This window comes from Chelon labrosus (genome assembly GCF_963514085.1).
Source record: "Chelon labrosus genome assembly, chromosome: 10".
Lineage (NCBI taxonomy): Eukaryota > Metazoa > Chordata > Actinopteri > Mugiliformes > Mugilidae > Chelon > Chelon labrosus.
Window position 1 is genome coordinate 17034736 of NC_140360.1, and position 71680 is coordinate 17106415.

At 41.5% G+C, this 71680-nt stretch overlaps 4 protein-coding genes across 6 annotated transcripts; 2 read left to right on the top strand and 2 right to left on the bottom strand.

Annotated features, from left to right (window-relative positions):
* The first annotated feature begins 464 nt into the window (after window positions 1–464).
* spmip11 (sperm microtubule inner protein 11) lies at window positions 465–2150 on the top strand. The gene is made up of 4 exons (XM_084552636.1): window positions 465–729; window positions 1559–1705; window positions 1817–1940; window positions 2034–2150. Exons 1-4 carry the CDS (start codon window positions 639–641, stop codon window positions 2080–2082), a joined length of 411 nt encoding a protein of 136 aa, XP_084408762.1. The 5' UTR covers window positions 465–638; the 3' UTR covers window positions 2083–2150.
* Window positions 2151–3278: 1128 nt separating this feature from the next.
* LOC311494008 (adenylate cyclase type 6-like) lies at window positions 3279–40421 on the bottom strand. 3 transcript variants are annotated; one of them, XM_084552841.1, is made up of 24 exons: window positions 40221–40421; window positions 36880–37131; window positions 35826–36765; window positions 17835–17984; window positions 15801–15922; window positions 15068–15179; window positions 14729–14856; window positions 14490–14648; window positions 14028–14169; window positions 12395–12523; window positions 12278–12306; window positions 12045–12192; window positions 11856–11953; window positions 9908–9995; window positions 9697–9813; window positions 9441–9599; window positions 9107–9282; window positions 8581–8607; window positions 8444–8473; window positions 8191–8323; window positions 7724–7987; window positions 7411–7615; window positions 7204–7328; window positions 3279–6133 (listed from the first exon to the last, which is right to left on the bottom strand). In XM_084552841.1, the coding sequence occupies exons 2-24, from the start codon at window positions 36897–36899 to the stop codon at window positions 6005–6007; spliced, it is 3630 nt and encodes a 1209-aa protein (XP_084408967.1). In that variant the 5' UTR covers window positions 36900–37131; window positions 40221–40421; the 3' UTR covers window positions 3279–6004. The 3 variants fall into 3 exon arrangements, with proteins under 3 accessions (XP_084408967.1, XP_084408968.1, XP_084408969.1); XM_084552842.1 differs by lacking the exon at window positions 40221–40421 and adding an exon at window positions 38581–38688; XM_084552843.1 differs by lacking the exon at window positions 40221–40421 and adding an exon at window positions 37962–38427.
* A 7111-nt stretch (window positions 40422–47532) lies between these two features.
* On the top strand, window positions 47533–62627 carry cacnb3a (calcium channel, voltage-dependent, beta 3a; the record flags this gene model as incomplete). Its single annotated transcript, XM_084553904.1, has 14 exons — window positions 47533–47613; window positions 48430–48522; window positions 55600–55719; window positions 56514–56636; window positions 56733–56848; window positions 56937–57016; window positions 57117–57136; window positions 57961–58038; window positions 58296–58354; window positions 58449–58549; window positions 58633–58784; window positions 58864–58959; window positions 59615–59785; window positions 61495–62627. 14 exons carry the CDS (start codon window positions 47533–47535, stop codon window positions 61924–61926), a joined length of 1722 nt encoding a protein of 573 aa, XP_084410030.1. The 3' UTR covers window positions 61927–62627.
* Window positions 62628–64502: 1875 nt separating this feature from the next.
* On the bottom strand, window positions 64503–71394 carry ddx23 (DEAD (Asp-Glu-Ala-Asp) box polypeptide 23). Its single transcript, XM_084552695.1, has 17 exons — window positions 71314–71394; window positions 70385–70542; window positions 70138–70257; window positions 69791–69884; window positions 69639–69704; window positions 69397–69535; window positions 69173–69306; window positions 68967–69079; window positions 68742–68885; window positions 68413–68638; window positions 68176–68321; window positions 67885–68062; window positions 67069–67311; window positions 66832–66983; window positions 66634–66742; window positions 66341–66515; window positions 64503–66209 (listed from the first exon to the last, which is right to left on the bottom strand). The coding sequence occupies exons 2-17, from the start codon at window positions 70540–70542 to the stop codon at window positions 65986–65988; spliced, it is 2421 nt and encodes an 806-aa protein (XP_084408821.1). The 5' UTR covers window positions 71314–71394; the 3' UTR covers window positions 64503–65985.
* Between the last annotated feature and the right edge of the window lie 286 nt (window positions 71395–71680).

The window sequence follows — 71680 nt, forward strand, 5'->3', positions numbered from 1 at the left end:
CTCAACATTTTCACCTTGTTGTATTCATTAAAAAATAAATAGATAAATAAAATTAAAAAATAAAGACAAAAAAAAAAACATTAATGTTACAGACGTTGTTTTTGGTTCCTTTCGGTTTCCTGAATATATACGTTCTGGTGTGAATGTGTAAATGAGAGGCATTAACTTATAGTATACTTTGCAGAAGACGCTTAATATTGGTTCGCGGGACAGAGCTGCCTCCTCCAATATGGCGGCGACGTTGACGTACAACGGGCCAACCCGCTCAATGAGGCATCTATGTATATACTGTATGCCTGGCACTTTCCAGGATGCCATAGAAACGCTCTGTTTATTTCATGATCTCTTTTTTTCTCAGAACTCAAACTCAACTAGGCATGGTCAAACACACAAGAAATAAACACGAAAATAGATAAAAATATAAAAACAAACAAACAAAAAAAAACGTTGGGCGTTTTGTCCCTGTTCATTCTCCCTGTCCAACATTTCTCTCGCGAGGGACAGTTAATGGGCGGGGCCTGTTGCCATAGTTACACGTAAACCAAAAAATTGTAGTTTATTTAGAGGCTTGTTTTGGCCTTCTCCTCGGTGTCTCGGTTTCAGGCTTGTTTATCAAGATTAACAAATTGTGCTGGACCATGGCCTTCTTCGGTTTAACACACCTGGGCTATCAAAACCCCATAGGTGATAAAATGATAGTGAATCCCAGAGGAGCGTCTCATTCTCAGGGTAAGAGAAGCTGGGCTTTGCTGTTAGCTAACGCTAGCAAGGGCATGATAGGTGGTTTAAAGTTATATGCAGCTAAAGAAAGAAAAAAGTCTATCTTTAAGTAATCAAGTCTGATGTAGTAGCGCTGCATGATTTGTTAGTCCTGCACAATAGGATGATTTATAAGCTAACAAGTTCTTGGAAGGATAGATATAATTATATTATATAAATATAATTAATTTCTGTCAGTCCAAATAAACAACTAAATAGATTCAGTTTTACAATCATACCTGACAAAGAAAAGCAGAAAATGCAATTTTGCATTGTCACTTCAAAATGACTTTGCAACTTTTGAGTTGTTAATAGTTCTGATAAATAATTAACACACTAATCGTCTGAGCTCAGATCTGCTGTCCAGGATAGATCTGATATCAGTAAACACTCATAGCCAGATGACCACACATCCTGCCTAAAAGGACAACACATTCAGTATCTGATAACTAACAACTGAGCAACAAAATGAGGTAATAAAAGATGAGCCTTCAACTCTCTATGAACGTTGCCCTAATAACCTCACACATGTAATCCATTTGCAGAATTTCATGCACCTATCCAGTGTAATTACAAGCATTTTCTCATGCCATTCTTGTGTCAAGCTTAAAACCCTTAAACTACTTGCACTTTGAGTTTACGTGGATGATTTTTAAGGCCCTTGAGCATGCTTTACCATTGTTATGAAATCTCAAATACTCGTGGGAAAATACTTGAGTTTAACTTCAAATCGCCAGAGCTGTACTTATGTCATTCGAATAATGATCAGTTGATATTACAGCAACATATCTCTTTACAGATGGACACCCTCCACCTCTTCAAGAACAGCAGGGACCCCTGAGATCTACAGACACCAACCGCCAACCGCCCCCTTACAGCACTGACATACACCATGGGAGCCACGAGCAATACAAAGAGATGGTCAGAAAGGTTCAGACACCCAGATGTGAGTAGACACCAGAGTTTAAGAATGGTGGACGAGGACCTGTATCTGTGCTTTTAATTCAGGCGCTTTTTGAATTGAGCAGCTGTAACAAAGCCCCGTTCTCCCTTCCAGCTCCTAACCAGCTGTACACAATGCCTCTGACGGACAGCCAGCAGTATGGATGGATGGTGTCCAAGAGTCCTGAACCATGGACACAAGTCAAAAAGTTTCCCCGGAAGAACAGTGAGATGACCAAGTAGGTAACATTTCCTGGTGTAATTTTATTTTATTTTTTCTTTCCCATACTGACAATGTCTCTTTGACTTTAATCCACCTGTTGCTTTTACAGGTTTGTTAAAGAAATGTCGATGACTGACCGGGAGTTCAGCCTGTTTTAATAGCCGTCGCCATTGTATCGGTCAGACCCACATGCATGCACACGATCCCTCACTCGCATATATAAATAAAAAACATCAGTTTTAATGTGAATGTCTGAAATTTAACTGGTGTTGCTTCTTGGATTAATGATCCTAAAGAGGCTTCTAGATAGATGGATAGATAGATAGATAGATAAATAGATAAATAGATAGATAGAGACTTTATTTATCCCACTGTGTAAAAAATATACAGTAGTATCAGCAAGGACCACAGTCCAGTTGTTTCCTCAGAGGAAGACGTTGTAGTCACATGGCCTGAGGAACAAACGACCTCCTCAACCTGTCAGTGGAGCTATTGGACAACAATATTTACCAGTCGCAAATTCAGATTTAAACAAGGAAACATCTCACTAAGGGCCGATACTGTACTTTAATTTACTGAACTGTATGGTCATAGACACTGGGAATGTATTGCCCTCTAGAGGAAATTAAATGTAAAACATCAGAATGAGAGAATATGTTTTTTTTTTTATGGACTGTGCCAAGTACAGAAAATGTCCATAGCAATGTTTGCAGAAGAATTTAAGAAAGGCTGGACTGTCAGGGGACATTTCAACACATTAAGCGAATTGTGAGCGGGTGGGCACAGATGTGGGAATCCAAAAAGATCAGATCATTTTATAGGCTGGATTAGAACACCTGCTGTCACCCCTCAAAAAGCTTGAAATGGCCAAAAATGACTTCATGGACTTTATCCGGCTGCAGCTCAGTTAAAACTAGAAGGATCAGTCGTAACATAAAATGAGCTTGATCACCTTTACAGTTGTTTCGGTAGAGCTGACTCTTATCTTTGATTAGTGTTTAACCTGAGTCCCAGTTAGAATGGATTATCTGCGTGCATCTAGTTTTCATAAAGTGCCGCTACAATAAACTGTAACTAGCCTGTAGACGGTGCAACAGGGCATCACTGCTACCTCTGCTGCTGAATGCTACCAGACCGACTTGGTCCCAGGTGTCGTTGTTTTGGTGGGCCATGACTTGATCGAGTGATCCCTCCAAGGCGGTGAGTGTGGCAACATCTCGACATGTTCGTAGCCAGTTTGTTCATTTGTCAGTTAAAATGTTGACCTTTAGGTTTAATGTGACCTTCTGTTTCTATAATATCACGGCTCTGATGTATATTTAAGAACATTATTAAATATATGGACACGTAAAACAGCCATTGATTTTTTTTATTTTTTTCTTCAAGGGGAAATGTTATTTTTCTCTTTGTCATAGTCCTCAACTCTTCTCGTCCTTCAGCTTTGCAAAAAAAACACTCCCCTTTCGACTCCTCCAACTCAGGGAAAATACAAATAAAACAAAAACAAATACGGAAGGATTCATCAGGCCTGAGCAAAACACTGTTTCAGTAGTACGGGGACGAACTTCCTCCCCTCTCCTGTTCCCCAAAAAAGCATCCCAAGAGTTAACAATCAACACAAGTCTATGGACAGCCAATAGAAATAGAATACATACAATGAACATCTTTATAAACTCTTGTCCATCCTATAAACTTATATGCATCACTCTTCATTGGTCACAGTTCACGTGATAGTTGGTGTTCGCCGTTACGTTACTGTCCTCTGGTGCTCCCACTACGCCCGGGCTCAAACATTGTTGCACAGGAGGGACCAATAGCACGGGGCTGCGTGAGCTGGCTTTGGTACAAACATGATCAACTGTTGCTGTTGCCACTGTCGAGTGTGAGGGAAGAGCTAAGTTGGGGCTGGATCTCCCGTCCACAGAGAGCAGCGCTGGAGAAACCAAGATCATTGCAATGACGAGGACAGAAAATTATTGTTGTCAAGCCCTTATCCCTTTCTTTCCTCTCTGTCAGAACGTCAGCAGTCCAGGCAGGGCGAGCAGGCACACTTCCTGTTTAGTGTTATTCTATGATTTGTTTTCTATTAAGGCAATTCAACTCAGCTATTAGCATTTTCACGTTTCACTGAAAGTCTGAGCGAGGGGGGAGCAATACAAGAAAAATATGTGTAGGCCTACCAATTCTGCCTCGTCCTCTTCACGTAGCGTAACTCAAGGGATGCCGCTTGTTACCACTGAGAATGTGTGGAAGCGAGACGTCCCCTTCAGAGCCTGACTGAGATTTACAATACTGCTGTAGTGGCATAAATAAAAAAAGCACAGTGAATCATCTGTATATGTGTGTGTTTACTGCTTTCCTTACGTGAGCATACACCACTTGGGCTCTGCTGCAAAGGCAGCTAATGGTTATTACTTACTATACATGATCACACCTATCGCCAGCTGAAATACTGTATTGTACATTAGGACTGAACAGCAGAATTCATTGGCTGCAGTTGATCAGTTGGTACCAGTGAGCTTGAGCTTTACAAACTGGTATTTGACAAGAAAGCGTGCTGGTCTTTGATCCTTTTCACCGGAATGAAATCATCATATTAAGCATAATAATTAACCATAATAATAATAATAATCATAATAATAATAATAACAACATTAAGAATATACAAATGATGGATACAGAAGTGATACAAAATACCCTACGCTGAAACAAACGAAAATGAAAACAAGATACCACAATCGGACATGCTTCAAAGCAGTTATGTTTGGCAAGAAAGCAGTTTTGTTGTATCATAAAAACCTCACAGTGAAAATAGTTATGCCCCTTCAGGATTACAAAGCACAGTATTCAGTCAAAATCAATATATATTTCTCTCCTTCATCTACTTCTTCTTCATAGAAGAATCAGGCTGCCACTGCGTTGAAATCCAAGGTTTTCCCCCTGAAGTTTCTGGAACAACTCGCTGATCTACGTTCCTTCATCTCCATCTGTACCCCCCAAAAAAATAAATAAAAATAAAATAATAATAATAAAAAAAATCTCTCTGAAAGGGAAGGAGCAGTCGATGACAATATATTGTTATGGCTGAAACCAGCGGTTGACTGGCCGCTCAAGCTCCAAGGAACCAGTCTGACGTGACATGAGGATGAAGAGGATCCTAATCCTAGCTGGATCTACTTCTACTGCTCGGAGTGGAGATAAAAATATAGATTTCAGACCTTCTAATAAATATCTTCTTTAATCATTTTTTAATTAAATTTCGAGGGCTGATAGAGGGCAGTTTTATAATTTATAGTTAAAGATCTGCTCTTTGCTGCCTGAATGACAGACAAAATAAATTAATTGTACATATTCTATGAAAACATATTCAGGCCTTCTGCCTAAAAATCAGAGGTGGTGATCATTGCTGACTTTAGCGAGAACATATCCACATGTCTTGCCTTGCTTTTAGTAAATACTTTAGTCTTTGGTCAATATATTCCTCCTCAGTTTATACATATATTCATACACACACAAATATGCATGTACATACACACTTATGAACGTGTAATAAACTGGATATTTGTGCACGTATGTATTCACACTTTTTCATAAAGGACCTTTTGCACAAAACATCGAGATCAAAATAAATAATTAATGCAGAAACAAAACATGAGTACCTGTTCATAAGTCATGTAAAATAAAAATTACAGGGAAGGAAAAAAATAAAAAACACAAAGTAAAATAAAAAGTAGCCTTATGTACAGCGTTAATCTTCTTTTGACACAGGCTAAAAGGCGTTGTTTTAAATAAACAGACTTTGCATCTTTCAAGAAGCCTGAGAGAGAGGCTAGACATGAGAAAAACACGCGTCCTTCAACATGTACGTGGGCCAAAAATGGCTGTCAAACGACAACATTTTCCTCTCATCAAGAACACTTTCCTGTTGAAGTCTTAAAAGTTTATTTATTCCTCTTTGCTTGGGATTCAAGTGATGGCGTCTCTTAGTTCTTAGCTGTTCGCTCACACTGTGAGTCCTCGCTCAGTGGTGCCGTGTCCTTGCAGTGGGGATCATCCCAGCATCTGCTGCTGCCATGGCTGCTAACTGTTGGGCGGCCCATCGTTCAGGAAGTAGGTAGTCATTTCCCCTTTACCTTTGACCTTTACGACCCCACGACACTCCAGCATGTACCCTTTATTTGCGAGCACCTGGAAGAGGTCTGTGGTCACCTGTGAGAAGATTTACACAATGACGGATAAATATTTAGCAGACTGGAAGGATTTGAGGAGCGCAACACACAAATTAAATGGCGACTCCTGCCATATTTCTCCGGGAGGATGATGCTGCAACGATGGTCAATGCGACCAATCAATAGGTAAATTAACACTCGGGTTTAAACTCGGGTAGCAGTGCCACCAGTAATAGAGAGGCGAAGTCCCGCCCCCCTACTTCCGGGTTATGGGACCTATCTTTCGAAAAAATATGAACGGCAGTCTATGGAGAGATAATAATTATTTTTTGGTCCTGATCGAATTGTGGCATGAATTTCACATATGATGTGTGTGAATTTAAAAGATAATTTTTCACGTCAAGAGATAAATTATTTGACGTAAATAAGCTGAACAACATTAGGTTTTGTATGAGATCGCTTAGTGAACTACATCTCTCTAGAGATCCCTAGAGAACTATGGCTGTCTCCTTGTTGAGCTTTACCGTCTTCTTCCAGGACGAAGGCAGAAGCATCAAACGAGGTGAAAATCATTATAAATCGGTTCATGTCGAGAGCTGTAGTTACACCAAGGGAGTTTTGGTCGGTTCTGTACGCGCCAGCATGCGGGACTTGTAGTTCGTTTAATTACGTATTTTCCATAGCGTTTTACTTAACTATCTTGCGACAAACTGTGACATTCTTGACATGTAAAATCATTTTTTATTCTGAAAAACAACATATGTATAATCCAAGGCACAAGTCGATCGGGACCAGAAAATAATTTATCTTTCGTCATAGACTGCCGTTCATATTTTTTCGAAAGATAGGTCCCATAACCCGGAAGTAGAGGGGGCGGGACTTCGGCTCTCTATAATGAGATGGTTTTAAATTTCTGTTTCTACTGTATCCTATAAAAAAGTCTCAAAAGAAGAGACATTATCAAACTAAAACTACTTACGGCTACGATTTACCCAGATATTTCTACAGTCACCTGTGAATGTATATAGATTAAATATTCATATTCATCTACACACATTTTAGCGCCCTTTAAAAGCCTGTTTGGGCTGATTTATTTTAGTTAACACCTACCTGTATGCGGTCAGGTACGCCTGTGCTGTCCATGCGACTGGCCACATTGACTGTGTTTCCCCAAATATCATACTGTGGCTTCCGTGCTCCAATAACCCCTGCTACCACCGGCCCAATGTTTAGACCTGGAATATAAAATAGAAAAATGTCATCAACAGAATCTGCTAAGCTACCGGACGATTTCCTGTGAAAGAGCAGTTCCCCTACCTATCTTCATCTGGAAGTTGTTGAAGGAATGCTCGTTGATGTACTTCATCTGCTCCCTCAGTCTCATGGCATAGTCGGCTAGTGCAGTGATGTGGCTGCGGCCCTCTTTGTCGTAGGTGGAGTCGTTGAGACCGGAGGCCGCCATGTAGGTGGAGCCAATGGTCTTGATCTTCTCTAGCTGCCTGTACTTCTCCTCACTGATGATCTGGGTTGTGAAGAAATAACAGATGGCGATTACGTTTGCGCAGTTTGCAATTCACCAACACTTTGAGAGAAACACACGCGGAATGCAGAGTACGCGCTGGACGTTTACCTCGTCAAAGTCAGCGATGATCTCGTTGAGCAGCCGGAGACACTCCACTCCCTCGTTGTTGGCCTCCAGCTCCACGTAGAACTCGGAGAAATTGCTGATGGAGGCGAACATGACGGCCACGCACTCACAGGACTGGTAGTACAGCTCGTCGTTACGCCGCTCACGTGCCAAGAAGTGAGCAGCTACGTCCTTCGGCAGGATGTTATGCAGGAGGCGACGATTATAGGCTTGTAGCTCCTCCATCTCCTCCTTTTCCTCTGTGGCCTGGGAGACAAGGTTGATTATTAGATATATTCATCTTTAACACACACTCCAATATTATTATCACCTAATATCATTCAATCATAAGACATATACACAGACTAATGCATCATCTATCAGTTTTCTGATAGGCAACTTTTGAAGAGACTCTATTTGAAGTTGACACATTCAGAGGACGCCCTCTACTGGACTCTGGTTTCCATTACCTGTAATTTCCACAGGAAGTCGAGGCGTGCAGTAGATTCAACCTGCTGGGCGTGCAGGTACAGTGCCAGGACAAAGACTGTGAGGATCACTGGAGTCATGACCCTCAGGGACACTTTGGTCACAACATATGGGCTGCAAAGAGATTGAAGAAGGATGATTCCTGTGGTCAGATTTGTCTTGAACAAACTCCAGAGAAGCAGTACAGAAGGAATGGGGCATAAAAACATTTAAAGTCACGAAATGTAGCCATACCACTGGTTTGTAGTTTCATTGAAACTGGACCTAAAAGAAAAAGCATAAAACATTATTCTACTGTTATATACTTTCTGAAATTTGAATGCCTGCAGAGGTAATATCAGTTTCACTTTATATAAAATCATGCAACTTACCACTGAGCACTAGTTTCATTTAAATCACTAAAAGGAGAAAAAATAAAGATTGTGAGAACAAATAATGTAATAAATAAAACTCTACATTTCATGACATACCAAATCTTAAAAAAAAATACAGATAAAAACAGATATTCGGATATATTTTAGTCACATATGCTTAAATTTACCAAACCAAACACGACATTGTTGACACCTAAGTTGAAGGAATAACATTTTTAAAACACATTATGTCCGATAGTTCACCTTTATCAGGATCAGATAATATTTTCTTAATAAATTAACGAAATGTACACCGGATCTAAATGTAGAGCAGGTGTATACTTATGAGATCAAAGAATAAGTAAACAAGATTAGGTATCAAGACTTTGTTCCCTACTTTCCACACCTACTGGCAGTCTAAGAAAAGGAAGTACTTGATGGAGTAGAGGTTTATTACCCATCATTAATTATCAGTACAAATGGACAAAATGCTCGACGTTTAATTTTACAAAAACAACATAAACCTGTTTCCGGTTGGACTTACATGGCATTGGAAGTGACAAAGAGGTCCGCGTTTTCAAATAGTGCTACTTGTGGCCACTCCACCAGCAGCAGGAAGGTGAGCTGGATGAGCAGCATGAGAGCCAGCTTCCCTATGCTGCTGATCTGTAGGAACACGGAGCAGGCCAGCAGCGTCAGCAGCACACTGTAGCTGAAATACTGGCAGGAGACAGGAGACAGGAGACAGCGGCATCACAAAGATGTATTCTCAACAATAGCACTCGGAAAAACACAAATGCAAATGTGACATTTTCTCTTCTCTGTAACGGTTGGACCGGTTGAACAATCGGTGAAGTGGTGACGAACAATGAACTCACCTCAGGAAAGGGGCAGGAGGGGCCTTGGCTGGGACAGATCTCTAGACCCCCCTCAACGGACACATTCAAGCTGCGGATCAGACATGGCGTCACCAGGTTCACAGAGGTGTTCAGCTTCTCAGCAACGCATTCCTTCAAGCTCTTAGTGTCGCAGGCAAACTGCATCAAAGCCAAACACACACAAGCATGAATTGAGAACGATTTTCATCACGTATGGTCAGTAGGCTGGGTGTTTGATCTTGGTCTTTGATCTTACCATGTTAACAAAGGCAGAGATGAAGACGAGGATAATGGAGAATACTCCAACCAGGGTGCTGTTGGTGCGAGACTGGACAATCTTCTTAGAAACAGTCTGCATCGCAGCGGGAAAGAGCTACAGAGACAAACGATTTAAATATTAAATGTTCAGTGAATGCGCAAAGACATGAGCAAAGCTTTTGTTATTGTGTCCAGGTGAGCTCCACTACCTTGATGCAAGAGTATATGGCACAGATGAAGAGGATGTTGGCGAGTATGATGAAGATACTGATGTAGATTCCCAGCATGACCGGGGTGCTGCAGGAGAGAATACAGAAACATTTAGGCCTATTACAACTAATCAGTTTAGTTTGGTTCAAACAAACTCTGGGTCTGTTTGCCTGTTTCAGATGGTTCATTTCATTTCGTACAAATGACATTAGCTATACTACATTTGTTTTATTTACATCTTGATTACACAACAGACCGACCACAGGACTGTGTCAGATGATATCTAGCATGAACTCAAAAGCCAAACTTCTTCTATCAAAATGTTAAAAAGAAAGCTTTCTATATAAGAATAACCTTGTATATATTGATTTAAATTAATTTGGTATGATTTTTAACACAGATGAAGTCAGCACATGAGTGTAGGGTCTTTCCCTGACAGAGTCCATCAATATTTATGCTATGAGTTTCAGTTGTAGTCTTGACTAATGCCCATAATCAATTAGCTCTTAGTGACAAAGCAGCATGACTTGTTTTCAGTTTCTGTAATTTAATTTCCCATCATGGGGCCATGTAGCATTGATGATGTAGGACAGCATAACCCAAACAGTCTAATCAATAAGTTTCAGATTGGTTCCTATTAGTCACATTAGCCCCATTCATTTCCACTTTAAACAACTTCAGCTGACTCACAGCTGAGGCACGTCTACACACTGAATAAAACAAATCTCTCTCTGAACAGAAAAGATCAAAAACTCTTTGATGAAAATCAAATTTGAGAGAACTTAAGCCTCTTTGTCAGACTCCTGATCAAAAATGACAAGCCCAAAATAAATAAAGTACATCTGAGTTGCTACAGGGTTTATTTGTAGGATATCTGTCTCAGAATAACGGCAACACTTCTAATTTTACTGCAGGATGTGTAAGAATCAGAATATATCTTACTGGTCAGAGTGAATGAAGACAGAACACAACGAATTTCATTTTGGCCTGTGGAGTGAACATCCCTTTGAGACGAAGCAATGGCTGTCCAACATTTCTAGAAAACTGTAGTGACATATTATTATTACCTGTAACAAGACTGATGCTAATAATGTGAAGTTTTAGAAAGATTTTATTAGAGGTCTGTTTAGGTAAGCTCTCCAAACTGGCTATTTTGCCACAGTTGGGGCATGTGAAGCTGCACTCAGACGCTAGAGGTTAACTATCACTCCCAGGGTGGATTTCAACCCCTAATCAAAGAGTTTTATATTCTTTTAACTACAGTTTATGAGGTTGAAAAAAATTGAAAACACATCTGTAACTTTTGACTTTCAATACCTGGCCCCATTCTGGATGAATTCAGCTGCTATGTATGGTGCCACGTTTTGCTCATAAATTTAGCTCAGATATTCACCATCCTGGGGACTAGTAGGTGAGGCTCATGGGTATATATCGAAATGACAGGCAAAACTTAATTCCTGAGGAACACAGCTTGAATTATTAGAGGTTTTGGTCAAGGCATAAACTATAGGATTTTTACATAAGTCGTGATGGTCCAGTGTTTTAATAATTTTCGGTGATGTTGATGAACAGACCACACTTTGCAATCTTTAATGAGGCTGCATGAATATGTACCTTTTTATTTTGTTCACTTTTTTATTTTTTCTAGACCAAATTAACTAAACCTCGGACATGAAAATGACATTAACCTGTTAACATTCATCCCATTTTTAACTTAAAACGTATTTAAAGCCTGAAAAAATTTTGTTCATAGGACTCACTGGAAACAATGACGTGAGCATGTAGTGATGTTTTAATTTTTAGCATGCACTATGAGCCTATTACAAAGTAAGGAACTATTACTGCTTTGGTATCTGCATCTTAGATGGTTTACAATAACGACTCATACACACATTAAATATTGAAAGTTTAGCAATAGAGCAACACGTGAATGTGTGAAGAACTCACTGTGGAAAGACAACAATCTGTATGAAGGATATGAAGCAGAATACTAGAAGAGTACAGGCAACGTAGCCTCCAAAACGATCGTCCACCTTCTTGGAATACTGCGGACAAATGAAGAAATCAGATATGAGCTGCAGAATTCTCCAAACTATTTTATGTAAGGTGAAGAAGAGCATGTTAATCAAGCTGAACCTTTTTCTCCAGGCTGGAGGTCTGAAAGGTGAGTAGGAACTTCTTAACGTGGTCTTTTCTTAGCTGGTCAATGCTACGAGCGTCAATGGCTCGCCCCAGGAATTCATCCACCTCGTCCTCCGGGTTCATGGCCTCCTGAACACCACGGCTGCAAAAGAAAGAGAAAAGACTAAGCAGGAGGTAACAAGGTTAAAGAAATCCAGTAAAGTGGTGCATCAAGCGTCAGTACTTACTTGTCTTTACTGGAGGTCTCATCGATCCCCTGAAGAGGAAAGAAACCAGACAAATAAATATGACTCACAGAAAAGCTGCAGCCGGCCCTTTAACCATGTGTTGATGCCCAGCCTCACCATTTGTCTGAAGACTTTGGAGTCTTTGGTCCTGGAGAAGGTTCTGTCGGGGACCCAGCGTGGCATCAGCCCCTCGTTAGAGTTGGCTCTCGTCCGCTGCATCTTCGCCATCATCGCCTTCTCCTCCTTCTGCTCAGAGGGAACAACACGAAGGCTTGACCAACTGTTCTCATGCAACACAACACAGAGCGAACGACAAAATAAGTGACTCAGAGTTTTTTTTTTTTTAAAACCAGGCTTTAATTGAGCCCACGAATGGAAGAATGAAGGCAGTTCAGGATCTTCAAAATCGTTTCATTCACAAATCTGCCAGTAGAGTTGACACATTATTGGTTCTGCTTCTTTCACAAAATATTACATAAATTCCCTTATTTCCCACATATTATTAAAGCATATAACTTTATGTGTTGATCACACAAATGTATATATATACAGGATATTCTAGTGATTTTCTAAATACTCTAGATGAGAGTATTAAAGATATTGCTTTAATAAAAATACCTAAATAATTTCTTAAACAGCTGACATGAGAGTTTGGGAAACTTTACTCAGAATGTGCAATTGTAAGGGGACAATGCTATAAACTACAGGGTCCAGGCTCATAATAATGAATGAATACATCAGTGCAGGTCACTTTATTATTTATCTGGACCAAACCTTATCATGTACATTCAAACCCATTTGTATACAGTTAAGTCCACCTATGTATGTTTAAACATGTTCAAGTTGTACTTATATATTATGTAATTATGAATATTATAAAGTGCAGCCTCTCAGCTGGAATTTGAGGGTAGTCACTTCCAAAGCAGTAGGAATTACAAATACACTGCCTGGCCAAAAAAAAAAGTCGCCCCCTGGGTTAAACTAAGCAAATAGGTAGGAGCCTCTTATTGGATAATTACTTTATGGACGATTATCGTTCAGCTGGAAACAAGTTATTTAACCCTAACTAATGCAATGAGTAGTTTCTGATTTCTTAAACAACCATGTCTAAAGACACATCCCGTGGTCGCGGAAAAGTTGTTAGTCTGTTTGAGAAGGGTCAAATCATTGGCATGCATCAAGCAGAGAAAACCTCTAAGGAGATTGAAGAAACTACTAAAATTGAGTTTAGAACTGTCCAACGCTTTATTAAAAACTGGAAGGATAGTGGGGTGTGTCCAAATTCATGTCCAAAGTCATATCCATCATGTGCAGACTTTATGTTGAGATATTTGGAAGCAAACACACATTCTTATGTGTATGATAGTATAACTGCTGTGAGAGAAATTCAAAGCTGTGAATTCCTATGTACGCTGTGTTTCTGTCTGAATAACCTTCAAACTTATAGATTTGTTTCTCAAACTGGACTCTCTGTATTGTCTGTATTTCATCAATACCTGAAGCAGCACACGGCCACCAACGCAGACCCCAGCATAGTTTTTTTCATATGGCTGTTTCTGGTCTGAACGCCCACTAAAGCAACAAGACTCCACTCAGTTACTCAGTGGAAAGGTACACATACTCTATCAATTATTTCTGGAGCATTCATGTCGTACTTTGAGGCTCAACTGGAAAACTCTGTTCAATGTTTTGATTTTTTCAAACATGCATTTGTACTATGCTGTGTTGGTTTGTTTTTATGCGTACTGACCCGCTTCTGGCTGCAGCCGAGGACCAGGAAGGTCTCGATGCTGTTCTCCTTCAGGTACGCGTTCCTCTCTCCTCCAAAGCCCGGCTCCACCTCATAGTCACCATTCAGATACTGCAATGTGGCTTTCGTGATGTGGATCCGCCTGGCGGGGGACAAAGGGACAAGAAAATGTTACAGGGTGTTAATTTGATTTTATTTTACTTCACTCTATTTTATTGTTGTATGCAAAAGAGGGGAATGATAAAACACAATCAGATTATTTGAATAAATCACAATAAAAAAATTATATAAAACACGTCCTTTGATTAATGACATTGTTTAAAGGTGCATAAAAAAGTCTCAAATTGGGATCATGATTGTTTTTGATACACAAACAGCACAAACATAAAAAGACGGGTTTTCTAATACAACAAATTAATTAACTTGTGGCCTGTAGACATATGTGTGAATGCGCTCTCTCACCCTGCTTTGCCTCCCGCCTCCATGTGATTGGCCAGCGTGACATCGTTTGACCACACGTCAAACTGCCACTTCCTGAGTCCCAGCACGCCGCAGTGCACGCGCCCGCTGTGAATGCCAACGCGCATGTTGACGTTGACCCCCGTCACCTCGCGCACCAACCTGCGGACGGACAAACGTCAGTGTCTCCTCTGCAGCAGCAGGACTTCGTGACATAACTCCAAGGCAGCGCTTCTACTCACGAGATGGCCTCTATCATGTCAACGCCCATCTCCACACAGCAGTGAGCGTGGTCGGCCCGGGGTTCAGGCAGCCCGGACACGCAGTAGTAACAATCACCCAGAATTTTAATACGGAGACAGTGGTTCTCCTGAGGAAGAAGAGACAAACAGAGAAAGAAGATTACGTCTCCATGTGTCCATAAGGTGTAACATTTACTGCCTGAGTAAATGAGTACATGGTTAGCTTAGCTTAGCATGAAGACTGGGGGAAAAATAAGAAACAACTAGCCTAGCTCTGTACAAAACTATTCCTTTAAGAAACACGACACAGTAGATGGAGGTGAAAGAGTGTCTCCTCACCGATGCCAGCTTGTCAAAACGGGCAAAGAGTTCATTTAGTGTCATGACCAGCTCCTGAGCTGTGCACTGGGACGCCAGGCTGGTAAAACCCTCGATGTCCGCAAACAGAATACTGAGGACGAGACCGAGAGGTGGAAAGAAGAAGAAATGCAACACTATTAATGCTTGGTTATGAGTGATAAAGCAGCTTCAGTTTGGTTTGGGGACAAAGTTTTGGCACTGATGACTGGACAGATGACAGATTATAGCCACATTATGATGTTGCATTTTGAGCAGATGACCTTGAGAGACAGCAAGTTTAACATTAAAGACATGTGTAGGAGATCTGTGGCAGTGTAATATGTGTGTATGTGAGAGAGAGATAGATAGGGAGAGAGAGAGAGAGAGAGAGGGACTGTATTTGCTCAGTGCTGTAATTGAATGTGTGCTGAAGCTCTCCATCTTTGGGGATTATCTTATCTTGGCTGCTGGTGATTAAGTATTCCCTCACTAGTGTTAATTAGCCTCCACTCTGCCAAACCACTCTACCCTCTCCTGACTCTGTGAGCATGCTCAGATATGTATGTGTGTGTGTGCGCGCACCACATGACACATATTAATTAGCAACAATATAGGAACATTTTTAGAAATACATAAATTACTTATGCAACAACCACGCTGAAAACAATGACGGTTAAACTACCATATGGGTAATCCATGACATAAAGCGGTCAGGCCAAGTATCCCAGCTCACCTGACATTGTCGTGTTTCTGGATATAGATCTTATGAAACATCATGTCTTCCTTCTTGGCATTGATGTCAGCCTTCATCTCCATGGCAACGTGCCTTGGCAACACTGAAAGCAACAGACGTTCCTGGAAAACACAGAAAAAAAAGAAACAAAATGCAGATTGTGTCATTCACAATATTATTGTCTGTTTGTCATGTGTCACATATCCATGTATGCACGTGTGTGTGTGTGGAATAATTTTAATTTTAGGTTATTTAGTTTTAGGCAAATGTTGAAAAGATAAATCAACTGATGTTTTGTATTTGTCCTGATTCCATCAACACGTGTTTCAGTGCATCCAGAGATGACATGCATAAAATACCTTACTCCTCCGTGTATTAGGGCTCTGGTGTTGTTCTAAAACTTTCAAAAACATGCTTGTGTTTGGACTGGTTGTCATGTCTCTTTTCGTAATGATGATTATGAACACCCACATCCACATTCCTGCTGCTGAAAATACTCACTAGAGCTCCTAATGTGTGCTAATTTGTGGCTGATGATGTTACCCAGAATATACCCTCAGCTGTTTCAGGAAATGGCCTTATCTCAGAAATTGAAGGTTTATATTCGTGACTAGTTTTTAAAGATTTATGCCTTCAGTGGGACCCTGTGGCTGAGTGCCACAGAGGATGTGGTAGTCAGAAATAATTGATCGATTAGACGGTGCTATTTTTTGTTCACGCTGCTTTTTAAAAGTATTTTTACACATACAGGACCCCCCCAAGAAACAACACAGGAAATGAGTGGCCGCTGGAACGTCTCATTCTTGTTTATGCAGCTATCTAACCAAACACAAAAGAGTAGACTTTATATGAGACACAAAAAACAGTATGCAGTAAATTTCAGATTTTGGTGTTTGGATTAAAGAGCATTGCTATTTTGAGCTTTTCCATTTTTGAAGGAATGTTAGACAACCACACAATGATGAATGTATCACACAAAAGAAAGTATTAGAGATCCAAATCCTGCAGACCAGTATCTAAGCGGTGAGGACTGTCAGAACTGAAGTAGTTTGAGTTTCGGCCATAAACACATTTTGTTTTTAATGAGACATCATAAAATGTCTGGTTCCATTAACACGTGTGTCCAGAGTCTCATATCTGTACAATACCTTAATACAGAGGTCTATTGTTGCCATAAAACATGACAATACGCTGCACTATTGCACTGACATGTTTCTTTATGAGTATGAACATTAAAACTGTAGTTTGTTTTGATTCCAGTCCACATCCAGATTCCTGCTGCTCAAAATATTCACTAGAGCTCCAAATGTGTGCTAATTTGCGGCTTAAAATATTACCCAAAATAGAAAAGATTAAGAGATGCACCGATCCAGGACCCGAGGCCAGTTCAGACAGTGAGCCTGAGCAGCACTGATACGGAGTCATGTGACCTGCCACAAATGTATGCTTCCAGTGAGGCAGTATATAAGTTGACTGACAGAAATAACTTTATAGAGATGTTTGGTATTTCCAGTAGTTTTTATCAGCGTCATTGGGAAATTTTCATAAAAAAATTACCAGTGCTCTGCAGATAATGGGACAGAAAATAAACCACACTGTCACACATATAAAGTGTTATTTGTTCTTGAAATATAGTTGTATAGTATTCAAACTTTATGTGTGACATTTACTTATTCACATCATCCGATATTCTTTTTGAATGGCTGATGTCGCAAATATAGTTATATATATATATATACAGAATACATATATAGACAAGGATATAAAAACAACATTTGACTTGACTTAATGTTGCTATATGAGTATGTTGCACATTTAAAGTATCGTGTCTTTATATGCATCATTATAGATGTCACTGAAATCTAACTTCTTCTAAAAGCCTGACAGGACATTAGGTTTGCACAGGACTGATAAACAGGATGAAGAATTACACAACCAAGAAAAGATACTTACATAACCTACACAAACATATGAAGGAAGTACTCCATGTTTCATGTCTGCAAGAGAAAAGCTTGGTGAAGACGTGTTGCCTACCTGTTGCTGATTCTCCCTCTGCAGATGAAGTCTGGCCTGGATGTATCCTCTGGTCTCCTGGAAGGCTTGTCTCTGGGAAACTTCAGCCGGGTAGTGGGTACAGATGCCAATGATGTTGGTGCACAAGAAGATCAGGACATTAGCACTCACCTGGAAAGAGCGCAGACAGAAGAATGGTATCAATAAGCATGACATATAAGGAAGGAAGGAAGGAGCATATCACAAAATAACCATCTACTACCATTGTAGTTGTTATTGCATCCGGAACAAAATAGTTTCAAGACTCTGCGATTCTGTGATTATGAAATATTTTAACATTAAGGCAAAACCTAGTGACAGTGAACACCGAACGCAGGGATTCATTACAGCTCATGTGATCATCTTTACCAGTAATCCTCACATAAAAGGATAGAAAACATAAACTGTTGATGACCTGCAGCGCACTCTTTGTTAAATTATGATACAAGTGGCATGGATTTCCTTCAACTGTTTACTCCTTTTGTCAGACATTTCTCCCTCTCTATCGCTCTCAAGAGACAGAGAAGGCGCACTGCTTGTGCATTAAGGCGGTTTTATGCTTTGGGCTGTCAAATGAAGGGATGAGGACTTTGTGACAAACTTTTCCCGACCCAAACCAAGTGAAGACGGACAGCTCCCAGCAGCTTTAATGCTGTACAGGAAGTCACAGACACGTCCTGTTAAGAGTCGATTCTGATTTGATCAAATGTTATCAGACTGATGTGTCACCTTGTCTGTTTTAAAGTTTAAGTCCACAGTTTAAAAAAATCATTCGTTATTCAAATATTTAAACAAAATACTAATGTTGCTAACGTAAAAGTAGCTAATGTTGGCTGCTGTATATCACAAAATACCCAAGTAAATAAATCAAAATACGCAGGAGGAATCAGGAAAATCAAAACAATTGTCAGGCTCACGTGTATACAGATGTTACTCTAGGGGTAGTCACATCTCCATCAGAGGTTTTTGTATTTGTGTTTAAGACCTACCAATAAATATAAACTGAATAAACCTCCATAGTGTCGTATCACACAAATAAAATCTGCGATCAAGATTGACAGTCACATGTGCACTTTCAGCCAAGTTAGAATCACCAGTTAATCTAACATGCATGTCTTTGAAAAAAATCCACCCAGGCACAGAGAGAACATGCAAACTTCACACAGAAAAGACCCCAGCCGGCTGGAGGGTTCAAACCTTCTAGGCCACTGTGCCGCCCGCACAAAATATTCATAAACTGTTGTTATGCACTCTTGTTTCTATTTAGATCACATAAATCTTTCACCTTTTACTAAAAATTTCCCTGGAGAGGGACAAAGAGTTTTTCACACCAAACTCACCAGGCCTCGTTCTCTGTCATCTGTGACAATGTAATTAATAGAATAAGCATTTATTTTTGTAACTCTTGTCTCCTTTTTATAGTGCAGCCCTTGACCCGGGTCATATGTCCCGTTGTAATATAGTAATTTCTGTATTTTCTTAATTCATCTATTTAACCACATTATAACCTCTCAAGTGTTTATGACGTTTCCCTTCTCACAAGCACCTCTCATACGCACATTTCCTCCGACAGGAAACGGTTCTGTTTGTGGGATCAGTCGCCCCCTTCGCTCCTCACAGTCCACTGACCAACTAGTCATTTTTACAGCATGCCTGTGTGCTGCTATCTATGAAGCGCCTGTGGATCAACGTGTTGCTGCACTGGGATAATCTTCAGTGTCCAAAAAAATGTCCCTGCAAATTGCATTGTGGGAATTGCTGTTGACCCGACACGGGGCCACTTCCTCAAAAGATGTGCTCTTGTTTACAGCCTGAATGTGACGCCCTTCACTCCAGAGACGGCATTTGGACAAAGGTTCAGTGTTGACCAGAAGGAAGCTCAAAGATGATACATCCTGTTTCAAATACTAACATGAGCAAGGGAACAGGTCTCAAGTCTCTAAAACGTAAGCCTTCGTTTTAAAAGATATTTATTGTGTCCCACTGCAGTTTTGTGGATGAGAAAACCTCAGATTATTTTCTTTGTCAAGTATTTATGATCAATACTTGAAGTGAGAAAGTATCACACACTGACATCTCCTGGGTACCAATGGAAATACACAAAGGTAATGGTGACTATAACATTAATTAACGTTTAAAACATATAGTAAACAGCCAAAACAATGCAGGAACAGAAAAAATAGCTCTTATTTGTGTTAACCAACCACTTTTTATTTTTTTAAAAAAGCCAATTTCATTTACAAATCAAGCCTGTGAAGGTTCTCAGTTGTCCACGTCATGGTATATCTAGAAACAAAGCAAAAACAAAAGGCCCAGCTGCCTTATCTTTAGCTTTTTTTTTAGATATTAAGCCAAGAGTCACCCGTGTCTTGAGCCCTAACCTAAAAAAAGTTGAACCATAAATGTGTGAAATACATCTATGCAAACAGAAAAATGTGTTTTCTACCATTATATCTACCATTAGGTAGAGTAGTAGTAGTATCCTTCCTGATGTATGTTTAAAGAGACGTCAGATTAAGAACCAGGATTGTAATTCCTGTAATTATAAATGTTCATTATCTCAAAATTACATTTCTTGCAACACTGCAGTAAGGCTTTTTATGGGGCTCCCTAAGGCTTTACTGGTTCATATTACCATGTAATGCATGCTTAGAAGGATGACTGTAAATTTAGAACATTTAGAAGTCTTCAGATAGCTTTAAACTGAACTTTCAACCCTTAACGCTCATAAAGTTGATCTTAAGAAAAGAACTTAGCTGCTAATGTTGATGAAACACTTAGCTGTACTTTTTTGTTGGACCTGAAAAAAAACTTTCCACTGCTTTTCCAGAATGATCCATCTCGGTTTCCAGAATGCAATTTTTTTTTAGCACAATCCAGGGATGTCTTACTTCAATGATCCTCATTTAGCCTCCTGACAATGTGTCTTTTTGAAACTGCACTGGAAAGGTGTTTTAAACATTTCTATAAAGGGGATTTGAAGCTCAGTGTGGGTGGCACACACCGCCGCCATCTTGGCAGTGCCTGACTCCGCCTACATCCTGGTTAATTAAAAAACTGTCAAACAGGAGGAGCATGCACAGCCCTTGAATGGGTAGATTAGCTATAGAGACCGAAAAGGTTTTTGTACCAGGCTGTAAACATTAATAACATTTTAAGATGGACCTCTACGGGGAATGACTCACTTTTGGAGGCAGCCTCAAGTGGTCATTTGAGGAAATGTTGTTGGCACGTTTGCACTGGCTTCATTTTCAGTCCCGAAGGTGGATAAATGTTTTATTAAAAAAACACGTTTCTGTGCTATTTTGTGTCTGGACCTTCTCTGTTCAGTGGATTTTTTTACTTTATTGTGGCAATATCATTTCTCTTACTGCTGATAATTAATATGTCAAAGAACTAAGGCAAGCATGGAGGCATGACTGAATGCATATCTATTTATCCTGGCAGCAGAAGAATTCTGAGAATAGCAGTGGAGGATAAAGGTGACATAGTTTACAGAGTATCACAGACATGAGAATAGAAACAGATGGGTAATGGGGAAATGAGTCTGAGAAGAAAGTAAACAAGGGGTGGGGTTAAAAAAAGAACCACCAGTATAATGGACAACGCAGATTAAAAAAAAAAGTGAAGAATGACAGATGTTGAGGTTAGGAAGGAAATAAGTGGTAAGAACAGAAACGGGATGAGGAAGGAAAAAGACAATGTGAGGATGACAAGAGCAAGAAGAGAATGAGTGAGAGAGAGAAAGAGAGAGGGAGCAGGACAGATATGGGCCACAGTGACATTAGGCAGATGGCTCCGAGCGCTCAGCTCTGTTTACATTACTCTCACTGTTCAAGCAAAAACAGGCATGAGACAAAAGTGAAACCTGCAGCACGATGCATGCTTGCAGGTGCGTGTCTCCAGCCCGTCTGTACGTGTGCACAGTCTTTCATTGGTTTTCCCTCCATATGCACTCAGCTGCAGCCACTGTAAGTATTTATCTGTTGAGATTCACTCAACGTTCGTATCGCACTCCATGTGTCTGAGCTCACAGCCTCAAACTAATTGCTTGCTTTTCTCAAGAGGGCACAGGCTAGTGGGTTTACAGAGTACACAGTAAGGTCCTGTGTTTACGCAACAGCACTCCACCTCTTTAGAAGCTCGGCTTGGCAGCGTTTACCTGCTACCTGTGTAAGCTGCCACGCTCCCGGTGCTCGCAGGCCACCGCACCTGCTCGTGTCCTGTTCGACAACACGCTCATTTGTCTAGAGTAAGCTCATCACTTATCCTGTCAACCTTTCCTTTGCTGATTTGGTCCAGGTCCAAACCAGCAAACCAGGTACAGTTCATGACTGAGTTATGAATGCAGACGACTAAAAGGGTCACGTTCAGTTTGTGAATTTGAAAATAAACCAGGAATCTAACCTCACTGAAACATTACATGGTTGCCACAAAATCTGTTGTCATTTTTCCCCGAGGCTGATACTGTGGAAGCTGCTTGCCAGCCGACCAGTCTGTGAAGAAGACCTCAGCTTAATCCCTGGATATCAAAATGGCATTATATAAGAGCTGCCCTCATCTAGACCAGACCGTAAAAAAACAGCAGTAACACTGGCTATTCTGCAGCATAGATTAAAATGCGTTTTGTCACAAAAAGCCCCCCAAACAGCTTAGAGAGGATCTACAGGCTCAATAAATAAATGATCAACATGGCTCTATGGAAGCACTGCTGAATCAATAACCAGCTCTGTGCACGGCTCAGTGCCGCTGTTTCATACGTGAAATACGCCCAACAATAAAGAGGTGAAAAAAGACGCATTTTCTGGCCTGTCAGAAAAACCTAGAGATATTCTGATTTGAAATGTCTGCCAAAAAATATTTAAATTTTTTGTTAAAATCTATTATAAATTCTAGTAGTAATCCTAAAATGTCCACAAACACCAAATATATGTATGAATTCTGAGGAAAATATTAACAATACAAACATTCAGTTGATACAGAGAGTGTGAAATAAGATGACTTTAATGATCTTATGCTGCGTTCACAACAGCGGCAATAGAGCAACAAGCTACAGTTCAATTTCAATGGAAGCTGACGATATGAAATGACAAAGTGGCGACCATTGCTTGGTTTTTAATCGGATGAGGACATTAAATAAATCACTTTTGTTTTAGTAACTTTTGTCGCTCGTAGTATGAACGCAGCATTAGTCAACTGGAATTTTTTATGTATTTAAGAGGTTTCACTATTAATGCTTTTTCATTGTTATATTAAGTTTCTAAGGAATACTTTGCACGAAGGTGATAATTGTTGTCACTAGCATCATAATTTAAGGGATTGAATTATCGGTACAAAAATGTAAAGACATACATTTCAACTGAAACCTCACAAGTCAGTAACATTCATCCTCTGGGGACCAAGACTGTCTGCACACAATGCCTTGGAAACCCATAGAGTAGTTGCTGACACTGCCGTTCCTAGAGCAACGCGAAATTAAAGCTCACATTCGAGAGCATAAAAACAATAAGCTGTACATTTGTGTCTTGAGTAGTGTCATGTAAAAACAAAGTACACTTTTCCTTCACCAGTCCTCGTCTCATGAGAGCCCTACCACCTCAAAGCATTCGAGAACGAGAGCATAGCTAATGGAATATTAAGAAAATTTATTTATAATCTTTCTCATGCTTTATGATGGATTCGGCACAGCGGCCATTTACTTCAGCAGGAAGTTCTTGGTCCTGACAGTGCGTCTATAAACATTGACTTTTAAGGCCATCGGGCCTCTTTTCACACTGAGAAAATGCGTTCTCTAAAGAAGAGAGAGCAATGTGGGAGAATGTGGACAAATGAGACATTCGTCAGTGGGCTACAAGACGAAAGCAAACGTAGTGAATCAGAAAGCCATTGTTTAAAGCTGCTGCAAGACATTTTGTAGTGGATCACGTGACTACTCATCTGGGACAACCCCACAACAACCCCTGATTCTTTTGCCTCATTGTTTGTGTTTTCCTCCTCACAACATTTATTGTCGCAACTTTGAACACAAATGCTCTAAAGCTAAACAGCAGACAAAGTTAATGAAGAGCCAGTGGTGGAGTACCAAGCAATAGGCAGACAAAGCGAGCTGAACAACACAGAGACAGCAGCTAACAAGCTAGATATTTCCCTCAGGAGTTAGTAGAGATTAAAAACAAATCTAAGACTGTTACATTACTGTTTGACTTACAATTGCTAAAAAAGCCAGAAACAATTCCAGATGAATGATAATGTTTCCACTACTCTGTATCAGCTGGATGTATAACTAAACAGAGAGAACTTGTTTCTCCTGCAACCAGAGATAACTGTCAAAATGAATTTAACTACACAATCTAAAACTGACAAATGTTTTCCAGACTGTACAAACTCCAAGTGTCTCTTCTTTTTTCTCAGCATGTTCACACGATACAACAGTAGGTGACCTGAACCCTCCTTTAATCCCTCCTCATTCCACTTAACAATACTCAGCCAGAGGCCAACATAGAGGTGATGATGTGCTAGCCTACTAACTATCCAAGACCTGGAAAACCCTTGAAAGTGATGTCAGTTAATAGAAAGCAGCAAAGTGAAATGAATATTAAGCATCAGGGGTTGTACCGAATAGTGGACTAGTCCACTAGTCGACTTTACTGCTGTGTCGTGATGCTCTAAGAGGGAAGTCGACTAGTCACCGATCACGTGACAATAACAACACGGACACCTCCTAGAAGACAAGGTGAGGAGCCCAGTGGGTCATTGCAGCAAACTAGCAGCGGTTCATCAAGTGTGTGGAAATACTCCATTTCAAAGATGAAGCCCATTCTACCATGACATGCATATGTAAGTCAGTTCTGAAATACAACAAATGCACTACTGCAATACACACTCATCTGAAAAGACATCTGCTAACGCTAGCAGAGGAACGTCCAAATCCTTTCAGCGGCAGTCAATTAACAAATTCACCTGCGTTAACAGAGAGAAGGAGGCTGCAAATCAACAATTTAATAGTGAATTTCCTTGTCTAAAGTTATTAAACTTTTAACTGCTATACACGCTTCGGAGATATACTGCTTTTATTTTAGCCCGGCTACATTATCCTATCTTACAAGATCCTGTGAAGTACTGTTTAACGCTACTGACGGTGCCTAGGCCATGCATATCTGCAGCGCACAGTATTGATAAGCTCATGTAGTATTTGACATTGTTGCCGTGGTTGTAGAGCGTGTTTTTTTGTCCTTGATGTCAGTTTATGCACCACGTGAGAGACGGGAGTTATGGTAGAGCTGAGAGTTTGCCAAGCAAAAGCCGCATTACAAGTGCCAGACTTACAGTGTTTATGGTGTTGACATGGGCTACGGCCGACAGTAGCCTGTGTTCAACCTTCAGTTACCCTGCAGAAAAGCCTCCATGGCCTCCTTTGTGTGAAAGTGTACATATATTCAGGTCAAGAATATATATTTCATTGTTGCAAGGCGTTATTTTCTATTGTGTTTTAATGTGTGACTTCATCGACACACATTAGTCGACTTTAAAAAATCCAAAGTCGTTCAACCCCTTTTAAGCCAAAAGCTCAATTTACTGTTTAAGTGTTAGCAAGAAAATATGAGCAACATTTTCCCCAGACATGAACTTTGTCTCTTTAACCTCATCAGTAAGTTCAGAAAACAAATCTCTCCTGTTAAAAGAGCTCATTTTAAATCAGCAGTCACTATTTATCTCTTAGATGTGGATGTGATGATGAGGATTTTATATTTATCTTCATGTTGTTGAAGCGTCTCTGCTTTTCTCTCTCTCTCTCTCTCTCTCCTACTCTGCGTGAGCTTCCTTCTCAGCCTTGTGAAAGGTTCTGCTCAGTGTTGGCCCGAAACTCACACCCACGGAGACTGTGTGAATTATCAGAGATGGCAGAGCACAGCTTTCACTTAGCAACTATCACCCACATTCCTCAGCCTCCCTCCAAAGACCTGCAGCCCTCCACCCAGTTTGGGTGGGGGGGGGTGAGGTGGTAGTGGGAGCAGGACTTTCTCTTACACCAACACAGTACTACACTTAAAACAAACTGTATTCTCAGGATGTTTGGCTCACATCATTAATTATCATTAATTCTTTATTCGGATTAATCATATTCTAGATGACAACACCGATGACATTTGATTTGGACGGCTGACACTCAGATTTCATTGGCTAATGTCAGCTGAACGAGCTGTTTGACACACTGTCTTCATCTGACATGCGTTTCAAAACAAAAATCCAGCCACAGAGTCTTAAACGCAGACAGACTGTCACATATGTTTAAAGGGCACACACAGAGGAGGTCAAAGTTGAACTACTCTCAACTTTGAGGCGATGACTAATTCCTTAAATCCAACAAAAAGCATGACAGAGCTGCAAGTTTCCAACCAAGGCGAGGTTCCACACACAGGGTAATAGGAGGTAAGCTTAAGGTTGCAGAGGTTTCATTGCACAATCGTACGGCTTAATCCCTTACTCAAAGTTTTACTCGCATTTTTGAATTAATTTGGAGAGGCCACTGTCATCACTACAACTAAGTGTAGCCATGACAAACGAAAATCCTTTGGCAATGCGAAGTGGGCGGATACCGGCTGAACTGATCTCAACTTTGAGTCAACAACCAACGAGAGTTTCCCCAAATGTTTACCCTAACAGCTCACTTTGGTTCCTACCACGAGATTCATCACCGGTGTTGGATAAATGCCAGGGGTTTTCTTTTCAAATAAAGAGCGGTAATGTCAAGACCGAGCTCTGCCCATACACTAACAATATTTTCATGTGCTGCATGTTTCACTCAGAAACCTTGATGGGAAGTAAAAGGGGATATAAAAGAAGTTTGATGCAACTTGAGCTGGACAATCACTATTTATGAGAGCAGTTTAAAAAACCGTCAATTAATCCGCTCATCCTTTCAGCGCCGCTTAACTTCAAATACCTGTCACTGAATATTTCACTATATGTACTTAACTGACATGGAAAAATCTTTTAGATGGACAGTGCTGTCCAGAAAAGTGGAGAACCAAATGCTGAATTTACAAGATCTTTTCCCAGAGGGAGCAATGACTGATGGGATATTGTTTTTTGAAACGGGGCCAGTGAGAGTGCAACAGAGCTCATCGGCCTTTGAGGAGCATCTGGAACTCCTTAGAACATCTGTGTTGGATCAGGCTCTGTAAAACACACTCTATCACACCAAACACGATGACAGTGTTTTACTTGTGACAAAATATAAGAGTCTCTCCCGTAGGTTGGCTCTTATCTTTCCTTGAGAGTGTTGGTTATTTATTTCCATATTCTTTCATTTCATTTATTTCTTCCTGCCTCCTCCCGCTCTGACTCGCATTCACTGTCACTTTCAGCCTTTGTGAAAGAGTCTGTGTATGTGTTTGGTGCCAGGCAGCTGCTGGGTTTGTGTACTCAGCCTGGGCCTCATGTCTACACACAGCTCGCACCGGCCTTATCTGAAATGACCAGAACATCAAGAGATAAATAGTGACGCCCCGCCTGCCGGCCCGCTTGGCCGGGTGGTCTCTACACTGTCTGCGTGAAGGAGAGCGTCAACCGGCTGAGACGCAGCAAAAGTGGACATCTGTGTGTTACTTCACATAAAAGATATTTTAAGCGGCAGAAAACAAAGAATATATTGGAGCACAATCAGTACCAGTACAATCCTGTCAATGCGGTGACTTTTGAAATTCAGTAAATTTGTGATGAATAGCAGATGCAGAGCTTCTCAGGAAATCATTTCCAGGACATTTCCAGCGCATCATCAATCAAACTGTTTAAAAGATATTCTTAGTTTCCAGATTCTGTCATCACTGCAATGGACATGAAGCAGTGTCATTTAAACAAGAAATAGCCACCATCCTGGTGTATCTATATTTAACAATAGACAGTGGTCATAGATCTTTAAGTGGTGCCCAAACAGGACAAGACTAGAAGCCAAACGCTGAAATTAAATTCAGTGAGCTGAAGCAATGACAAGTGAAAATGTATTCGGTTAAGCAAAGTGATTCCAAATTTAACATCAACTTTGAAGCAACACCATTTAGGCGACAACCAATGGGAGCAACCAGTGCAACTGATTGACACAATTCCAAAACGATTACTTGAACCTGTCCGGCGGTGTTGACAATATTTTCTTTTCAAACTGGGAGGTTTGACCTACCTCAGTCCCCACACTAGCAATATTTCTATATTCTGCTTGTTTTAACATATTTGGGTGACCAAGAGGGTTACCAAGGCAACCAGAGTCTGGTACATCCAGCATGGACCAACCTACGAAGTGATGGACAACGAGCAACTCGCTTTATATGTGAATGTGGCGTTTTCAGTGATTCAGTAAGTTGTAACGATGATATGCAAAAGCAGAAAATTCTGGCAGTGCGAAGTGGGCGGTTACAAAACTAAACTATTCTCAACTCTGACGACTGATTCAATTGATTGGCACAGGATGCAAACACAGAGCTCCCCAAATGTTTATTGCAAGAGGACACCTTCCAGGACTTTTGTTGCTACCATCAAAGTCACCAGCTGATTGGAGCGTCGGGGGCAAACCCATGGAAGCGGAGGCACTGTTGACAATACCAATTTTTCAAATAGAGACGGGCGCCGGCAAGAAGAGCTAGCTCCGTCGACACTCTCGCAATATTTGTATGTTCTTCTTGTTTCTCTGGAAACATTTGGGGTTGGGGAATATAGAGTCAGAGGGTTACCAAGGCAACCAGAGCCTGAAAAGTCCACTAGCGACCAGCTGTCAGCTACAAAGAGGTGGGCGACAAGCAAATCACTTTATATGTGGATGTGGCTTCACATGCACATTTACCAGCTGTAAAGTGAGATAGTAAAATGCTGCAGGAAATGTTGACTTGTGTAAATATCATGGATATATGGATCAGAAAATAGTCAGGTCCACGCACACTGTATTCTATTTTAGGTAAAGAAACAATGGTGACGAGAAACCTGATGTCTTATTGCTGTGTTCGAAGTCATTTCATTTATTCTTTCGACACTGTAGTAGAAAATACTGCTCTGTCTATTGTGGGAACTTTTAGAGGCATAAATTTCACAGGCAGTTAAAGCATTTTGCAGTAAACAAGAGAGATTTCAGACACAATTTTAGTCTGCTACTCCACTCATTGTAGACGCAGACAATAAGACATTTAGATTTATTGTAATCAGTTAACTATGTACTTTAATAGATGCAGTTTTCTGTAGACAGCATTAGCAGCTCCGGCCTTTGAAGTTGTGGAGGAAGCTGAGTATTTTTTGTGTATTTAAGTAAAAAATATGAGCCTAAGTAAACGCAATGCATCAGATAAGTCACATGAGAGCAGAAAATTGGTGGCGGATACTATTAGTATGTTCTTTTAAAACAGGAAATGGTGCAAATGTATGGCAGTTGTGGTCCTGACCAAAGTGTAATATATTCCAAAAAAAATAAATTGTCACAAAATATTTTCTAACAACAACAACTCCTGTCCTCTGCCAACACTGCAAGGGAAGCAACATTTTTTAATCTATCAACATAAAAGCATCACGGATAACACACAGATTTTTTTTTTAATAATTCCACCATTTGGTATTTATGCATTTTATTCAGCATCTTTGATTGTTTCAGAGGCTCTGCACTGAAACACATTATATATTTAATGTACATCCAAGACACACACAGTTACTTGTAATGTAGAGTCACTTATCCTGATCATATTGACCATGTTGAAACTCCTTATTCCTCAGTCGTGTTTCTGTAAACATGCACAGGGACAAGCTGGGGGTCCTAACACTGAAAAACCACACACGCATTTCTGCTGGCAACCAAGCGGGTGTGACTTCTGTGGGGAGAGTGTGACTATCAAAGCATTCTGGCACTGGAGTTGCACAAGTGTTTTTGTCTAAATGGCAACAGAATCTGCATAAAAATGGAAAGCTCGAGGAAATCCGAAGCATTTTTCACAATATTATTAAGTTTTTCTGGAACGCACGGGACCCCTGCGAGGATGCTCTGCTTCGCACACTGTGGACGGACAACAAGTTGAGGGAAAGCTGCTGTGATTAAAGAAGTTATGTCAACATTAGATGAATGTAGAGGAGTTATAATTAGCAATAAAACCAATTATCTGTGGCAGGACAAGTATCAATAACAGAGCCATACGAGGCTGATTATTGAAGCTTTCTTTAAAAACTGTGAAGCCTAAAAAAACACCCTGCACCGTTTCCACAGCGCTGAGGTTACAAAGATGCACAGTCATCGCAAGCTGACCAGAGATAAGCTTCTCTGAACCAGACAACTGGCAAACAACATCCTGTGCATCCCTCCCTCTCAACTCCTCACCACCACCACCACCACCACCACTCATATGACCTCTCCTCTGTCATCGCCATGTTTAATTATGGACTGTCTCATTTCGACAGCAGGGGGGAGGAAAACAAAGCACAAATCTATCCGAGCGGCCAAACAGCAGCATGTCTAGAAAGCTCAGACTCCTCCAACACCCGCCCTCGAGCTTCCTGATTCTCAGGAGGAGAACGGTAGAGCGGTAGAAATCAATTTTGACCTGATTCTCAAAATGTTTTATTTTACATTATTTTTTTTTTTACATCTTTTCTTGAGGCAACGATTACCAAACTGGGTCTGGGCTGCTTGAGTCGTAGTTGTTTCCATGGCAACCACTGGACCAACTCAACACAAGCACTGAGGGAAACACTTAGCAATGCTGTTTATTCCCCATCAGTCTCAGAAGTGATGCTAAACAGATAACTCCTTTTGCAGAGCTCTTACTGGTCCACAGGCTGGATAATTAGTGTGTGTTTATATGGACAATATATGTGCACTCGTACAAATAAAGACTGTATATACAGACAGTAAACAACTAAAATGTATTCAGATGGAGAAAGAACAATTCGTTGCAGCAAAACCTACGTTTCGATACGCTGCATGGATCATTTAAGTAAAGCTGTTTTCTATGCGTGAGTCTGGGTTCCCATCAGTCAGCGCCGATCCTGGCCGTGAGCGAAGCGTACATGTGACAGGTATCCTCGTTAAAATGCTGCTGCCGAGTTAAACACACAAATTATTTATCAAGGAGGCTGTAGAAGGACTGCGTGGGGAGAATATCAGATTCTCCTCCCATCGCACCGCCTCGCTGCTTCTTCCTTCACTTATGCAGGGCGCCTTATTCTATGGCCGCAGCTCTGCACAGGTGATCATAACAGGCCGACACTTCCTCCGCTGAGATCCAAGTCTGTCGCCCTGATGTATGATGCATTAAAGGTCATTTCAGCAAACTGTGAACAGCTGATACAAGTCAGCTCAGAGTGAGGTTTGCTCTGATTGAAATGTATCTATTCTCTTGTGTGGATAAAACGGATAGATAACATCCTGGAAATGGGGAAATTCAATAAACAGCCCTTTGGAAAGTTTGACGCGATCGGACTTGTGTATACACTATTATTTAAAGTCTGTCCACTTATCTTATCTAATAAATATAAAACACACTTTGTAAAGGAGCTCGACAAGGAGACCAGTGAGAAAGAATGCCTCAGGATCCACATAAAAGCCTGATTTGCCCTCTGCACTTTTTTGGGGGGGCTTTTCCAGATCTTAACCACCATCTTTTGCAAAGCTCAAAGATCCATTAGGTTAAGCCTCATTTACACACAACAGTAAAAGATAAAGAAATTGTTGGACTATCTTCAAACAAACAGCATTAGCAGCCCCTGCCATTGTGTGTGTGTGTGCGTGCGTGCGTGCGTGTTTCAGGTAATGTGAAAACGCAGGGCCATGTGTATCCAGAGAAAAGGGGGCTAGAGCGACCTGCCTGTTGCTCTGACGCAGGCTCTGATAAGACTGTTCCATGTGACGCAACAGTTAGCAGAAACACAGACGGCCAGGTATTTTTAGGAACCAGTCTTTGACCTCTCACAGCACTTGTGTCAACAACGTCCACACTACAATGCTAGCTATTGTCGGGGGCCATAAAGCAAATAACTCTGGGGCGAAGAATGTGGAACAAAATTCAGAAAATTCATTGTCAAGCATATCGGTGATGATCACAGTGTGCAAAATAAAGTGTGTGGAGTGTGCTCTGAGTGTGTTTGTGAGTTGATTCTGGACAAGAACAACAGACAGTGCTGTACATGTCATGTATGCACGCTGAAACGGACACCCACACATGTAGGCAGCACCATTGTTTAGTGATGTTATTTCCCAAAGAAAAATAAACAGCAGTAACTCTGACAGGCCTTCAATAGAGACGAGAAGGGAAGGCGTCAACCATAACAAAGCATGGGGTGGTGTGTGCGTGTGTTTGGACGGCTGGGGATGGACGCACGCACATGTGTACGTACTGCACAGCTACGGATAATTGATTTCTGCTGAGGAGCTTGAGGATCACAGACACAGGGACAATGAACAGCAGAGAGAAGCCCACATGCAACAGTATTACAAACCAGTATTGTAGTTTATAGAGTGAAGCTGTACAGTAAGACTCTCAAAGTGAATTTTAAGAACAGATGCAGCTGCAAAAACACACACATCGAGCAAGGCCAAGAGCAATACAGGAAACAAACAGATGGCCTGCTTGTGTTTTGAAAGGTTTGATAGGATTAAGGCCCCATAAATTTCAAGAGCTGAACATGAAATACTCCGTCTACAGCAACCCGGCTCCTTCAAGATGCCTGCAAGAGCTTCTATCATGAGAGGTTACTGTGCTCGAGAACTCATATTAATGCTACTTCTAAAAGGCCGAAGTCTTGTTTACACCTTATATTTTTGCAGATGTCTTGGATGACGCGTGATCTAAATAAGTGACACTGTATTTTTTTTATTTTACCTTTAACAGGGGAGACTGCCAGTCAAAATGTCAACTTGTGCACTTTAAAATAAGGAGTGTGGGCTTCATTCTTCATGCAAGTTGTCACATTTTCAATGAACAGATTTTATTAGAAAGTAGACACATGCTATACAAACCCGAATGCTAAAGCCACAATTAGAACCTCACTGGTCACAAAATAGAAAAATACAGATAATTTCATAATAAGATCAAAAGCTGTATCAAATTAAAAGCTTCTAAATAAACTGGGAAAAAGGGCCAAATGAGGTCTAAAACTTAGACAAGTTAGACAACAGATAAGTTAATCTGCTTTATCAGAACCTGACAACGTTATCACTCAAAATCAGCGACGGGAGCTCACACAATATTATTCTTTGTACCAGCGGTGATAATGAGCAACGCTGACGGTGACCCCTGACCACCGAGACACTGCTCATGCTCTTTCATCGAGCTCTCCACAAGTGTTTACAGCTACACATGATAAATCATATCTCAAGCCTTTACTGTCTCGCTGAATACAAATTATGAGTCCGAAATAAACAGGAAAATAGAGGATTTCTAGGAAGGGCCGTTTAAAAGCCACCCATAAACCACAGTCCGTTATACAACAAGAGAGGCTTAAAGCGAAATCAGACACAAAACTCTCAAAAGAATACTGTATATGATGAAGACACGCGGATTCCTCACACACAGCTTTATAAACATCCGTACCCATCAGCACCAACGGAAACCTGGTGAGGTTAATGAGTTATTGGAGAAAGAGGAAATACTTGCACGTAAGCGTGAAGCAGTGATTGATGACACTGTATTACCGTGTCACATAGTACACACACACGACCTCAGAAATGAGCAGCATTGCTGGGCCGCGGTTATCTCATGACATTCATTCACTTAACGATGGCAAACAATGTCGGAGCCTGAGATGGATTACGCTATGGGATATCATGCGCGATGTTACAAAGCACACAGTAATAACTTAGTTCCCACGAATCCATAATCTAGTCCCGTGTTTTACTAATTAATTTATTAAAAACAACAACAAAGGCAATATCTTATTTGTTTGAGAACAGATTTGTTATATAATCCAGTTATCATGTGAAATGATATCTTATCAGTTGCAAACCTTATAGTAATGGCATTACAGCAGCAGTGATTATTAAGTTTGAAACATCCACCTATTGCTTTGTGTAATGACCTTCCTGATACGCTTTACATAACTTTTCCTCGAAGAGACGACATTTGTAAAACAGATGAGACAGTACAGAAGGCAAATAACCACCATGCCACCCCACCACCACCACCACTTTGGCCTCATCCCCGTCACCCAACCCTTGGAGAAAAGTACAAAGAGTCCCTTGTGTGAGAGCACAGAGACCTGAGTGATGCTGCTTTATATCATGGTATTCTCCCACTGTCACACAGCAGCACACACGCATACAGCCATCCAGCCGGGGCGGCTCATTCAGCCCACTGACCTTCAGCGAGCCCCTAGGTCCTTGGCATGACGCACAAACAACACACTGTAGTGCAAGGCCCCTAAACCCCACAGTGCATGTAAATACGCAGATACAACGTGGTGACAATACACACTGGCCATGTTGCCAGTTCACCATCCCCTTCATTAACCATGCAAATGTCGTCAGTGCAGGCACATATGTAGGGACGTGTCAAGTTCAGTCAAATTACTTTCACTTTCCTGCTATATTTAAACACCTACAAACAATTCCTACAGTGTGTCGAATTTTCCCCCATAACACATACTGCTTTAGGCCTGTGATTAACAGTTCAGTCAATCATCAGTCAGACAATTTATCACAATTCACTAAAGTCCAATTAAAAGTCTTGTTATAACAAAGCAGGGAGTTCTCACAATTGAGAAGAAACTTAAGTAAACAATGTTTAAAGATAAAAACAATTGTCAACACCAAAACAAGGTCAAAGGATGACTATGATGTCACCTCATGCCACCTTTGACGGTACAAAAACGTTACACTTGAATAGATTGCAAAGACACACACGTTAAACGCCTGTTTGAAAGGAAATAACTCTTCAAACCAGAAGAAGGCAGGAGTTTGTATTTGTCACAGATGAGCTGCTACTAGCTGGGAGGCTAGGAAGAGCTACAACCTGTCATACAGCGATGGCCTCTCCTAAATCAATATTTGTGTGTTAAATGTTGAGATTATCTTAAATATGTAAAACAAAAAGGAGCCTTCTTTGTGCCCATTGAGCTTTATTTTTTTGTTATTTTTTTCATCACTGTCTTCTTCTGGCTGGCTAAGCCAATCAGAAAGATGTCTTTCAGGAACTTGTTCCGTCGTTGAGTCAACATGATGAATTGGTTGAAAGGCTGCCTAACCCTATGAACATAATCTTCATACTGAAAACATTGTTACACCTTTTGAAGTCTTTTTCTATTAAAACAGAATAAAGGCATGGATGCATTTTTGTCCGTTGGACTTTTACGGTAGAAATAATGGGCAGAACAGAGTGATTCAACAAGTATGTGCCCGTACAGATGACACAAAGCTTTTTTTTGTGTACGCATTTTTATTCCAAAGTGAGGAACTGATTTTTCTGCCAATGTTGCTGTCTAATAAGTGTTGTAAAATGGGTTACAACATTAGAATTGTGAGGCCTTGTGCTTTCAAACGATGTATAATCTGAGCCGACGCCATTTAAAATACATTCATTCATTTTCTGTAACCGCTTGTCCTGTGAAGGGTCGGGGGGCGGGGGGGGGGGCTGGAGCCTATCCCAGCTCATTCAAAATACAGCGACAGAATATTCCATTAATCAGGCTGGTGAGTTTTAAGGGTTCAAAAGCTTTAAATATATGTTTTTTCTGTTTTCTGGAGACTTAAAACAAAGCGATATGGGCCTGAAAAATGCCCAGCTACAAAACAGGATTTTTTAGTGACTGACCCATCTAACAGTCTGTGAGTTTGAAGACATTAAATATACAATAACTTAATTAATCAGAAACCAGGTAAGATAAAACACCCACATGGTGTCTGTAAAACCACAGAAAGAGGAAACAAATGTTGCCTTGTTCACCGCCAGTGTCAGTTCCGGTCAACCGTGATAAGCATAGAGAAGACAGTACGGTCATACAACAAGCCTCTCTTACCTGTTTCCAGAGGAACTTGTCTTCCTGGTTCATTTGCCAGGTCGTGACCACATGTATGATGGACAGCACTGCTCCGCTTAACACTGCCGCCCTCATCCTCACAGGCAGCAGAGTGTAGATGATGTAGATGAAGAACACGGACCACCAGATGCCCTCTGAAGCACTCCTGGGCTTCACCATCAGCACCCCGAACACCTGTACCGACAGCAAGACTCCGATCACCAGGTAACTGACCATCCACATGTAGTCCTGGTGGAAGCCGTTACGGTTGCACACGACCATGAGAGCCATGAAGAGGGCCATCGCCACTGAGAGGGCTGACAAATAGGCCACGTGAGGGGCGCCGTGAACACAGTGGAAGGTCAGCATGATGCCGCACACGATCACAAGTACCCCCATTAGCATGGTCAAGGAGCTCTGGTTCAGCCTAAAGAAGTAACGCTGGTATAGGCGCTCCAGTTTGCGGGACTGGAATTTTTTTGACTGGAATACTCGCACCACCCTGAGCCAGCAGTCCGCAGCCGTCACAATCCCCCCTGCTCCGTTGGGACCTTCATCGCCCATGTCGCCACTTCCTCCATTACATCCCCCTTTCCTTCCCTTCAGCTCCCCATCCTCAAACCCCAAGTTGACTGATTTCAGCCCCACCCCTTCCCCGGGAGCCCCTCCCCTTTTCCCATAGTGGTCCTCTTGCCATCCGCAACGGACGCCGAAGTTGCTCCCACCTCCCACAGCCCCACCCGCCACTCCGCGGTGATGCTGATGGAGGGGGGCTCCGGAAGGGGGCTCCATAGCATCTGGATCCCGCAGACAACTCATGTAACGCGGGTTGCAGAGAGATGAGCCTCCCTTCCGTTTGGACTTCTTGCCATTGCGCTCCCCCCAAGCAGTCTTACGGTCGTCCACTCTGGCGACTAGGAAACCACTGAACCAGGACATTCTGTGTGATGAAAGAGAGGAACGTTCAGTCAAAGACAGGTGACAGCCAGAGCAGTGACACGATGTGAGAGGACCAAACACCAATTCCTCCTCTGTCCACCTGTTATTTATTTACCTGTTGGGGTTCTGGTACATGTCCCAGCCCTTTCCTTTGCAGCCGGTTCACTCATTTATCCCCGTGGACAAAATTTTGAAGAAGTGATAAGGGGTATTTAGTAGCCACACTGCAGGGCAGCAGGGTGGGAGTGACTGGAAGTCGTTCAAGTGTCACACAAATCCCCAGGTGTTTGTGCCGTTGATCGGAGAGCAAGGTTAGTAAGAAGACCAGTCTCTACTGCCAGGCCTATCTCCACGGCTTCTGCTGGGTCTAGAGGAAAAGTCAAAACAGAGGTTGTGGGTCAAATTTAGATCAAGTCAAACACATTGTTATAGTTGGATGTCTTTGTAGGCTGTGGTTAATCTTAATACTATATTTATAATGACTATTCGTGACTCACATTTAGCTCTTCCAGTAGTTTGTCAGGAAAAAAAATCATTTATACACAAATTGACTGGAAATAAAATGCATCATTTCATCATCAAAATGCACTTGAATCTAATTTCCGGCACAACCAGTCACACTTGAGAGCATCTGAAAACTGAGACAGACTAGTGCAGGAGCCCGTTCCAAAACTGTGGGACAGAGGTGAGGAGGGGGTGGGGGGAGATTAGACCCAAAATAGCATGTAGGTCTGGGTTTTTTAAGGTGAACCAGAACTTGCTCTATTTGACCCCTGTGCAAAAACACACCCTCTGGTATGAACACAGTCTGCTGGAGTCAGTCAGGCCAGAGACACAAGAAGACTCCTTTCTGAGCTCTGTTTATTATCACAATCAATGAAAAACAGACAAGTGAAAAACACAGATAAATGCCGCTGGACAACAGGACCCTGTCAGGACAGTAATGGTATATGCAGCATGACAGAATCTGGGGCCCTGCAGCGGAAAATGAAATGTTGTTTAGAAAATTACTAGCGAGTGCTTTTGAGGATTACACAACATACAGTACATCGGGTATATCACAGGCATACATTTGATCATGTCTAAAAATTCAAATGTGATCATCCAAGAAAGTTTGTTTATATTCTTCTGCCTCTGGGTTTTACTTTTCCTGAAAACATCACAGTTTAGAGATTATATTCGAGGTGTTTCACTAACCTTCAATTTGTACAAGATTTGCTGTGCTACAGTTTGAGACATGTGGATATTTCTTGTTGTCTATTGCTGATGTAAGTACTGTAAGCAAAAGTAGTGGCTTCCGTCTTCTTCTGTCAGGTCCACATTTAATTATTCAGTCATGATGGGCCGATGACTCCATCACTATCATCACAAAATTTGTGTTTCCTTAGAAAACAATGACCCAATGATTGCCACACCGTGAGGATTATAGATTTTAAAAGAGAAATTGAGGGTAGCCAATGGTATAAGATTTGTGTAGACAAAAAACTAGAGTTAAGGTATCGAGAGAGAACTATCAGTGCATCCCATAAGAGCGGCTCGGCGGCAGGAGAAAATATCTTAAAATGTTCCCCTAATGTTCTCCGGGGATTTTAAGTGGGCATTTCTGTGATATTCAATTGTGGGTTTATGCTGACCTGGTCACATTTTATTGTGTTTATATCTGTTGTGATATGACTATAATATCCCTACAGCACTTCTATTACAGTAAATATAATCACAGTGTGGCAGTGCAATCATTCATTGTAAGTACTGTTCGTTTTCGTCCTGATTGGATTATAAACCGTCCACATATGCCTCTGCAACCAGCTGATCTTACCAGGCCTCCAGATGCACAGAGGTCCACAGTGCAGAGAGAGACAAACGCAACGCTTCTGCTTCCGCCGCCGCCTCCTCAACCGGCATTCTCGCCGGAGCGGCGTGCTCGTGTTATTGGAGCAAAAAATAGCATTTCCTCGCTGTATCTTCCCTGCATGCGTGCGCCTTTTCTCTGTATGCGACCGAGCCGTATCCCTCCTCCCCTGGCAGTGGATCGTCAAGATTCAAGGAGAACCCCTCCACCACCACCACCACACACTCACACAAACACTCACACACCTCCCCTCCCCTCTCCCACCTCCTCCTTCCCTCCACCTCCCCGGCTGCGTCCCTCGCTCCCTTGCACAAGGTCAACCAGCTCATACCCATTTGCAAACGTCGCGGTGCTGCCAGCCGTTTGGTGTGTGTTTGCATGGTGCCTGGCTGTACTCTCCGGTCCCCCCCCCCCCACCCCCCGTCCACACACGCACCCTGGCGACAAGGAGAGGGGTGGGGAAGCTTGGAAGGGGAAGGTGGACTAATTCCTAAGGGGCATTTTTAACCTGACACAGGCGTTGTTAACAGCCACAAACAGCGAGCATTATTTCTCTCGTGTCGGGCTGGACATGTTCGAGCTCCGCGCGTGCATCTCTCTCCGGTTCATCCACATGATGCAGACGCGCAAACAGATCAAGCATTCGTGATAAATTATAAAAGTACGACGCGTATGATTATTTTTTTCTTCTAATTATTATTATTATTATTATTATTATTCTGTAATCATGTGCGGATGATATGTTTGCGATCCGGTGTATAAATGGCATGCACGGGCAGGCCGTGCGTGAGGGCCCGCATTCAAACAGCATAGGCTTCTTGTTACATAACACCATGGCCTATGTGACAACCATAGCGGGGACCATAAAACCATTCCGCTGCGTCCCGTAGCTCAACTTAGGACACAAAAACGCCCCCAGTCTAAGATGTACTTATTTATTTATTATTTTTTCCCGTCAGTGTCCTTCAGTCTGCAGCAGAGCAATAACCCGCAAGATGACTGTATTGACAAAGTCTTGGGTAAATAAACACATATAACAAACATGCTACTGCTGCTGCACATTCCTCAGCACCGGGCAGCGGATGGGAAGACCATGCAGCGACGCTCACATCACATGTGCCGTGAAGGCAGCGTACAAATGGAGATGTTTAAAGTTATGTCATTAAAATATCTGCGGCTGCTGTGGATCACTGGGAGCGATCACCCACTGCGAGCTGCAAGCGAGTGCGTGTAGCCCCGTTAACACCCTGCGGGACTGTCAGCTGGAGCAAAACACGTAAAGGCACCGTGATGCAACTCATCCTCCTTCCCCGCCACAGACATGTTGTTATTGGACGCCAGTGGAAAACACGGACCGACCGTGTATCCTTTTGCCACCACCAGTGAGCAGCGGAGGCCTTACAGCGACTGTCGCCAGCTATGTCATTCACTCCGGCAGAAATGGAGCACTGACAGAGGGGTGACAGAGGCGGCTCGGTGCAACAGCGTTTCAGAAGCTGGCGTGTGTGTGTGTGTGACAGGTGAACATATATTATATATGTCGGCCTGCGGTGTGCAGCAGCAGCAGCAGCAGTTTAAAAAAAAAAAAAAAAAAAAGACGAACTCACCGAGATCATCTTCTGTTTCTATTCCCCGACAGGACCGCAGCAGACAATCCGATTCGGCGTGGTTGTCGCTCGGAGCGGCCAGGGTGGAGGACCATTTGTAGCCTAACTGTCCAAGGATGGTCCGGTTAAATTAGTCACCCTGTGGTGGATCTCCTCCTGTCGCCTTCTCGCTCCACTCCCTTGCCTCTCCTCCCCCTGACCCTCTCGGCTCCAAGCACCACTGTCAAACGGGGAGGAATACAGACGTTGCACTTCCGGTTGTGGTTTTCAAATTAAAACTTTTGCGACGTGCAAATAGGAGAAGACATTCAGAAAAGTAATAGCTACTAGCCAAGGGATGTTGTGTAAAAAAAGACTCAGTTTCAATGAAGCCTTGCGTTTAAAATGTCACAGATGAAAATATCACGCCGGTCTGTCTGTTCGCAGCTAGTAGTAGGCTACCTTATAGTTAGTTAGTAGTTAGTGTGTGAATGGGAACAACTGTCTAAAAGTAAAAAGTCGTCTCTTAGCACACGTAAAGCTCGCTAAAAAGCAATTTTATCTGGTTTCTCTAATCCGTCCATTTCAGTTCCGACTACTCTCTGGCTGCCCAATAACTTCCTGGTCCAGACTGGTTGCCTGGCAACCTCTCGGAACTAATAAATATTTTATTAGAATAAAACATTTTACAACAGCACATTGACCTTTTACCATAGGTGGTGTCTTTGGTGAAGGTGATACTCAAAAAAAATAAATAAATGGATTTTGATTTTCACAACATTCAACCACTGTGCTTGGCCTTGCTGTCATGTCAGTGTCGCTATTGTAGACATTTTGTCCTAGCCCCTGAACAGTCCAGTGAGCGTCAACACGTACGTGCTCCATGGACCACTGCTGGTAGCTACGCCCCCTTTTGGGCCATTTCAGTCTTCCTGCCAATCGGACCTAATCGTTGTCAGTGTTTTTGTTCATTTGTTTGTGGCAGATTGTGCAGTGTTTTCGTAATCACTTCCGGCTTGCGTACACTAACGTCATTTCGTCACACCTAAACTGGTTCTAGAACCAATGTCTGGAACGCATGGGGCCACAACCAAACCGTTAAATATGTTGGTACTGTTCTATAGGCCTAAGTTATTGATTTATACTATTGGTTCATGTGTAGACGCAAGTTCCATTGACTACCGAGGCTACTTTAACCAATTGTTTAATCCAAAATGTGTATTTTTTTTTTTTTGTATTTATTTAATGTTGGATAAATTAAAGAAGTATTTTATCTTAATCTCAGTTTGTACATTATCTAAATCAGTTCTCAGTTCACACATTCTGCTCTGACAAATGATATGGTTCTCAATTATTTGGTTAGAAATCTTTAATTTTCCGTCTGAATGTGTGGAAACATACTTACTTACTATTGGCAGCAAGTTTGCTTTAAATGATAAAATAGTCTTTATCTCTATTTAACAAAATATATATATATTAAACTAAGCACGACGTACCATCTATATCTATTTATATGTATTTTAATTTGATCTCTGTCTCTGTTTTAGGTGTTGTTCAATTGTTTGGGATGGTCTGCTTTTATCTTGAAATCAAAATCCCCCGAATTCCGGTGTAATGCTGTCTAACTTTGGCTGGTTTGACGCAGCTCCGTTGAGCCCAGGCGCGCCGCTGCTCACACCACTCTCTCATTCCCACTTTCAGGAACTCGGCACTCCCTCTAGAGGAGAAGTAGGGTCTGCAGCGAGCCGGTCAAACACCTCCAGCTGTGAGAAAAAAAAAAAAAAAAGAAATTAAAAGGGAAGGACACGTTTAGGTTCGTCACGACAAAAATCACCAAAACATTATATTAATGTAAATTCCTGATTATATAAACATATGTGCATTTTATGTGTTTCGGTATTGTGGATAATATTATGTATATCTATAGATATACATATGCAAATGGTAAAAGGTCAAAACAATGGTAGTGTAATTTAATTTAAAAAAAAATCACTGTAATATATTTGAGTTATTTATTCTTGATTCATTGTAATGTTTCTCCATCCTTTTCATTTCTGTTTTAAAACCTAAATCATGTACATCCACTGTTTAAATGCAACTAAGAAGTCCATCAGCACTGAATAACTATATAATCATATTCAATTCTTAGAATTGACCACCGCCTGGTTCATTATACAAACAAAACTGAACAACTTCACAAAGGGTCTATATCTGATGATGAAAAAGATGATAATACAAATCAATACATACAATTTCTCTGACATGTTATTGTACAAATGACTTATTAAATTAAATATGCTGATTTACTGAAGTTGAAAGCCACTGGCCTGAAGTCTCAGTGTTGGCTGTGTGTCTTTTAGTTGATTAACTGTAAATTTGTTGGAGAATTTGTACCACAAAGGTAGGACTACGTTATTGCCTAATACTGTGACAGGTGTAGTAACAAAATATGGATTTAATAATACCTAAATATTTCTGTTGCAATTAGGCTGACATCGAGTGTATTCCTAAACAAAAGGGATCTCAATCAAATTAACACAAGCTTATTATTGACACAGTTGCTATTTCAGTATAGAAAAGGTGATTGGTTCCCAAATGTAAAGGATGGTCTTATTCACTTACAGATGCCTGTATGTCTTGTAAAAAGTGTCTAAATCCTAGATTCAGTGTGCTTTAAGCTCACAGATTTATCTTTAGAGGACAACTGTTCACACTATAGACAGTCTGTGGCTCACACCAAAAGGAAATGACCTTTGTTATACCCAACCTTTTGGTTTTGTTTAGGTAAAGGCTCTATATTATTGCAGCCATTGTTGTGTGTGGTCCAAGGTTCAGTTTCAGTTTTCTGAGTCAGAGGAATACAGAAAGAAAACCGTTTGAAAAACACAGAAACTAGGAGCTGGCATAAGAAGCTGAGCCCTCAAATGCACCTCTGTTCATTGCTTCACAAACTAAATACGAGACTGGCCAACTGACAACCAGAAGGAATATAGACAATGGCTTGGGAAAACTGCTCACCATACTTACAGCTAAATAAATAAATAGATAACAGGTTCTTGAAGAGGTCAGTAACAAAGGAAGAAAACTGACATGGAGCACCTAGTGGAGTTGATCTGGAGAATAAAAATGTATTATGCACCTCCAACTTTCACATAACTGGATGACGGTCAAATATGTTTCATGTGGCTGTTTCTTTTTATACTCGACTGTGATACATGTCTGATATTGAGATTCTGGAGGTGTGGACAATGTCTGTTTTGCTAAATGCAGTTAACTCTAATCTCTGACTCTCAAGGTTTCTGTCTCTATTATTTAAAAAGAATGAGAGTAGGCCAAAAGTCTGAGGCTTAAAGAGAGGGACAGGTGAGAGAAGACAACCATCACATTCATTCATTCATCATAATCACTGGGTGATTCAAGACAGAAATCAATGGGCCGGGACAATGAGTAGAGAAACTAGAGGACTTGACAGGATCGAGATTGGCTTAACCCAGTAAAATGAAATGACGAATTATTGTGCATGCATAAAAGAAAGCGCAAAGCAAACTGGGGCGTGAGGCTGTGAGGAAAGTTAAGCTCCTTAAAATCCTTCTCCCAAACCTGTTACACAACAAAACTTCCAGCAAGACATGTTAAATGACAGCAGTCATGGCAGATATGAACAGAAGGCCTGGATCATTTGTAGGTCAGCCCAGATCTTGGAGCAACAGGTGGTGTTACAAGAAGGCAACACAAATGTAGGCCTCTGAATCGTCACACATAGAAACAAGCTTACATCAACCAGCTAGCTAACAGCAAAGAAATGATAAACATATTAATACATCAACAATATAACAGTTAGCCTGCTAGTGTTTTTGAGCACATTTATACTTTTGCACTTCTATTTTACATTAGCATTTGTACAATGTGGTTTCAGTACTTTAGTACACTATCTGAACGCCTGTTCCACTAAAACTGTAAAGTAAAGGATAGAATCACAAAGTTTTACTTAGTCCACAGATTAACATTATGAAGTATTTGTTTTAAGATAATATCTTCTAAGGTAACTGAAAAGACACAAAACTTACATATTATGGCCTTAAAAGATGGCATGCTAATATGTTAGCACAAAATTGATAATTAAAGTCAGTGAACACTGAGCAACATACAGTTGAAACCAGATGTTTACATACACTGTGTTAAAAGACATTTTTTCCTCACTGTCTGAAGTTAAATCAAACTAAACCTCTCCTGTTTTAGGTCAGTTAGGACTATTTTCTATTTGCTAAATGCCACAATAATGAGAGAGAGAGAATTTCTTAGAGAATTTTTTATTACTTTCTTCAAAGTCAGAAGTTTACATACACAAAGATTACTATGTCTTTAAACAATGAAGGAACGCCCTGATGATGATGTCATGGCTTTGGAAGCTTCTGATAGCTTAACAGACAACATATGAGATGTATTTTAAGGCTACACCTCAAACACACTGCTTCCTTGTTTGACATCATGGGAAAATCAAAAGAAATCAGCCAAGATATCAGGAAGAGAATTGTGGAGCCCCACAAGACTGGTTCGTCCTTGGGTACAATTTCCAGATGCTTGAAGGTGCCACGTTCATCTGTTCAAACAATTATACGCAAGTATAGACACCATGGGAATGTCCAGCCATCATAACGCTCAGGAAGGAGACGGGTTCTATGTCCCAGAGGTGAACGTGTTTTGGTCTGAAACGTGCGAAACAACCCCAAAACAAAAGCTAAAGACCTTGTCAAGATGATGGCTGAAGCTGGTAAGATAGTGTCATTCTCCACAGTGAAACGAGTCCTGTACCGACATGGGCTGAAAGGCCACTCAGCGAGGAAGGAGCATTACTCCAAAAGCAACATAAAAAAGCCAGATTACAGTTTGCAAATGCACACAGGGACAAAGACCTTAATTTTTGGAGACATGTCCTGTGGTCTCATGAAACTAAAGTGGAACTGTTTGGCCATAATGACCATCGTTACATTTGGAGGAAAAAGGGGGAAGCTTGTAAGTCTGAGAACACCATCCCAACTGTGAAGTATGGGGGTGGTAGCATCATGTTGTGGGGCTGTTTTGCCGCAGGAGGAACTGGTGCACTTCATAAAATAGACGGCATCATGAGGAAAGAACATTATGTGGAAATATTGAAGCAACATCTCAAGACATCAGGAGGAAGTTAAAGCTTGGGCGCAAATGGGTCTTCCAAATGGACAATGGCCCTAAGCATACTGCCAAAGTACTTACAAAGTGGCTTAAGGACAACAAAATCAATGTTTTGGAGTGGCCATCACAAAGCCCCGATCTCAATCCCATAGAAAATTTGTGGGCAGATCTGCAAAGGCGTGTGCGAGCGAGTTGGCCTACAACGCTGACTCAGTTACACAAGTTCTGTCAGGAGGAATGGACCAGAATTCCAGCAGACTATTGCGAGAAGCTTGTGGAAGGATACCCAAAATGTATGTAAACTTCTGACTTTGAAGAAAGTAATAAAAAATTCTCTAACAAATTCTCTCTCTCATTATTGTGGCATTTAGCAAATAGAAATAATTTTAGTAATCCTAACTGACCTACAACAGGAGAGGTTTAGTCTGATTTAACTTCAGACAGTGAGGAAAAAAAGGTTTATGTGTCTTTTAACACAGTGTATGTAAACATCTGGTTTCAACTGTAACTATCCTTTGGAGTCAATTGTTAAGACACCTGGCGAATTAAGTTCATTACTCACTTTCCTTTTAACTCTTAGGTCTCTAAGAAACTCCAGCAAAAACATATTTAGCTGAATATTTAACTGTCAGAATCAGCTAGCTAGTTGTAAACTTTCTGCCTTGCAGTTTGCACCTGAGTATTTAGCTTGGATTAGCTTGTGGGCAATAAAAGTATAACTAAAATCTTTTGAGTTTAATGTTGAGCTGGTAATTTTAACTGGTGGAAAATAAACTCTAGAGATACATTTAAGGAGTAACAAGCCATTGTGCATGAGTACACAACTTACTTTGGTTACTTTCAGTCTAAATGAATGATAAGGCTTTTACTTGTAGTTCAGTATTTCCATATTGCATTACGGCAACGTTTATACTACAGTAAACTACAATAAATAGTCTGTCCATTACTGATTCTGACCCATTAATGCATTGATAATTATAATCCACTAATATAATGTAATGGGCCATTCTGTGATACATGAGTATTTTTACTCTTGGTACTTTAGGTCCCAATATATTTTGACCCCCTACTCTCTTTAAAGAGCAGCAGGACATCTGGACCAAATCCCACCAACAAACTGCTTATCAGTACTTACAAGGGCAGATTTGATGGCTTAACATTTAATGCTACAATGAATAGACAAACATTTTATTTTTGCTGATGCAAGAAAGATTTTATTCAAACCTCTCAGCTTAAAATGAAGTTACGTTTTTTTACTCTTATATTTATGGTATTGTTCTCTCAATGTTTGTATTATTGTAAAGTGTTACAAGTTAGTCAAACTATGTATAAGTTAATAAATGTTATACCATAATAAGTCTGCAGCTGGGTAGATGTCCTGCAGGCCATTGGAGGAAATATAGGAGGATATTCACAACATGGCAACCCATAAGCTTTTCTTGGTTATAGCTTATAATTAATCTCTTCTTTATTAGTCACACGAAGTACAGTTTCATTGATTGTATTTTAGCAGTATATGTGCCACTTGCAACCATCGAAAACTGAAACTAAAATGTCAGAAGATTCAGGAAATGTTAGACTAAACCCTTCAATACGCTCCTAAATTAAAGCGCCCCTCTTTGAATGTTCCACATTTATTTGACTGCGGTTTCCAGTATTTGAATGCTGCTTTAACAAACAAATTTTTGCACAGAGGAGAGTACACACATTCTTTGTACGAAGCAACACGCCTCTCAGAGCGAAAATATGGAAGTTGTGAGCCTGTGAGCTGGTATTAATTGATTTTTGGGTCCGATAAGTGATGCTCGACACCCCCGGCAGAACCGCACACTTAGTACGGACCTGTACGGGCTTGCTCGTGCGGTGACGCTTCGGCGTTAACGGTGTTTGTTTCGGTCTCCGGGATTTTTTTTCCTTCTCGCTTTAGCTTTTCCCTCCCGATATAACCCCAGAGTTTGTTTTAGTGTAGGCTACATTTTTTTTTTCTGTTAGCCGAGTTTAGATATTAATGTCCATCTTTTATTCCTCCCTTTCCCCAAGCCTCCTCCTCCTCCTCCTCCTCCTCCTCCTCGGTGTCTTCACGGCACATAGATGTACTCGGTGCCTCTTGTTTCCTCCAGTAACCCATGTCTGCTCGCATCCCGCCTCCCTGCGCTCTCAATAGATGGTGCAAGTCAAAATGTCCAAATCGCCCGTAGACCCCCTGTCTGCTGTGGAAACCGGCTCCCAGTCGCACTATTTTCAGGTAAATTTGACTCACTTGAACACCTAACTCCATCCTCGCCTAGTAAAAGTGGAGGATAATGGTTAGCTAACCTCTTAGATGCTACTTGTTGTTCCATCTGAGGCGTCGCGTTTTTTTTTTTTGTTTGGCAGCGAGCTACTTTTTATTTATTTATTTATTTATTTATATATATCAACCTCCGCCTTCACTGAAACTGCAGATTGATGCTTGAGCCAAACATATTAATCCTTTAATAATAGGCTACACACACAAACAGGTTGCTCAGATCTTGGTACATTTTCTGTTTCGGACTGAAGTCGCAGATCAGGCCTTTGTATTGATATTTTATTATTTATTTCAGTGCATTTTTTCCTGCTACGATTCACCTACACGGACAGAGAGAAAAAAAAAAAAAAAAACAACCTGCACACAAACCAGTAACACCATGGCACTTGTATGCAGGTTTTTAATGGTGCAAATCTGCAGCCCTTGACTCTGACTCACCTGTAGCCTCAATAAGAAACGCTTTGTCCTCAATGCACTCTGTTGTAGGGGGCCTTCTGCATTACTCACCACATAATGTGCAGCTAGATGGATGCAGTCATGAAATGTGTGTGGCAAATTTTGGCAAAGTTACAGCTGACTTGATGTGCTGTCCTGGTGTACATCAGCTCTTTTACACTTAATCTCATTAAATGTAGGCTTGTAGTTTGTCAAAATCACAAAGACAAACCGTAGAAATTGTACCATCTATCTATCTATCTATCTATCTATCTATCTATCTATTCCTCATCCTCTTTTTTTATTTACCAGTGTGCCTCTTTTTCCTCCCCATAGCTCCCCAGGAAGTTGCCTAAACGCAAGAGCCGCTTCAAACGCTCAGATGGCAGCACGTCTTCTGACACAACATCCAGCTTCATCAAACGGCAGGTAAAAGCTATATTTATACACGGCTTGTTCAAGTACTGGCTCATTATCACACAATGTTTGTAGGTGGGAGGGAATAACTGTCTCTGCCTCTCTGGAAAATGTAGGTCTGAAAGTCTTGAGTAAAACATTTTTTTTTTTTCATCAGAACATGTGTGTCTTTGGTTGGCAGAGGTGTGACACTCGTTTTTCACATGTTTTTCAAGCATAAGCTATAGAATCAAAGGTGCATATAAAAGGTGTTTATTATCTTCAATTCAGACAGTTTCTAATCTGCATCCTCTCTCTCAGAGCTGCTATCTCAGTTGGAGATGTTTTTTTGCCCAATAGAGGGCAGCAAAATGCTGGAAGGAGGAAATATGTTACACCAAAATCCCAACACAGCCCAGTTTTTTAATTAATGTTTTCAGGTCAGGCATGTGCTGGAGACTCAGATGGAGATTTGTTGTTATTTAAGACGAACTCCGCGGCTGAAAAAAAGCAAACAGGATTCACATCCTGCTATTGCTAAGTGGTTGTTACATCTATGTATCTATATCTATATAGATATATAGATGTACCATCTGGTCTAGATCGGCTGTTTTGATGGAATATAATGCAAATAGTTTTTATTTACCTCCGTGGGTTATTTCTGACGGTGCATTAGTTTCAGTCCAGCGCAGGGCAGATCTTGATCCCTGTAGAAATCAGGGTGTGAGGAGTGAAGAGGTTTCACCTGGCTATAGATGGACTGTGCTTACGCAGCTCATCCCAAACAGCTGGATCCATGAGGTTCACAAGCCTCAGTGCATCAAAGAGGGCAAGTCCGGTGTTGGGAATGATTCCTATATCTCGTCTCTAAAGGAGGCTGTTGTTTGAATGTTAGAAACTACAGGGTTTTCTCCATTCCTGCAAGCTTCTGTGATATTTCTCCAGCGCCTTTAAGATGTGATTAATGAAGTGATTAAAATAGAGCTCAGATGGATCTGAACTGATATAAGGATGGGAAATCATCTTTAAAGACATATACACTCTTGCTGTGAAGATTTAATATCAGACAGTAGTAGAAGCAGTACTCAGATCATTTACTCAGGTAAAAGTAAAAATAAAATACATTTTATATTTGCTGATTATGTCCTAATTTGAATCTGCAAACTAGTGGTACTAGAAAGTACAGCATTAGTATTAAGTAGCAGAAAATGGAAATAGTTCTAGTTTAAGGATGATCAGATCAGTCGAGTCTCAGAAAATATAATATAATTATTTTAATGGCACTGCAGCAACAGCTTATAAGCAATACAATCACTCATACGGAAATGGTTTGCTGGTCAGCAGTCGCTTATTGAGGCTGACAGTAGCTAATGTTGACACACATTAGATGGATATGATGCTGCGGTGCTACTACACTAATACAACTGTTACGTTTAGTTTCTGCATTTACCATCGTTGCTAATCTATTATTTTCCCAAGTGTTACCGAGTGTAAATCCACATGTTTATAAAAGATATTCGATAAATCCCACTTTTGGAAAGTCAGCTTGTTGTCAGTGATCATTCAGTGCATTCAGCTTTTGGTTCCTTGGTTATTAAACTAGATACACAAACAAGCAGAGGAATTTAAATATCAAACCATTAGTTGATTAATCAATTACTTGTTTGATTTGTTCCAGCTTCATGTTTAAGCTTAAAGTAAACTAAATGTCTTAGGCTTTAAAACCTGACAGAAATGTTGTGACACTTTATAGACAAAATGATTTTGGAAAAATTATGATGTCAAATAGTTGAGGGAAAACATCGACTATAACTGCCCAAACCCCGAAATTACTTGTTTTATTTAACTAAAAAACAAAAACTATATTTCATTTACTGTTATATGATACAAACAGGCACAGTATTTTCTTATTTTGGAAGCAGGAACCAGTATAAATATTCAGCTGAGTAGTTGAAACACTTCATTAACGAGTTCATTATTAAGTTGCACATTAAAATTCACTTATAGGGTCTTAAGGACTGGAGGCAAGATGTTCTTTCCTTAGCAGAATTAGTGATCTAAAAGCTGAGGTTCAGACATCACAAAAACACTTAGATTTCATGCACGGCAACCATTAGCGTGAAGGAATGTGAAGCAGTGTAACCATGAGGCGTTGGTGAGAAGAAAAAAGGGCTGAGCAGACATCTTCTTCAGGAGGGGACATTAGTTATCCTGATCGGGGGGCTTAATGACAATCTCCAGATTCCCTGAGAATATTGCACGGCTTAAAATATTCATGATGCTCATTTTGAGGGCCTTGGGCGATATGATGTGTGGGTTCAGTGTTCACACGAGCACCTTGGTTTCTTTTCAATCATTACCTTCTCTCTGCACGCACAACAGGCCCCCCCCCCCCACCGCCTCCTCCTGCTCCCATTGGTGTTATGACAAAGTGTTTTATGCAGAAGGAGTAAATTTCACAAACAGAGCAGATAGTTTCTTGCCTGTGATAGGGGTGGGGTGTCTATGGAGGAGCAGTGGAGTATGACTCATTTCTGCAGCAGGATACAATAAGCACTATGGATGTATGTGTTGTATGTAGGACATGGGGCTTTGAAACGGGAGGACAAATCTTGAGGGAGTGCGTGATAATAACATCAGTTTCTTCTTCTCTGCCTGTGCATGCTGAATTGGACTTAAATGGATGTAGGAATGTGATGTAAATTTAAAGAGGTGGTTTTTATCAAGTGACGCAAAAGCTGCGTTGGCTGTTGTGTTGTGATGTGATGTGATGAGGTGGGGTAAGAATAGAAAGGAAGGTGTTGCCGGTGTCCGTTCCAGTGCAGGTTGTCCCCGGTTAGGGGACGGGACACAGTGCAGTCTGTCTGCATACAGCATGTAGTGTATAGAGAGGGAGGGACGGGCAGCAGCACCACATTAACTGAGTAAGTACAAAAGAGGTTCTTCTTCTGACTGTGTCGTATCGTAGCCGCTTCACCTCTCTCTGTTTTCCCTTTGTCGTCCTCCTCCACCTCGCCTCCCATCTCCACCAGCGCCTTTGTTCCGCTCATTCCTTCACCTGCTCTACTTTTTGATTGCCGTCAGCTGCTTCGGCGCTCCTCACTGTTCATCGCAGAGTGATTGATCGGTTCGACATACAGTACGCCTGATCTTGACTTTGATATTGATGTAACCCCAGAGTGATTTATTGCGTTGTGTTTCCGAGCGCACCGTGCATGTGTAACTTGCTGACGTTGAATTACGACCGCACGGTTAATTGAACACTTTTTGAAATTGGATATTTGGTTGCTGGATTTCCAAATTGCTTGAACTTGCAGTTTTTCGTTTCTTTTTTTTTTTCGCTGTGAGGGAAAAACGTGTTTCAGCCTCTTGAATAATATATTCTCCTGTTGTGCACAATCTGATTCCTGAAAGTAAAGCTGGATTTTTGCATTAGCATTCCTTCCCTGCTTTTGCATACAGTCAGAAGCGCAGTGTGTGTTTTTGCAGTTTTAATGAATTTATTAGAAATCACGTAAACGAGTAGACTTTTGAGTCGCACCTTTGCTGTTGTCCAGTTACTGTTTGTTGGCTGTGCTAGCAGCATGGCTCTCTTCAACAACTATTAGGGAGATTGTGATGACATTTTGTACAGACCTTCATGAGCTATATTAACTCCCAGTCCTGTAATTTAGTGCCATCATCAGGTCAAACTCTCAGCTGGTCCGATAGCCCATAACCTGTATACTTTCATCTCAGACGACTGCTGTGTTTAAAGGGGTCAGTGTGCTTCAACAGAAATCTTTTCATGAATACAGACAAATTCAGTGCTGTTAATGCCCTAGAGATGAGATTGTGTAGATTATCTGATGTTTAATTAATCATTATTGTGTCCTATAGTCTTGACTTTCCACCTCAAATTTGATTAGAGACATTCAGATCAGCATAAACACCAACACCTGCAGTTGACATGAGGTAACACTTAGGTAACTAACACAGGATGTTTGTCTTTGAACATCGACACACAAAGACAAAATAATTTAATTCAGCTGGGGTTATGTTTTCTAATATTCAATCAGTAATTTGTTGGTATTTGAATATATTATAACTTGAAGAGACTGCAATCGATTTTTTTCTGGCCTGCAACTTTGCTCTCATGGCGTGTTGCTAATATCTAATTAACCAAGTGTATGTTACCTTCTCAAAACGGCAGACACACCTGGTCAGCGACTATCTGGTGAACGCCAAGGAACAAGTAGCTGCTGAAGAGAGAGAAATATTTCCCTCAAGAGTTGTTGGAGAGCAAATCAGATCCAAAAGCAGAGTTAATACTGGACGTCTTGACTTATTTAGTCTTGATTTATCTAGTGAAAATGTACTTTATAAGCTGATAGGGTGTCAATGGTATATAACGTGTGGCCAAAAAGATCCATAAATAATGAGCTTTAATAGCGTGTTAATGGGGTTTTATTACATTTTTATCAAGGTTATCGTTCCTCTTTGGCATATGCTGTTTATTAATCTAAAATTTAACAGAACTAATGGGGAAAATTCACATTTTTATCTTAAGAAAAAAGGCAGCGCAGCGTAATCAAATTAGTGTAGAAGTCCTCTGTTGTTCAGTCCCTGGACTGGAGGATGACTTGGCCCTCTGAGGACTCGACTAGCTGGATGACACACTTCCCCGTCGGCCCCTCCCCGTGGAGTTGAGGCCATCAGTGTTGCAGTGTGTGAAGAATAATCACAGAAGCAGAGTGGGAAGGAGCAGAGTTAAATTTAGCCCACAGACGGGGACATTAGCTGTTACAAAAAAACAAAAAAAAACAAGACATCCTCAGAAAAGACGATAAAGATGTACTCACACTGTTACGCTCTGCATTGCAGCTTAGTTTCACCTAGATAACATCATGTTGGTGGCAACGCTGTTTTTATTTTGGAGCATTTAACAGGTGGCCAGGTCAGAGCGGCGTGTACGGGAGAGGTTTTCAGTGTCGTGTCCAAAGCATTAATAATGAATAGCAACCGCTCTCCGTGTTGTAACATCGTTAAACAGCCCTCTGACATAACGCCTTTCCTCTGCGCCCACTACCACATTTATTCCGCTTTTATGTCGGCGAGTGTTTCCGAGCGTTCCCAGTGAAGACGGGGAAGCTGTTACAGTGAGAAAATTCAAATTCATGTCTGTGTCAGGCTCTAGCGCCGTCCTCCTAATCAGCCAGGTATGCAACTCTCTCTGGTATCTGTGTGTCTCGTGCGGTCAGGGTCCTTTTCCCCCTCACCCCCTTCCATCTGTGTTCCCCATCTTCTCTTCTATCTGCGATAAGGATGGATATCTAGGTCTCACTCGTTGCATTTTTACTCTGTTCTAATCTCATCTTCCTCTAGAGATAGCCTCGCTTTATCGTCACATAAACCCCTTTCATCTCACCGACCATCCGTCAGTCACTCGTAAACATCCCTCTACTTTCAGTGTATCTTGTCCACAATATTCACCCCCATTTTTTCTCTCTCTCTCTCTCTCTCTGTCTATTTCTACCCTTTCTTCCTCTCCCCCCCTTTTTCTCTGTCAGTGCTGCTCTGGCTCTGGTGCAGTGTTGCCTTGCAGAGCTTGTGAGTGCTAGAAATCAGATCTAGTTATCTAACACAGACACCACACCAAGAAAAAAAAAAAAAAAAAAAAAGAAAGGAGGGGAGGTGTTCGCTTGCAGTGGTACTGTACATAATAATTTATTGGGGATTATATGCATGCGATCTGAGGTGCAGAGAAAGCAAAGGTGCTGGTTGTTCTTCATGTCTGGGCACTTTTTTTTTTTTGTGTGTGTGTGTTTTGCGCCTGAACTTCCTTTTGTTGTGCTGTTGCTAATTGGTCCTCCAGAGGATCCGTTTGTATATTCTGGCAAGATGGATGACCGGCACTGAGTCGCTGCACTCCGGCGGAGGGGGAAACCAAAGTGAAAACTGTATTAGGTTTAGTTTTTCTTAACGTTATTGCTCTAATAATAAGAATGTGGCTGATTGTTTTAGCATGCACGTACCTGTGAGAGGTTCATCTGAGTATTTTCCATCGTGCCTTGTTTTCTTTCTTCGTTCTCGTTTGTCTCGTCTGACTTGGTTTTGTTTTTGCTGCAGCAGTCCTCTCCGCTGACAGATTCAGGACTGAGTTCCTTCGTAGAAAAATAAGTGGCGGCTACGGGAGAACTCACTCACACGCACCCACACACACACAGTATCTAAACTCAACAAATTCACATTATTTTCCTCGTGGTTTCTGTGTGTGTGTCGGTCTGCAAAAGGATTATTTTACCATAGAGCACATAATTGATTTAACTTTTTATTTTCTTGAGATTCTGTGGTGCAATTTTGAAATTTTACCCTCATAAAAGACACAACAAAGGAGGAAAACTCGATGTTCCAACACTGGAACCAGTTGAAGAAAAGCTGCTCCTAATTATTCTTTTGTTGAGTGAGTAATTGGTTGAGTCAGTTCAGCTATAGAGCATATAATACTAACATTAAAGAAAATAATAACAGGTTACGGGTTGTAAATTCAAAGAAGCGCCTATGGAGTTATTTTAACCATTTAACTCTGTGAAAAATGTCTCTTTGTTTGCTTTATGAGTTGCTTTCAGCATAGTGTGCTAGCCATCCCTGGGATGTGTCCTTAAACCGCTTACAATGAAAAATGATAACCAGCATATATTTTGCTAATGAGGAGGTGTCCTTGGAGAATAAACAGGGGAATAAAGGATGTATATGCGCTGCACTGTGGGGGATGATGGAATGGATTGGGGCCAAGCAGGAGAGAAGAGGAAGCAGTTGCCTCCTTTGTGCTATATTTGGTCTATCAGAAGATGGCTGGTGTGGGAGAGCAACTCATTGTGTTGTAGATCCACAGGCTCACACATGAATGTGCTCATGAATACAGACACACATTTGCATGCACACCTGCACACAAACAGAACAGAACAGGGAAACAGATGAAAGCAGACACACAAACAGAAACAGTAGGTCTGTGTTTTAACCTCACTGTAATATGCCACAGTGATCTCGACACAACTAGGCGATCTTCATGTGAGCAGTGAAATAATTGATAACTTTTTCCCAAATATTAATGCCACTCTCTCTTGAAAGGGGTCAGCTGATTCGTACACCAGTAGACCGTCGGATTCAGACCTGTCAGCAGAGGAGGACCGCGAGGCGTATCGGCGTGAAGCCGAGCGCCAGGCACAACAGCAGCTCGACAGAGCTAAGGTACCCCATACAGTGATTTATACAGCGTCACACTATATTATTATAAGTATTTTATAAGATAAATACTTACCAGACTTGGTTGTCTACTAATGTAAGATGAATATGGGTTGTAGGTGTAGGTGTAGACTCCATTACTGTGGGTGAAGAAATCTGTTCCAATGAAGGTTATTATATAAACACTTCTCTATAAACTTTTGAGTTTTTTTTTTTTTTTCTGTCAGACCGTTCTGGGCTGCTCCAGCAGGAGACTTTTTTCTTGAAAGTAAAAACCACAAGCCTTTAAGTTTATGAGATCTCCAGTAAATCTTGACTAGAGGGTATTCTGAGCTTCATGACTAGGATGGATCATTTAAGACACAGACCTGCTTTTAGACGGCGAGACATCTCCCCACACGTCTCTCGCTAGCTTTGTACTGTGTTTACTGGCCTTTTTAAATTTGCTTTTCTTCTCTTTAGCATGTGTTTGACAGTTTAAATATTAAACTACCAAGTAAATCCTGTTTTCAATAAACTGACTGTTATTCCACGTAATACTTGGTCCAGACTGCGGAGGTCAGCCTGAAGCACCACGCTCATGTCTGTATGAAAGTTTGTCTGTTGTCAGAAAATGAAGGAGTTGAAATGTTGCATTCTTTTGTGTCCAATGAAATGTAATCTTTGGGCTTGGAGCAGAAATCAACAGGCCAATCTCTAAACAGTCACAGGTCCAAACCTGTAGTCTACATTCATGTTTGTACAGCGTTTCCAGCGTCACTGACGAGGGTCCTTGTTGTTTTTATGTGTCGTTGCCACAGTCCAAACCTGTAGCGTTTGCAGTAAAGACGAATGTGAGTTACTGTGGAGCTCTAGATGAGGACTGTCCTGTCCAAGGAGCTGCAGTCAATTTTGATGCCAAAGACTTCCTGCACATCAAAGAAGTGAGTGATTCATGTGCCGTTATTGGCGACCGTCCCCTTCATTACATTAAAACAGATACATTTGAGACAGTGCTGCTGTTGCTCTGAATTTAACAGAAGTACAATAATGACTGGTGGATCGGTCGGCTAGTAAAAGAGGGGGCGGACATCACCTTCATCCCCAGCCCTCTACGTCTGGAGGCAATGAGGCTCAAACAGGAGCAGAAACAGAGGTCGGTCAATACGTTTAAATACATGAGTGTCATACCTCTTAGATGAATCATTACCCTAATGTAACTCAGTGTGTCCTTGTTGTTGCAGGAAAACAGGAGGTAACTCTTCAAGTTTAGGGGACATGGTGACTGGGGGCTGGAGGACCACGCCGCCATCTGCAGGTGAATGTAAGTACTACAAAGCTGCCTCTGCCACCGGGATAGAAACCAACTTCTGCTGACTTCTCTCTTTTTCCTTTATTGATCGTCATTTTCTTGTTTTCACAAGCTAAACAGAAGCAAAAACAGGTATGTTTTGGAGCTTCATGATACAGAATCTGCTCATAACACATTCATTTTGTCTTTCAACATTAAGCAACGCTCAAGACAAGTCGTTTAGAACGTATAAAATATCTGTAAACTACAAACTTGGATATATAAATGTCTATGTAAATATATATATATATCTATAATATATCATTGCATTGTCATTTTTTTGCGTCTTATTCAGTTCCTTATCATAATCACTCTGCTGTTTATACAACCATCATAGTTTTAGTTGTTGTTTTTACTGATCTCATTCAACCCTGTAAATCTCCTCTGTAAATGATTTACTTCTTCTTATAGTCAGACTAGTTTTGGATTCTCATTCAGTTCATTTAACTTATTAAACTTTTTCCTGCTGACCTGCTCAGTGTGGAGCTGCTGCAGTCTCATTTCACTGCTGTTGTACCTGTGCATCATTTTTCACATGGTGTAAACGTTGAGTCCATTATTTTTATTATTAACATTACTGCTGGCTACAATAGCTTGGAGCTACATTGACTTATATAAAACGTGGTATTAATTATTTTCTATTGGTTGATCAATTACTTTTCCGCCTTCTATCCAGTCTAGGTTAAGTTAACTGATTAACTGAATTATTTTAATATAGAGCTGGAAAGTACTGACACTGTTGAATGTCATTAAAGTTGATTCAGAGGAGAAGAAGATGTGGGATATAGATGTGGGTCTTTATAGTCCCTCTTGGTTGTTCTGCTGTACTTTTTCTTAAATTTTTCAGAACAAATGTTTTACCCCTTTTCTCTTCTGTGCTTCATCCCTTTCCTTTTGTCCTCCCCTATTTCTGGCAGGAACATGTCCCTCCCTACGACGTGGTGCCCTCTATGAGGCCAGTGGTCCTCGTGGGACCATCGCTGAAGGGCTATGAGGTCAGATTCTCCCCATTTCCCCTCCAGCAGACAGAACGACTGCCTTACTCTGCACTATTTGCTCTGTTATAACTGTTCCCGTTCTGCTGCATCATCTGAATTTGTCCTTTGAATCAGAATCAGCTTTATTGGATATGTATGGTTAAAGTTGCTCTTGATTTAGCACATCCGTATGTAGAATTGATTTTACACTGCTGCCCTGACCTGTGCTCATCTTGGTTCTGCTTGTTTTGGTCTTTTTTTGATCTTCCCATCAGGTGACAGACATGATGCAGAAAGCTCTTTTTGACTTCCTGAAACACAGATTTGAGGGAAGGTCAGTAAAATGGAGAGCTAGTTGTTGGAAGTAAGGCCTTAAATAAATCCTGTCAGAAAGTTTCAGTCACATTTTCCTCTTCCTGACTTTGCAGAATCTCAATCACCCGTGTAACTGCCGACCTGTCCTTAGCCAAGAGATCTGTCCTCAACAAAAGACCCATAATGGAGAGATCCAACACTCGCTCCAGCCTCGGTAAGTCTGCTACCATCAGCACTGAAACTCTCGCAGCCCTTTGTTCCCCAGAACCAATACTTAAATGTGTCTTCTCTGCACAGCCGAGGTTCAGAGTGAGATTGAAAGGATATTTGAGCTCGCCAAAACCCTGCAGCTGGTCGTCCTGGACGCTGACACCATCAACCATCCCGCACAGCTCGCCAAAACCTCCCTCGCACCCATCGTTGTCTACGTTAAAGTTTCCTCACCAAAGGTACGCCTCGCTCGCGGACGCTGAAGTCAGGCTGCCTCGTCGTCCTTGACCCGTGACGCTGTGTTTTACTTTGTCTCAGGTGCTCCAGAGGCTGGTCAAATCCCGAGGGAAGTCTCAGAGCAAGCACCTGAATGTACAGATGATGGCTGCAGACAAACTCTCTCAGTGCCCCCCTGTGAGTGCTACACATACTGAATATATTGGTTCAGCTGCTACAAACAACATCTGATTAAGGAAGTGACCACTTTTGAAAATGAAACTGCATGTGACCGTTATGGGAATATTTACAGAATATAATCTACAGAAGGTAGGAGTGTGTTTGGGGATTAGAAAGTGTTGAGTGGCGTTAACACATGTTGGTCGGGTCATCATTTTTATCCATGCTGTTAAATGTGAAAAAACTCTAAAATCTTAAAATATTTGGAGATTAGTTTGAGGGCAACACACTAAATGATTCACTAACTAATCACTTCATCATTCATGTGTCATAAGCATGTTCTCATTTAGCTCAAAGCCCCGTTGTATCCTAAACACAACGTTATAACTCTATGCTTTAAACCCCTAATCGCACGGGACTAGTTTTACCTGGGGACCTCTAATAATTTGTAGTAATTTTGGGGTCTCTTTGTATTTTAATTCTGCCTCTTTCTTGCTCAAGAATTATTGAGACCGAGTTGGCACTTATAATTTATGAACGTTTGGACAGTAGCTTGGCTGCAGGAGGTTGTCACTAAACAGCATCAAAACCACCAGTAACGATGATGTGTACAAATGCACACAACACTTACATAGAGCGGTGATTTCTAAATGACATGACATCCCACTTGCAGGATATGTTTGATGTCATTTTGGATGAGAACCAGCTGGAAGACGCTTGTGAGCATTTGGCCGAATACCTGGAGGTCTACTGGCGCGCCACTCACCTCCCAGGAAACACCCCTCTGAATCCGTTACTGGAGCAGAGTCTGATGACCCCGCCTTCTGCCATCTCCAGCCTCCAGGTACGTTTGTCCTGACGCGTCTGAAAAAGCAGAAGAGCATGAATATTCCCTTTTGATACTGTTTCAAGACTCTTTAGAAGAAATCTTGTTGTATGTTGTCGCAGTCTTTACCAGCTCTTCCCATCTCAGACTCTTGTCTTTTGATTTGTCTCCAGTTGTCTTGTCGTCCTCTCACTCATCCATGCTTAACATTTTTGCAGTTTTCTGAAACACAGGAATTAATTGAATGATCGCTTACACAAAGGGGTGAGTAGTAGGGTTTATATGATATGTATATATGTATATATATATATATATATATATTTTGCACTCTCCCCTCTTACACATTTCCCGACGCCCGATCACAAAGCAGCGGCTGAGACAGTGAATGAACAGCATTTTATTCATTCAGATCTCACCACAGAAAAGATAAGTCGGTGTGTTTTGGTTTTCCTTTACTGCATCCTGCCTCCTCTCCTTTATTTGATGGTCTCAGGTGAATTGCTTCTCCACAAGCTTTCTGGGAGAAAATTCACAAAGCTATTAGACTCCATCGTTAACACCATAAGGGATGTTTTATCAAAGTTTTATCATCGTTTTCTATCGTCGTTGACCCTTTTTTCCAAGCATGCTTTGTGAATGCCGTCCCCGCTCACAGTGCCACACAGTGCTAACTTGAATGAAGGCTCAAGCGACGTATTCACCTGAACTAAAAGCACATCTACACAATAAGTTGAGACCATAACATCAACACAGTCACATTTTATGTCCAAGAACGACCCGTTGGCCATCCATTCACAACTGTTTCCCGTGCATTTCTTTTGTTGAGTGTAAATCTGGGTAAACACAAACAAAACAAAGGACTTTGAAGAGACTTCACCGATGCTTCTGCATGCCAATTGTTAACTAACACTGTCGGCCCTTTTGTTAATGTGCAACTCTATTATTTCTGTTATTTATCTGTTTCACGTCTTGTGAGAGTTTGAACCCTGGAAATAGATATTTTATAGTCATTTTAAGACACCCTGTAAATAGCAGATAACTAACTTAACTACTTCTGCAGATATGAACCAAATGTGCTTCAACCACGTACTAGGTGGTCAGGAGGATAATCTACAACAATAACTCGATTTTCTCATTCAGTCCGGACTTAAATACCTAGACAGGTTTATTGATTAATTCTGAGGACGTTTAAGGTTAGTGTTTTTGTTTTTCTGTTGAATTTGGGCGTCTGTTCTAAATGATATTTCAGTTTACTTCAATCTAGTGTATTTGCCATTAATGCGACCATTGTGTCTCTACTGCCCATGCTATGTTTTAACTCTTCAGCTCTAAAAGGGCTAACTCCTTGAAGCTTTCCAAAACCGTTATTATTACATGCATCATTTTAAACATTAAACATTTTGCTAATTGAATTAGTGATTTTGTCGGCTGACTTAACCAGCAGTAGTGCTGTAGAGTGCAAATGTAACACATAGAGCCACAACAGTCACATTAATGTGAGAAACACCAGGTTTAAATAATCTGGAATAATCCTTTTAGACAAATTTGAACATTTTCCTTCAGAGTCCTTCCTCGTGTAGTGTTTGCATTATTGTGTCTACTCTGTTTGTTTTCTGTCTGAGAGAAGTTACCAGAACGCTTGACGCTCCTCTGAGATGCTCTCCGGGCTTCAGAGCTTTATTTTGACTCTGTGTCCTCCTTCTTTTCCTCCATGACCACTCGAACAGAACAAGAACCAGCCGCAGCCTCATGAGGCGGTGGGCTTGGAGGGCGACGAGGAGGAGGAGGTTGGAGAGGAGGCCCACTCCCCCCTGGAGCAGGACAGTCTTATGCCATCAGACGAGGCCAGTGACTCCCTGTCTCGCGGCCGGAGGGGCAGCCCGTGCCACCGAGGGGCCGAGGAGGATGAAGAGGAGGAGGAGGAGGAGGAAGAGGAGGAGGAGGAGGAGGAGGAAGAGGAAGAGGATGAGTACGGCTCCCCCTGCCATGGCCGCACGTACAGGGACATGTACCCTCCCCGCCGTGGGCACACAGGCAGCGCCCACAGTGCCAATGGGCACGAGTCACAGGACAGGCTGCTCCAGCGAGAAGCTCAGCAAGGTCACAACCAGAGGAACAACCGGCAGCGCAGCCGCCCCTGGCCCCGAGACACCTACTGACACAAGGGCCCCTCCCAGCCTCCAGATCACCATCAAGGTCCCCCCGAGCCCTCCGACTGTCGCACAGCCCCAAACAAACGATTCAGAGACAAAAAAACAACAACAGCAAAAAAAAAATTCCCAAAATCAGCTCCAAACTTTAGTGTCAATCAGAAACAAACAGATACAGATGCCCAGTATATCAACCAATAATCCAATCACAATCTTCCAGGCCGAGGGGATTACCAACCTCTCCAGGGTCTAGTCTTTCAGATCAAAGTCAACAGGGCTACTCTTCAACAGAAAGGTTTCAGGCTACCAGCTGTACGCAAACTCAAACTTTAGCTGCTTTGCCTAAGGTTTCTCTACGGTAGGATGTCTCATATACTGGCCTTAAAATTCCTAAGACTTTTAATTATCTTTACGATTGCATGTATAATTATTTTAAGACTATTTGCACATTAACGTCAGAACAGGAAGTGAATGATCTTTACGGATAAACCAATGTAGGAATGTCTTCTGTTGAATCCATTTATGGGGAATAGCAATGCATTTGATTACAATGTATATACTGAATGGGCACATGATTTTGTTTCATTGCTACTTTATTTACACGTTTTATTTACTTGTTTGTTGCCATCCACGTGTCCGGTGAATGGCACTGAGGGAGACACACGTACCGTCTCCGAACGGCCACAAAGTCAGTCATCAGTACGAAGCTGCAGTACGTCCTGGGCGTCACTCGTCTTTGCTGTTGCACAATCACTCTCAAAACACCTCTACAAATCAGAGAATGTAAACACAACCGAGAAAAAAGGGGAATGTTTCAAACCTTTTTAAGTGATTTGCCAAAACCGCTTGTTTACATCGACTCATTCACCACACGTCAAGCACACGCTGCTCAGCCGCAGCAGCTCCTCTCCGAATCCGGGCTTCACAGAATGTAAGCTTGCATGCCTTTTGCACCTCCGACTCAACCGATCGCCCCGCAATTCGATTGTAGCACGTTATTGATTGTAGCATCCACACTTTCTACACTGATCTCACCCCCCCCCCCCCCCCCCCCCCGTCCTCTCGCTGTCCCCCGTGTGTGTCCAACATTACGTTTTGTACTGCAGCTGGTTTTTAATCAAGGCGGATCCTCAGGTCTAAGTCCCTACATTGCGCTCACCTCCATGTAACGAATGCGTCGTGCCCCCCCCCCCCCCGAAAGGACTCGTAGCACCCGGGACACGGTGTCAGTCTGTCCCTGCACCATTTTCCAGTCCAGGAGACGAGTTTGATGCTGACGAGCGGCGACCCTTCCCTCTTACAGGGGGTCGATGTAGTCAGGAAACACACCGGTTTACTGCTTCCACGCCTCACACGTATCTATTTAGTGTTCTGTATATTTTGAAGAGTTATAAAAAAAAAAAGAAAAAGAAAATATCAGCATGATTGAGAAAAAAAAAAAGAAAAAAATCTATGCAAGTGTTGCATGAAATCTGATTGTTTCTTTTTAAGTATTTTAGTAATGCATTGATTCTGACTCTCCTCGTCGTCTCGTAGTGATAGTCTTTGTCTTTGGGGCTACTCACTCCTCGCACCACTAACACTAAAAAACAAAAAATAAATCTGTTTATTTCTCCACACACTTTAACACTGACACTTTAACACAATATTAATCGCTGACGCACTTTTAAAAGCCACTCACTGAAAAATAATTAGATGAATAATTGTCCCAGATCAGGCCTGAGTGAATTATCAAAGCCCTGCATGTCTTAGTTTGACAATTAGCTACTTCCATCGTATTTTGGCAGAGTTTGTTTTCTCAAAGCGGACCAATTTAGCAACTGGTAAAAAGCAGTTGAGAGTTTTTCAATTTATGAAGCACAATTTTTACAAGGGTTATAGTTTAGTTTCCTCTGTCTTATTCTGTATGCAATACGAAGCCTAACATTGAAAAGAAAAAAAAAAAAAACTTTAAACGCCTTAGACCATCTGGACTTCCTCTTTTTTGTGTGAGTAGAAAAAAAAATTGCACTACTACTTTGTTTTGGGGATGGTTGCTTTGTAATGCAATAACTGCACTAAATATAACCGTGTATCCACCAGACTACCACAGCGTGCTAGCGTGGCCCGACACGCCTCTTCCCTCTATTTAAACAAAAGAGACAGCAAATGTGTAAAAAGTGAGACATTTCCTGCCTGATGCTGTATAGAATGCTTTCTATTTGACAAATAGATTTACAATGCTAAGTAAAAGAAAAAAAAATATGACTTAAAATAAATAAACATGACATTTTATGTACTTTTAATGGTTTGGGTGGTTTCTGTGCTTCACTACAACACACACAGTGGAACCAAAGCAACATTTTGGTTTGGACTGATGTCTCTCAAGTGTCTTACGGATCAAGATATTCGGTGTTTGCCGTCAGTACTTTATTTCAGAGCAGATGTTTTAGCTTTGGTGGTATGTGTTTAAGTAACGTTACATTATAATGAGATCAGTCTTATTCACTTCATCTGTCAGTGTTGGGGCTTATAAGTGTTCAGACAATCCAGTCAAACAAATGAAACAGAAATATTATGCTTTGTTTTTTATTCATTCAGGAAAATGAGCCAATATTACATATCAGTGAGGTGCAGAATTAAGTGCAGCTCTAGGATTGATTCTAAGTTGATTTCAAGGCCAAATTAGTACGTGTTTCCAAACAGATACTGAAAAGAATTTTCTTTGTCAAATTATTTATTTTTCTGAACGAACACAAAAGCATAATATTTCTGTTTCATTTCTTTAATAGCGTTCCCTTTGTCTGTCAAGATTTGTGAAAATCCGCTGACGTTAAGTCGGTTTTATCCAGCAATGTAGAAAATTCTGAGGGGTACAAGTACCTTTAAGCAGCACTGTATGCGTCATGTGTCCCAGTACGACGTAGAAGTGACACAGCGTGATCAACACCAGGACCCTTTAACCAGCCCACCTGAGTGTGGTCATGTTAAATGCTTTCCTGCTCTGTAATGCCAAAGTAGCAGCTGAGAAAAAGCTAAATCAGCAAATGATAGCACGCAAACATGTTAAACGAAGCCCTTTTTAGCATTTTCACAACTGTAACTTGATTATTTAATGTTTAAATGATGCTAACATGTGCTAATTAGCACTAAACACAAAGCAGAACTGAGGCTTTTGTAATTATTTTTGCAGGTAATTTAAGTCAAAGTACAGGACAAATTAAAACATGGAGACTGTTTCGTATGAAAAGTTAAAACAGTCGCTGTGGTGAGAAATTTCAGTCTGTCACCAGTGTGGTTCCCAGGGCCCATTTCATGAAAACTGTGACCTAAGATCATCTTGTCCTGTGTTAATTGTAGCACTTCTAACTCATGAGAACTTGGGAACTAGACTAGAAGAAATGCATCTTTACTTTGTGACACCATTGGCACCACTCGTGTAGTCTGTTTGCAGATCACACTCAGATTTACGCGTGCTTGCACAACTTTTAGGTGTGAGTTTTGTATAAGCACTTTCCAATGTGATCTAATTAGGACAGAGAATAAACTCATGAAACAGGCTCACCCTCTTGACCCGAACCAAACATGCCTCCTTTAACTCTACACACACCCTCTTACTTTTTGCTTTTTTGTAGCGTAAGAGTATAACCCAGAAAGACAAAGAGATGTTATTTAGACACATCTGAGACGGAGTGACTTCGTACAAATGTTTATATTTAAAACAACTGCAACTTAAGCATCCGAAGCAAAAGAAACAGGCATCAATTCTGCTGTTGGTCTCAAGTTATGAGGTGACAGAAAATGACTTAAAACAACTTTTACTACTCATCTACCCTCACGCATCACATTTGATTTTTTTTTTTTTACAGTGCAGATCATCAAGGTACTGCTCACTGACCCTGGCTCTTGATCACAGACACCAAATACACTCACAGATGTTGACAAAAAAGTCAAAATCAGGGAAGAAATACCAAAAAAATAAAAGGTTGTAAATAACCTGATGACTAAATCCTGAATCTTGAAACATGTGGAGGTGATAAAACAGTTTGGAACCAGCAGAGTGTTTTTTCTCAGTGGATAAAGTCCAAATCAGGCAAAGATGGTCTCCTCGCGCCTCTTCTTGGTCAGGATGGTTCCAGGTTTGTGCTGAGCGTCCGGGTGGTTGGTCAGCTCCGGAGGGCAGGTGGACACCGGGCTCTCAAGGATGGCTTGCTTCAGGTCGTAAAACACCGCAGAGTCCTCTTTAGTCAGGAAAGTCATGGCCACACCGCTCTTACCAGCACGACCCGTACGGCCGATACGATGGATGTAGTCTGCAGGAGGAGGAGGAGGGAGAGTGAAACACTGACACGGCAGCTTTCCGACACATAAAAATCTAATTCCAAACGATAATAAAATAATGTGAACGCAAACGAGAATCTGAACACAGAATGACGCCTCTTACCTTCAATGTTCTTAGCCATGTCGTAGTTGAGGACCATGGAGACGTCCTGGATGTCGATACCTCGACCAGCAACGTCTGTGGCCACCAGGATATCTTTGGCTCCTGCCTTGAGATTGGAGAGCGCAAACTCTCTCTGTTCCTGGCCTTTGCCACCGTGCAGCGTACAAGCGTTGTACTGTGAGAAGAAGACAAGACGGTCGATGTTAAATTTTTTATTTTGGTTGCACCGTGAAACTCACAGACTCGTGACCCACAATCTGAGACAAGCTGTGGTGTAGTCTGCAGTGACTTACCCCCATCTTCTCCAGAGACTTGGCCAGGACGTCGCAACCCTTCTTCTGGTTGACGAAGATGATGATGGGAGGCTCGAAGCCGTGCGACAAAACCTCCAGCAGCTTCTTCCTGCACAGCGCAAAACACAAAAACACTCAGCACTCTGTAAGCAAGCGAAATGTTCGGTGTTTGACGTCGGCGTTTTGAGTCTGCCTCACCTCTTCTCTCCCTCCGACATGAGCAGGACCTTCTGTTCCACCCTCTCGTGAGGTTTTCCAGCAGAGCCGATGTACACCACAGCAGGACGTCTGAGGTAGCTCCTGGCCAGTCTCTCCACAGCTGGAGGCATCGTAGCTGTGAACATGACCGTCTGCAAGACGCAGTAGAAGAGGAAACATTTAGAGAGAGAGGATGCGACAAATATAGATCAGCCCAGTTTGTAAAGACACACATACTTGTCTGTATTTATGTTTCCCAGATTCGAAGTTCATCATCATTTTCTCTGGGTCCTCTGCTTCATCCGTGTCTGGTTTCTGATTGGTCACTGGGATGTACTCCAGAATCTTCTGGACGTCGGGCTCGAAGCCCATGTCAATCATACGATCGGCCTCGTCGAGGACCACGTAGGTGCAGCGGCCCAGGACCAGGTAGCGGTTCTCCAGAACGTCGATCAGACGACCGGGGGTGGCGATCACAATCTGGTAGAGGAGGAAGACAGAAATATGGCTGGTGTTGGAGCCTATTGATTCTTTATATTTTGGAAATGCTAAGGTTAATGATGACTATGGTAGATGAACTATTATTTATTATAATTGTTTTTTGCTGCTCAAGCTCCTCCTCCTAGTCAGACCATCCTCCTCCTGTGATTAAGGAGTGAGGACAGCTGGTTTGCCTTGAGTCTGTTTTTTGTTGAAGGAATGAAAGGAGTGAGTGATTATATGTTTAGAGATGGAGCAACTTTTCTGAGATGATGAAATGGAAGCTCAGGGTTACTCCCAAGAGGTTTAGTGACATCTGGTGCTCACTGGAATCTAATGCTGAGCTCAGATTACAAGAGACTGAGTCTGATCTATCACCAACAATCAGGGGACGAATCTGGTCTGATCCTCGTTCGGTCCTTTTCAGATAATGTAACATGTGCATCTTTGATTTAAAAGACTTTCTCTTTAAGTGTGCGATAATTTACAACCCAGGCAGGATTTTAAAGTTTAGCTTCAGATAATCTAAACACCGTTTCAGAGACACACAAGTATAAAAGCTGAATGTTTCACCTCGCAGCCCATCCTGAGTCTGAACCCTTGGTCCTCTCGGGAGATTCCTCCGATCACAGCCACCGTTCGGATGCCGAGCGGTTTACCAAACTTTATGGTTTCCTCTTCGATCTGTTGCGCCAACTCACGGGTCGGGGCCAAGATCACAGCGTACGGACCCTGGTCTGAGTCTTCAATCCTGCCGGTCAAAGTGGAGAGGAATGTTAAAGCCAGTAGGATGGACACTAAAACCCAGAGTGGGACATTGTCTGTGGGTTTACTGGAGATTAGTTGGAGCTTAAGCCGCGTTACCTGTCAATTTTAGGCAGGGTGGTAATCCAGACAAGCAGTGGAATGAGGAAGGCAGCCGTTTTACCGCTACCAGTCTCGGCCACGCCGATGATGTCACGGTTCTGTAAACCAATAGGAATGGCCTGCCTCTGAATCGGAGTCGGATCCTGGAAAGACAAAAAAGTTCAACGTATCAGAATCAGTGACGTACTTTCACATGTCTGCTTGTGAAACTTGAAATGTTATTGTCTCTCTGACCTTGTAGCCACATTTGTCGATGACCTCCAGGATGTGTGCGGGCAGCGCGTACTCCTTCCAGTTCCTGATGGGGTTGGGGATCTTCCCTCCCTTTGTGGTGATGCTGTAATCCTCTCTGAAGATACGCCAGTCTCTGTCCGTCATCTCGTCCAGCTTCTTCTGAGACCAGTGTCTGTCGTCCCAGCGCTGCTTGGCTTCCTTCTTACGCATTTTCTTCAGTCTCGTCCTGATTTAAGAATAAAGGATTTGTTAGCAGGAAAGTTGACAAAGCAGCTCCACCTTTTCAAATAGGTTTAAATATTGGTTCCTCATGATCAAGTTGTACTCACTCTTCCTGCTCCTTCTCCTCCAGCGTTCGCCTCTTCTCCATCAGGTCGCCATAGAAACGTGACTGCTCTCTTTTCTGTTGCTTTAGGTCGATGCCAGCGATGAAGCCTCGTCCATACAGCTGCACCTGATGCTTTTCTTTGTAGCTGGGGAAAAAGATTATAATGTTTAGACTGGAAAATAAAGACCTGCACGAGGCATGAAGAGTGCGCTCGCAGTCGACTCACATCGGGTTGTAGTCCACTGAGGTGTCTTCAGAGGCGTCCCACTCAAACACAAACTTCCTGTCGTTCAGGTGACGAGTTCTCCGGCGTTTTTTGAGCCCACCCAGATATCGCTCCTGTGAGTCAGTGAGCCGCATCATTCATAAATACAAATAAGCAGGCTTTTGATTCTTTACAGTGGGGAAGGAGAGCGTAAATTTAACACTAACCTTGATGGCCTGGAGTTCTTTGCCTTTATCTTTCTCCTCTCTGAGCTTCTGTCGGCCATCGTCCTCCTCATTCCCGTTGTTCTCTCGCTCCATTCGCTCTCTCCGCTCTCGTCTCTCCCGTTCCTGAGGGTCCTCTGTATCAAACAGTCTGAGTTATAATCGACAGGCTTTGACCGTACAACAAAACACAAACTATTAGAGACAAGTTAGAGGCTGAAACACACCGAGCATTTTTCTCCCTATGTCCTGAAACATCCTTCTCTTCTTTCTCTCCTCTTCCAGCATTCTCCTCCTCTCCTCTGTCTGTTGTTCTCTGCGTTTCAGAGCCTCAGCTTCTCGCTCTGCCTTTGACAGGAACTTGGGCTGAAAAAGTCAAAAAATAAATAAAGATTTAGGAAAAATAATGTTGGATTTTAAAAGGACAGAAATCAAGCATGTGTCCATGTGTCCAAGAAGAACATCTTACCTTTGCCTCTGCTTCCTCTTCTGCCTTCTTCTTGGCCAGAAGTTCCTCCAAAGACAGCGGCTGGACCTGAACAACAAGAACCGGTCAAACACTCACAACAGAAACAGAAAAGGCAAAGTTTTGAAAACTTTCCCCAAATATCAGATTCTTACCTTGTCTTTCTTCTTTTTTTCATCTTCCTCCTCTTCTGCTTTTATATCCTTCTCTCTCTTCATCTTGCCATCCTTGGACTTTGGTGAGGCGCTTCTATAATGGAGAGTAAGAAACTGAATTTCAACAACTGTGAAATAGTAATTTTGAGAATTTGTTCCTTGTAACCCAATCATCTTCTACATGTTCAGTGAGCCAAGAAATAATCTGCTAATTTATTTTCATAATAAATGCATTGAAATTTGACCACAACTATTTTTAACTGTTGCTCGAGAAACATTAAAACGTTAATTTGTAAGCTCTTCCAAAAACTTGCAGCTCCATTTGGTCCATTCCAGCTGATAAATACCTGGACCTCCTGCCGCGATCTTTGTCACGCCGATGGCTGTCTCTGTCCTTACGGTTCCTCTCTCGTTCCTTATCTCTTTCACGGTCCTTCTCTCTGTCCTTGTCTTTCATGCGTCGGTCTCTGTCATTATGACACACATCAGACAGAAACAGACAACCTTAAGTATTTATACAATTATGACACAAGTACATAGGATTAAATAATTACGACAACTTGTTGAGATGTTTTGTTGTGGCTCTACTGTTACCTTTCTGGAGACTTGGAGCGGTTTCTTTCTCTGGACCGATGGCGTTTGCGTGAAGGCGAGACTTTCCGGTCTCTTTCTCGAGAACGACTGCGTCTCCTCTCTCTGTCTTTGGCCCCTGAGGATTCTGCATCCTTCTTGTCTGTGGAGTCGGCCGCCATCTGTAGACACATAGAGCATGGATGGGTAGCTTTATCATCAACTTCTAAATAAAGCATGTATTTAAAACACACAAACATAAATGGGTATCTCACTGATGCAGTCACACGGAACATTTTTGCCTATATACATAATTTTAAAGTGAATTAAAATGAGCATCTATTCCTTCAACAACAGGTGGTCATGAGAATTTAGCATGAACACTGTTTAAAACTTATTTAAATCATTGAATATTCACAAGCAGATAATTCAGTGAGGCTATTAATATGACAAAAACATTACGACGGAGTGCAACCAATTACATCTACGTAACAATATCACACTTCGACTTTAATTTCTTTGTGTCAAACCATTTTAGTCAAAGCATTTAATCACGTATATTGCAAAAGACTCGGTTTCGGACACATTTTCGAAAGATGCTTGACTCAACCGCTTCTTACTGAGCTTCAATGACATAAACAGTTTCTCTTAGACATACACGGAGGAAACGAAAACTATTGAACCTCTTTCTTTTTTAAATAGATCCAGGCTTAGTTTAGTTTACATATAAATGTTAACATTATAGAAACTTTTCATACAGGTTCGTGCAAAATTGAGAAACTCTGCAGAGTGAATCCAGTAAGCTAGCGCCTGATGTTAGCTAGCTAACTACTTAGCAAAGAAAAATGCTAATAATCTTCAATAAACTGCTCAAACATGGAACACTGAAACCACATTAAACTATTTTAAAATATACTCCGCTGCATTTGTGGTTTAAAACATTAAAAGTTTACCTTTAACACTTGTCAACAAAAACAGTTGCGATTTATCTACGCTTCAAGAAGACGCCATATCTCCGGACACGAGCTGAAACGCGCAAGGATTTGTGGGAGCGGTAGTACCAAGCGTTACACAAGGAGTCAAGGCAGCTGTTTTTAGAACTACATTTCCCAACAAACGGGGTGACGTCCTTGAGGGACCCCTAATGTTTAGCACATGAGCGCCTAAATGCCTGATTTAAAAAAAGTTTCTCTTATCGAGAATGTGTATTTGCCCGTTTAAGCACAAGGTGGCGCTCGTGTTACATGTTAGCAGGATACTGACTATGAATTGTAGCTGTTTCTTTTCTATAAGAGAAAAACATACGGGAGATTAGGAATA

Coding starts and splice junctions, on each gene's coding strand:
- spmip11 (XM_084552636.1), top strand. CDS start 639: ATGGCCTTCTTCGGTTTAACACACCTGGGCTATCAAAACCCCATAGGT. Junction 730..1,558: donor AGGAGCGTCTCATTCTCAGG/GTAAGAGAAGCT, acceptor ATCTCTTTACAG/ATGGACACCCTCCACCTCTT. Junction 1,941..2,033: donor AAGAACAGTGAGATGACCAA/GTAGGTAACATT, acceptor TTGCTTTTACAG/GTTTGTTAAAGAAATGTCGA.
- LOC311494008 (XM_084552841.1), bottom strand. CDS start 36,899: ATGTACCAGAACCCCAACAG. Junction 15,923..17,834: donor AGAGGGAGAATCAGCAACAG/GTAGGCAACACG, acceptor TGTGTTTTCCAG/GAACGTCTGTTGCTTTCAGT. Junction 12,193..12,277: donor GAGACCTCCAGTAAAGACAA/GTAAGTACTGAC, acceptor TTTCTTTTGCAG/CCGTGGTGTTCAGGAGGCCA.
- ddx23 (XM_084552695.1), bottom strand. CDS start 70,542: ATGGCGGCCGACTCCACAGACAAGAAGGATGCAGAATCCTCAGGGGCC. Junction 69,307..69,396: donor CATAGGGAGAAAAATGCTCG/GTGTGTTTCAGC, acceptor TGTTTGATACAG/AGGACCCTCAGGAACGGGAG. Junction 67,312..67,884: donor GACTCAGGATGGGCTGCGAG/GTGAAACATTCA, acceptor CTCCTCTACCAG/ATTGTGATCGCCACCCCCGG.